This window comes from Solanum stenotomum, chromosome 12 (genome assembly GCF_019186545.1).
Source record: "Solanum stenotomum isolate F172 chromosome 12, ASM1918654v1, whole genome shotgun sequence".
NCBI lineage: Eukaryota > Viridiplantae > Streptophyta > Magnoliopsida > Solanales > Solanaceae > Solanum > Solanum stenotomum.
This window is the reverse complement of record NC_064293.1, coordinates 35,233,870-35,295,214: the sequence shown is the minus strand read 5'-3', so window position 1 is coordinate 35,295,214 and position 61,345 is coordinate 35,233,870. Positions and strand designations below refer to the sequence as shown.

The 61,345-nt window shown below is 32.6% G+C and overlaps 7 protein-coding genes and 1 non-coding gene across 8 annotated transcripts; 6 read left to right on the top strand and 2 right to left on the bottom strand.

Moving 5' to 3' along the window:
* Positions 1–2,714: 2,714 nt before the first annotated feature.
* On the top strand, positions 2,715–9,904 carry LOC125848592 (GTPase ERA-like, chloroplastic). The gene is made up of 9 exons (XM_049528476.1): positions 2,715–3,159; positions 3,814–3,959; positions 5,715–5,855; positions 5,932–6,045; positions 6,499–6,624; positions 7,900–7,998; positions 8,118–8,219; positions 8,866–8,946; positions 9,176–9,904. Exons 1-9 carry the CDS (start codon positions 2,745–2,747, stop codon positions 9,260–9,262), a joined length of 1,311 nt encoding a protein of 436 aa, XP_049384433.1. The 5' UTR covers positions 2,715–2,744; the 3' UTR covers positions 9,263–9,904.
* A 3,087-nt stretch (positions 9,905–12,991) lies between these two features.
* Positions 12,992–17,317, top strand: LOC125848964 (sodium/calcium exchanger NCL1-like). Its single transcript, XM_049528932.1, has 9 exons — positions 12,992–13,473; positions 14,259–14,456; positions 14,563–14,744; positions 14,957–15,102; positions 15,176–15,437; positions 15,523–15,674; positions 15,805–16,066; positions 16,163–16,468; positions 16,872–17,317. Exons 1-9 carry the CDS (start codon positions 13,086–13,088, stop codon positions 17,118–17,120), a joined length of 2,145 nt encoding a protein of 714 aa, XP_049384889.1. The 5' UTR covers positions 12,992–13,085; the 3' UTR covers positions 17,121–17,317.
* Positions 17,318–17,668: 351 nt separating this feature from the next.
* TRNAI-UAU (transfer RNA isoleucine (anticodon UAU)) lies at positions 17,669–17,742 on the top strand. The gene has a single exon. It is a non-coding gene; the product is annotated as a tRNA-Ile (tRNA).
* Positions 17,743–19,756: 2,014 nt separating this feature from the next.
* Positions 19,757–24,628, top strand: LOC125848030 (protein IQ-DOMAIN 9-like). The gene is made up of 6 exons (XM_049527809.1): positions 19,757–19,926; positions 21,841–21,942; positions 22,066–22,233; positions 22,928–23,155; positions 23,872–23,985; positions 24,067–24,628. Exons 2-6 carry the CDS (start codon positions 21,868–21,870, stop codon positions 24,406–24,408), a joined length of 927 nt encoding a protein of 308 aa, XP_049383766.1. The 5' UTR covers positions 19,757–19,926; positions 21,841–21,867; the 3' UTR covers positions 24,409–24,628.
* Positions 24,629–30,268: 5,640 nt separating this feature from the next.
* Positions 30,269–31,542, top strand: LOC125847977 (transcription factor TCP4-like). Its single transcript, XM_049527748.1, has one exon. The coding sequence runs from the start codon at positions 30,339–30,341 to the stop codon at positions 31,344–31,346; it is 1,008 nt and encodes a 335-aa protein (XP_049383705.1). The 5' UTR covers positions 30,269–30,338; the 3' UTR covers positions 31,347–31,542.
* Positions 31,543–32,909: 1,367 nt separating this feature from the next.
* LOC125848903 (pyruvate decarboxylase 1) lies at positions 32,910–35,970 on the bottom strand. Its single transcript, XM_049528867.1, has 7 exons — positions 35,315–35,970; positions 34,922–35,085; positions 34,220–34,781; positions 33,989–34,077; positions 33,709–33,826; positions 33,368–33,556; positions 32,910–33,262 (listed from the first exon to the last, which is right to left on the bottom strand). The coding sequence occupies exons 1-7, from the start codon at positions 35,783–35,785 to the stop codon at positions 33,092–33,094; spliced, it is 1,764 nt and encodes a 587-aa protein (XP_049384824.1). The 5' UTR covers positions 35,786–35,970; the 3' UTR covers positions 32,910–33,091.
* An 8,600-nt stretch (positions 35,971–44,570) lies between these two features.
* Positions 44,571–46,697, bottom strand: LOC125848806 (uncharacterized). The gene is made up of 2 exons (XM_049528746.1): positions 46,200–46,697; positions 44,571–44,932 (listed from the first exon to the last, which is right to left on the bottom strand). Exons 1-2 carry the CDS (start codon positions 46,661–46,663, stop codon positions 44,809–44,811), a joined length of 588 nt encoding a protein of 195 aa, XP_049384703.1. The 5' UTR covers positions 46,664–46,697; the 3' UTR covers positions 44,571–44,808.
* A 4,068-nt stretch (positions 46,698–50,765) lies between these two features.
* Positions 50,766–56,491, top strand: LOC125847975 (GDSL esterase/lipase At5g45920). Its single transcript, XM_049527746.1, has 5 exons — positions 50,766–51,008; positions 51,094–51,321; positions 55,256–55,323; positions 55,437–55,601; positions 56,177–56,491. The coding sequence occupies exons 1-5, from the start codon at positions 50,910–50,912 to the stop codon at positions 56,337–56,339; spliced, it is 723 nt and encodes a 240-aa protein (XP_049383703.1). The 5' UTR covers positions 50,766–50,909; the 3' UTR covers positions 56,340–56,491.
* Positions 56,492–61,345: the final 4,854 nt, after the last annotated feature.

Genomic DNA, 61,345 nt, shown 5'->3' with positions numbered 1-61,345 from the left:
TAAAGATAACTTAGCTTATCATACAACTTTATCCAGTTCTACCCTTCTCTCTATCTGGTTTGAGACTCTAGAAACTCATGTTAGTCCCCTTTTCCAACTGCATCAGCCCTTCTTTGGTTGGTACCTTAGATTCAGTAAAAGGTTTTGATTATCATGTGATGCACAGACACATGGTTGAGACGGACAACTGGTACAAACGATGATGGTTGAAGGTGCAAATCAAGTGTTGATAAGTGCTCAACACACAGGAACACGCTCAACATTTAGATATCTAAATATTTTTCACCTTTTTTCAAGAAGTGGAAGTGCTTCTCGTATAGTAATATCAACTTGTTTTGGGAGTCGTGGCACGCACCAAAATGATGTAGGTTACTCTAGGCAACAACTGTTGGTTTTTTAAGAAGGCTATGTTTCGCAGAATCTTATTTTTTCATAGGGATAATGGTCTGGAATTACCCCAACTTTGGTCGGATTTGCTGTTGAGATACTAAACTTTCATAAGGACCTATAACCTCCCTAGACTATTTAATACCGCATTTTTTACCCTCTGAACTATTTAATAGTGTATTTTAAAGGTATATATGTGCCCACGTGGACACATCATTATTTATAATTTTGTATTATTTTTTATGTCCACGTGGGCAAATATATATGTTTAAAATACGGTATTAAATAGTCTAGAGAGGTAATAGGTCCTTATGAAAGTTTAGTATCGCAACATCAAATCCGACCAAAGTTATGGTATTTTTCAGACCCTTATCCCTTTTTCATACGTAGTGCTAGTAACAACTCTTCTCTTCTATCAGAAGATATTTGGCTATACGTATCACAAAGTTTAAGTTTCTCCGCAACGTTCATTTTTTCTGCCTATAAATACCTGTTTGGTTCTTTCGAATTCTTCAGCTATGCTGGTTGAAGTAGGCTTTTTTTAACTTGTAGATATTTACAAACCAAGTTATGCACCACTAATTTTCAAGCCGAAAAGATAGAGTGCTCGCTTGAGCAGAGCTAAATCAACATTATTGTGACAATAATAATAATAATCGCGAAAAGATTGAACATACTTTCCAATTTGAATAGCTCACATAGACGTTTTTTTTAAATTTCCAATATTTGCTAATCAAGCAATATCACGTATGATATGTAGAAGAGTAAAAAGACATTGTCATTAAGTAAAGAATTGGGAAATGAAGCATCCAACGTGACAACAACTATTTTTAGTCATGCAGTGGAAAAAGGGTACATACATCATGAATACTCTGTTTTTCCTCTTAATAAATGGCCTCAAATCGAAGATACTAGAAAGTTATTGCTGCAAACCCAAGCATACATATTTCCAGAGACCCAACAAAAGTTCAACTTTGCTTTATTGTTTGAGGTCGTTGAAATATGCTTTCTACCAAAGTTGAAAATGAAATACTAATAAATATACAAAACTTACTCAAAATTACATTGTTGATCAAAACAAAACAAAAAGAATATCAATAAGAAAATAATTGATGATAATACCTTGTGTGTTTAGTGGCCCAAGTCTTAAACAATAGTGCCAAAATTACTAAAATAAAATAAATTGACTTTCTTCTCAAATTGACTTCACTCAGTTTGCTGAAAAGATAATCCCGCTATAACCTGAAAAGGAAAATGACAACATGAAACTTCAAATAAGTTAAGCAAGGCATATTATCAAACAACTTGGATGCATAATGAACTTTAAATTTATGTCATCTTTGATAGCTTAGATTTTTGTCAAGACATCTAACATTACACTAATTAATTAGTTACAAAAGACAACATTCATCAAAGATTATACATGTGCAAATCGGACAACAAACATGCATGAGAAATATTAGCTAGAAACTATATAAACAACTAAAATACCCATATCAAATTGTGATTAATTCTTCATAATAAAGCAAGACCAAGAAAAACCCAATCTATATTCCTCAAAGTAAGGTTGAATATGAAATAATTGAAGTGAGCAATATGATAGAATCTCGGAAGAACAAAAGCAAGGCAAACATAATAGTAAAAGAATTCATCCTAATTCTCTTAAAATCGTCGGTGAGTGAGAGATTCAGAGAGTATAGAGTTCAATACTTTCTTTGCCAGGGAAGAACAAATGCAGAAGAGATCAGAGGATAATGATGACGAAGAACGAAGAATACTGTCTATGAGGAGAATGGAGATAACATTGGAGAAATCGTAGATGAAAGAAGGAAGAGAAATAAATTTATCTGACGAAGAGAAAATCACCCGTACACGTGGAAAAGAAATACTAATACACATGTTCATTCAATGATTACAAAGAGCAAGTTGATAGTACAATTTACAATACTCTTTGTACAATACTCTTGTTGCAGTGTTCGTACATACAAAGTGCCATTTCTAAATATTAGTAATATTAAGAAAAAAGACATTTATATATAAGAAGAATAAAAGAAAAGTATTAAAGGATCATCTTCCTATATAACAAGGATCATAACCTAAGTCAGCTTGCAATAGACTCAAACATTTCATTGAATATTTATTGTTTCTTATCGAAATGCATATTTTAGACGTATCAAATATTGTGTATAGTTGGGGTACTAATTTCATGCAACAAGAGCAAATGTACAAACATTACAGAATACAGTACAACATAATAATGCACATATTTCCATAAAAAAATGAAAATAGAAGAAAAGGTTGAGAAATACAAGGCCGGTTAAATTAGTACTAGGAGTAGAGCAGTCCACTATCCAAAGATGAGAGCGCTATGTCTCAACGTTTCTCTATTCACAGCGACTCTTGCCAAAAATTACACTCCTCTTATCCACTCCTACTGTAACTGCTCTTCCCCTTCCTTTCCCGGCGATAATGGCCGTTTCCGGTTACGCGTCACCACTACTCGCCGGAGAAACAGCAAGTCGGAGATTTTTCTCGGCGACGAAGAGGAAGTTGAAGCAGGAGAAAACGATAAATTTTCCAGCATAGCTGAAGAAACTTCTAGGGCTATGAGAATGAGGAGGTCTAAAGGCGTTGTAGACACAGAGGAAGAAGAAGACGATTCGTCGATGTTGCTATCTCTGAGTGTGAAACCAGACCGAAACATGGCTTTACTTGATGATTATGAAATGGAGGAGCTCGATTTTGTTCCTGAAAATCCTAATCATCGCAGTGGTTTGTTTTTCTCCTTTTCTCATTACTCTCTCGGTTTTAAAATAGTTGTCAGGTTTGCTTGTCTACAGTCAATTTGATTAGTTTTCAAGTCTAAATTAGACTAATTTGATATTTTAGAATTAAAATTTAGATATTAAAAAACTATACTAGAAGTACTATGAATAAATCCTAATCTTTCTCGTAACAATATGATGAATAAAATACTATCTTAAAATATTGGTCAAAATTCATATGTTTGACTCTCAAAAAGGATTTGTGACAAGTATTTTGGAATGGATGGAGTATTGGATTATGCTATTGTTAGTACAAAGAATATTTGGCACTTTTTGCTTCCGGATACTAAATCTATGTGAATTTGAAAAATATTTTAGATTAGTCTTTTTTTATTGTTGCTACTCACTGTTCAGGGATGGTCCTCACTATTCGCTTCCCCGGATTCAAAATAATTGTATTTTGAGCAATATTTTAAAATATATATACTTTTTATCATCTTCGTGATTAGGACAATTGCAATTTGAAGTATTTTTTCATGTAGTACCATTTTAATAGGAAAAGTGTATGTGTAGGTAAATGTATGTGAAAGTTTTATAAAAAAAAAAGGGTTAATGTATGTGAAAGAAATTGAAATTAAGCAGAAAGTGTGTGTAAATGTAGGATATGTGGCTGTGCTTGGGAAGCCGAATGTTGGGAAAAGTACACTTTCCAATCAAATGGTTGGGCAGAAACTGTCGATTGTTACTGATAAACCTCAAACTACTCGTCATCGAGTTCTTGGAATATGTTCTGGTCCAGATCATCAGGTTTGGAATGTTCTTCTATCACTATGTTTCTGCTGAGCTGCAACATGTCTCAGTTTATTTTATGTCCGCATACTTCTTGGCTGACTCATGATGTGAAAATGTGGCTTACACATTGCTTAGTAGCTGCAGAGCTTCTTTTCTGATTGAACTTCTATTCTGATGCTGCAATTATCTTAACTTTGTTTTAGTACTGCTAGAGTCAAATAATGATTGCAACATAAGTTTCTTTTTTTGTCATTGCAATGGAAATTGTTTTTTTTGGTAGTTGTGCCTAGTTTTCTAAAAAAGAAAAAAAGATTTAGGAGTGATGGCGTCACGCCCTGAGCCTACTCCCTGGACGTGGCCAGCACTCGAGAACCTTTGCTGGCCCCAAGCGAACCCTTGGCCTTGCTCAACTCTCAACGAAAAACTTACTCAACATTAGATGAACTCAAAAGTAATGCCTCAACGTTAGATGAACTCAAAAGTAAAGCTTTTACTCAAAATAATAAACTCAGAAATGTATAAGAACACTCAACTGGCCAAAAGAAGGCACCTCGAGTCTCAAACATTAACAATGGAAATGAAAAAGACTCATGAACTACTATTGTCTATCTATGAAGCCTCTAAATGACAAAGATGGAAGTCAGGACAAGACCTTATACAAAATAAACTGGGATATTCACCTTATCTATCAACACAGCAGCAGCAAGAAGGCGTCATCACCCTATACAAAATAAACCTGGGCTGGCTCCTTTTACGTCTAGAAGGAGTCAAGCAAATCTAGAGTATCATCTAGGCAGGATTCATCCTACACTAAAAAGAATTTTTTTGATGATATGTGATCCTATTTGCCTTTATCCACAATGTCCAAAGTGTACAGAGGGAAGTTCTCCAAACTAGTCTGTGTTTTCTCTATCATTTCTGCCTGCCGCCTATGTAGTGCTTCTTTTAAGCTTCCAGGCATAATCCACCCTCCGTATATGTTCAAGAACATACTCCATAGTTTTCAGAGCTGGTTGCAGTGTAGGAAAAGGTGATTTACAGTCATTCTCAGGGGTGGAGCCAGGTAGGGCTAAGGGGGTTCATGAACCCCCTTCAGCGGAAAAATACATTGTTTATACATGGTTAAAATCATTTTTTATGTACATATAATAGATGTTGACCCCCTTTGAATTCTGGGTGTGTTTGCTTTTCATATTTGGAACCTCTTAGTGAAAATCCTGCTCTGCCGGACTGCCACTGGTCACTCTTCATAAAAAACAATACTTTTGCTTAGGCCATTGGTGCTTGAATATTGATAAGTTTTTATGCAGAATGTATTGTCTAGTTAACCCATTTTTCAGTGCCTAACACTTAACAGTATCTGTTTATCAAAGTTATTGATTACTCAATCTTCCAGCTCAGTTATGTTACTTTTGCTTGTACCTGTGAGAAGGGTGGCAAGCAGGCTGTTCTTTTTGGTAGAAATTTTTGTTTCTTTGAATTTTTACTATTGCCAGAAATAGGAAGAGTTCTTATTTTTGACCTTCTGGTTTTCCTCACCTTGCCTGTGCAGCTGTTGTCTGTTATTGTGTTAATTGGTTAATCCTTGTTACTTAAGCATGTTTTACTCTTTCACACAATCTGCAGTTTATCATATGTTATTAATATGCAATCCTTTTCTAGTTATTGCAATTTGCAATCCCATATCTGTTCCCTAGACTTCAATTTTTTTTGCACATATGTTATCACCTGTCTCAGACTCATGAGCCATGCCTGGATGTTCCCATGCAGATGATACTTTATGACACTCCCGGTGTCATAGAGAAGAAAATGCATAAGCTAGATACAATGATGATGAAGAATGTCCGAAGTGCAGCTGTTAATGCAGACTGTGTGCTTGTTGTTGTGGACGCATGTAAGGTTCCTGCAAAGGTATGATTCTTTATTGTAAAGAGCCATCGAGGAAATGTGTTTATCCTTTTTAACTTTTTCTAATTGCTTCTTTCAGATAGATGAAGTGTTGGAAGAGGGTGTTGGAGACCTAAAGTATAAAGTACCAACATTGTTAGTCTTGAATAAGAAGGACCTAATCAAACCTGGTGAAATTGCAAAGAGACTTGAGGTAAGGTATCTGTTGATTGTGAGATCATTTATTGTGCAAGTCCTACAAAGAGCCTCCACTTATTCTAGTCAGACAAAGTATAAGCGATTTGAGTCAAGTCAGTCAACTAATTTAATTTCTCTGTTGAATCTATCAACTTCTTGGCAATGGCTATTATCATTGGAATTGAAATAATTTTGCTGATTGATTACCTTGTCCAAAAGAAAAGAAACAAAATTTTGCGTTTTGGAGTACCCATTTTTACAGTAGTAATATATTGGTGTTGAAGGGATAGAGGTTGATCTACTCTTGTAGCCTATATGGTCACATAAAACATGGAATTAGCCTGGTGACAAAATTATGAATTTGAGACATGAGAAAAGTTGTTGAACTTATTTAGATTGGATATTTTATTGATGAACTTAATTAGTCAAGTAGTTTAGATGTTCTGATGCTAAGTTTTCTTCCTTTCAGTGGTATGAGAAATTTACGGACGTTGATGAGGTGATACCCGTAAGTGCGAAGTATGGTCATGGAGTAGAAGATGTCAAAGACTGGATATTATCTAAACTTCCTCTTGGGCCTGCTTATTATCCCAAGGTGTACATATACTATGTCTCAATATTTATTCCATTACCTCTTTTCATTGACTTCTTTCTTGAAAATGAGGAAAAATTCATTGGAGTCACTGCAACTTTGATCTGTATGATTTTGGTGGCATTTAACCTTGTCGAAATCTGTTGGTGTCAACCACTCAATTCGGGCATTAGACAAATGACATCTATGTTGCACTAGATAATTGCTTTTAAAAATGACAGTAGATTGCATCCCTCAGCTCTCCATGCAACTATGTTACCAATACTGCCAAAACTTCTATATGTAACTTTGATTCCATCTCGTGTTTTCTCTAGTTCTTTTGAACTCGCTTTTTAAATTGAAAACTATGATATGTATGTCATCTGGAAGTGACTGCCATTTTCTAAAATGGAGTGCGTCTTGGTTTTTTCCTCAATATTATACAACTGATACACTTCCAGCTTTTTTGTACTTTAACACTATAAAAAATCAAAGTCAGCATTGATGCACACTTAAATTACACCTTAAATTAATTTAATCGATGTGCATTTTCAAGTCTGTTGTCTATAACCACATCAAGGTGAATCATGTCTTTGAATAGGTAGAGGGTAGTATGGAAATCCACCAATCTGTATTGGGTGAAGGGGGTTGGAGTTGGGTAGCAGAGGGTGAAAGAATTACCTTATTCAATTTGTGCAACTATTATGATAATGCAACCTGCAGGAGTTGCAATAAAGTAGGAGAAGAGTTGATTGGTCTAAGGTCTAAAAAAAAAGAGGAGAAGAAAGAAATGATTGCTATATACTATATACCTTCTAGATGAGTCATCCCTTTGGTATCGGGGATGTTTGAATAGTGTAGCATGGACACTGAGAAAGTACAAGGATAAAAATATATTTTCAGTAGTTTACAGTCTATAACTGATATTGATCTTCACATGTATTAGTGGACATTGTCTTGGATTTGATTTTCCATAAAAGATTCTCTCTTTGCACCCCTCCTCTTTTTCTATGTTTTGCCTAGAGATATGGAAGATCTTTTTTTTATTCCCAGGGTGGGGTAGCTCAAGGTCTTTAACCTGGGGGTAATACTATCTTTTTTCCTCATATGCATGATATTGACAAGTAACTGCATAGATATCTTGCTGCCATTATCTTGCATGCACAACATTATTTCAAAATGAGATTGCTTAATGCATTAAAGTCTTGTAGCAATATTAATCTTTATCCTCCTATAAGCTATAATGATGTATAGTAATTGCCTAGGTCAATTAACATGCCCATCTCATCCTGCTTTCAGGACATTGCCAGTGAGCATCCAGAAAGATTTTTTGTGGCTGAAATTGTCAGAGAGAAGATATTTCTGCAATACCGAAATGAAGTTCCTTATGCATGCCAGGTAAAAATGTGTTTGAGAATTTCAAGTTGATTGGTGAATGTTATTTGCTTTTAGTTATCCTTTAGGGATTTACTTCATCATTTCCTAGTTTTCCACTAAATCTGCCATATACTCTGCAGGTTAATGTAGTTAGTTACAAGACTAGACCGAATGCGAAAGACTTCATTCAAGTCGAAGTTATAGTGGAGAGAAACACCCAAAAGATCATCCTTATTGGGAAGGTAATAATCATCAGTTAGTTTTTGTATGTCATCTGTGTTTGTTATTTGAGATATGCTTTATAACAGAGAAAGACCATCCTTTTTCTTTATGCTATATCAGATTCATCCTTCTTTTATAAGCACAGTAGACATTGCAACTCTGGAACTTATGTATACTGTAAATAAGCAGTGTCCCACCCTCACCCTCTCCTTGGACTTCCATCCGGCCTCTATCTATCAATCTAGACTTCAATTTAAACTAGAGTTTTCATTTGTATCCATTGTTGAGTCATATAATGTCCCACATTACATATAAAAGGTCGTCCAAAAGGTTTTTAAGGGTATTGTACTGCTTCACCCATTGCCTTAATGTTTTAGATTGGACGCCTAGGTGCTTTCACATATGTAATAGAGCTAATTAAGTTTTGGGAAAGCCCTTTCCCACACTTGTAAGTCCAGATTGAAGTCCAGGAATTAACTCCAAAAACAGGTTACACATGCAGGAGAGTGTTTAGATATAGAGTGTCCTATATCGGTAATTAAAGGGCATTTAAAGGGGCTCACACAAGTTTTGTCTACTCTTTCCGTTGTCTTATATGGAGGATTTGAAATTCCCTATGAAAACAATATGTATTCTTGTATTACATGTCTCTTGATTTGTTTTCAGGAAGGGAAGGCTTTAAAGCTTCTTGCCACAGCTGCAAGGCTTGACATAGAAGATTTCCTACAAAAGAAAGTTTTTCTGGAGGTAATTGTCATGATAATCTGTCTTTACAATGGATTCCAGAGGATATTTGGGTACTCTTACATCACAGTACTTCAAACTAACGTGCTGCACTCTTATATTGTAATACTTCAAACTAATGGGCTGCAGCTGCTTCTTCCTACTTTCTGCTGATACATTTTTTGCCTAGGTACAACTTTTGAGATGCTCAGCTGGAAAAGGTGATTCTCACGTTAATTTTTGGTTGAAACAGGTTGAGGTGAAGGTGAAAGAGAATTGGAGGCAAGATGAAGGTCTCCTGAAGGACTACGGCTACGGGGGCCATATTCAAGCTTTGTGATTTGGAAACTCTGTTTTGAACTCTTAATGGATGGAATGTGAATGATGATCAGTAGCTCTTGATACTCTCCATGATGAACTAGCTATAGTTTCTATAAATGTTTCCCAAAGTACAGCAGGCTAAGTAGGCAAACGGGATTTTGTGAAAGTTCTTGATGTCAGGATCAGGTATCACAATTATCCTTGCGGAGAGATCATGATGTAAATGCACCAGATCTCATCTCAGCGCTGCCAATCTCATTTCTGATTAATGTAGTTGTCCCTTGAGGGATGCCGTTGAAGGGAAGAAGAACTTGACAGAAGATGCAGGTGGCTGCCTGCTCAGCAAGTTAACCTTACGCGTTCGTTCTGTCTTTACTGCTCAACTGTTTAACGAATATCGCAATGTTAAGATGTACTAATTGCTGCTGTGAATTGGAAAAAGGTTGAGAGAGGTGTATTGCTTCATTTCTGGCGGGAACTGATTGACATGACTGCAAAACCTGTTTTTGTGCACAAATTATTTTGTAAATTTTTATTTGCAGTAGAGATTTTTGTAGGAAGTAGTCTTCAGCTGTCACAGGATTGGTACATTGTCTTTCACATTTCCAAAGTTTTATACAGGTGTGTATTTAATTATTGTATCTTTGACATTTTCAATCTTTTATGCTACTGTAATTGTTTATTCTAGGCTCGACTCTTGAGAGCCACTTCGAGTAGAGGCAGCGTTGCGCATGATGTAGGCCTCCATGGTAAAAAAAACACAATTCAAGAGGGGTTACAAGCTCATCTGCTGGTTCTGTTGGGGTATTCAAAAAAAAATTATTTATATTTTATTATTATAATTAAAAGTAACTTTGACCTAACTGATGTATGAAGGGATGTCAACGGAACTTGTGTAATACCACCAATCTTGATATGCAGAGGGAAAAGGTAATCGAACAAGTTCTTGGTGATAATGGTTCTTTTTGGAGTCAAAATTCGAGTCTCTTTATCATAACAAATAAGAAATCTTTAATCTTACATGCAAAATATTACTTATGTCCCTTCAACTTTATCCTATGCAAAGTGTTGAAAGGTTCCATAACCCTAAACCCACAACCGTTGTAAGTTAATGGTCATCTTATCACTTGTATGGCATCTCCAGCTAGATATCCCGAAGAAAATTATATAACTGGACTTCAACAGAGTAGTATTTGTTCCTAGATATTTTGAGTTATTATAGAACAGTAATACTGAATTACTGATGACGTAAATACTGATGATGCTACATCCTAAGGTCATTCTTGCATAACACACATACTTATTCTTTTTGGGGAATATTAGGAAGAATAGAAAACATTTAGCCTATATTAGGTACCATAACTACAATTTAATAATTCACGACTACACTTTCCTCAATTCTTGTTGTTCATCTGATTTGTATAATTCGCCTAATTTGTATAATTCATTTCCTGATTGTATAAATCCAGAATAATGTATATGTTTACCCTAGTTATTTGTATACGATTTATAAAAAATTCATAATAAATTAACTTGTTTGTATATTGGCAAACGAAATATACAAATGGAGGTCTGAAAAATTCTATGTATAAAGACAGAATTTGTATATACTTACCCTATTTGTATATTCACAAGTGAAATATATAAACGGGCAGAAATATACAGATCGCAACCTCCATAGCAAACGAAACTATAGTTATGGAGCGCAGTTACCAAAACTATAGCTATAGAGCCTTATTATGTCTATTATGTTTGTTATTTCTGAATTAAAAAATCTTTTTGTGTTTCTTACCCGGTGTCCGGAGCCCAACTAAATCCGGATTACGGCAGGGCCATTCAGGGGCGGCGCTCCCAACATTATTTTCTCCATAACACATACTTGTAATAGGCAGGACCGACTCAACAAGATTGGGGGCCTAAAGCCAAACCTTAAAGAGGGGCCCTGATATTTTTTTTTTAATTCTTTTTTTCAAAAAAATAATAATCATGTATATATTTATTTAAAATATATTTTTCTAGCCTTTTTAGATGTGAAGTCATTAATTACTGTTTTCTAATCGATTTGTTTTAGTATTTCCTTTTCAATTGATAATATAGCTAATGCATTCAATCTCACATTGTTGATCTTAGATAAGATTTTATCAATTTTAGTTTCGAAAAACTTCTTTCGGCCGAGGCAATAGTTACAGGAAGTGTTAACATTATTCTATAAGCAATATATGCATTAGGAAAAGAAACAAGTCTTTTTATTTGATTGAGTATTTCCATTAAATCATTATCTTCTACTTGTATTATTTCTCTTAATAATAACTAAAACGAGAATATATATACTTTCTAACTAAGAATATCAACAATAACAAAATTTCAAGAAAAATTATAAAATAAAGTTAGAATAATAAAACCTAGCTCACGAATTTGATAAGTTGATATAACAATATTGAAATAGTGTTGTGTTCCTTCAATATAATGATTGCTTGTTGCACTTCTTAAAATTTTGAAGAAGACACTCAAAAGCAAATTTTGTTCTTTTATAACTTTTAAGCAACAATAAATCATTTTTTAGGAGAGAGTTCAAAATTGAGAATAAAAATAAGAAAATAGAGAATAAAAAGATAAGTATAAGGTAAATAATTATATAAGGTCAAACTTTTAGGAGATAAATTAGGAAACACAATTTTCCACTTAAGAAAATTATTTTCAAAAAATGTTTCATTCCCTTAGAAAAGTGGTGAAAAAACTAATGGTTATTTTTTTTTTTTTTATACTTCTTACATGTTTTTTGTTAATTTGAAAATACATAAAATTTTAAGTAATATGTATAAGTATTTTTTTAAAAATTGGGGGCCCCAAAAAAGATGGAACCCCAAGCGATAACTTTAGTGGCCTAGTGATTAAGACGCCCTGGTAATAGGTGAGATAATAAGAAGGGTTATTTATTTCCATTAGTTTCTGTGGGCTCACCAATCTTGAAGCTTTGAGCTCTCCTAAAATTTACACCCCACAACAATTAAATGTAATTGAGTTGTGTAGATTAAACTTGCACAACTAGTGAAATTAGGATTCCTTGACATGCAGAAGAAAAGGTTAATTGAACAAATGTTGCATGTTCTTTTAAAAAGAGTTAAATTCTGTTTTCTAATAATCTTGAAAAATATATATTGAATATAATGGAAAATTATTTCAAGTCTTCAACCACATTTTATGGTGTTAAAATTCCAAGTGTTGAGGAATAGGATTCCATAAACCAATGTTATTGGATATTGCCACATGCTTTATCAAATATATTAGAATAAGATATTAAAGTATACAGATGCCAGTTTCAAAATGCCAATCTTGTTAAATAAGGATCAATTAAACAACTTATTCCATGATCAACAAAAAAACAAGAGAGATTTCTTTCTTTATCAATACTTACTCCTTTTTCTGCATGATAGATGACTGTTTAGCTTTCTGATGTGAGTACTAAAGAGTTTAAATAATATAAAGACAAACTTTATTACATTATCAGATCACCCTAAGATATATATTTTCTGATAAGTTTCCTCAACACATGGATTTGAAATCTTGAAAAATATAAAAGACAAATTACATGCTAAAAGAACTAAAAATGACCTGTTTTCATGCAAAACTTCCACTACTAAAAGTATCATTGTGGGAACAAGACTGTCAATATTAAAAAAATACCCTAATCTTTTGTGCAGAACTTTCACTATTATAAGTACCCTTTATCTTTTTTTTATTTGCAAAATTTCATCTATAAAAGTACCTTTGTCTAAATTTGGAATTCATTTTATTATATCCTAAACTCATAGAGTAGAGTTATAGCTTGTACTTTGGTAGTGATGCCAAGCCTTTCAGTATGCTTTATCACATTTATTCTTCTACTTGGAAAGGTCCAGTGCAGGGTTCTAAAGCTAAATTCTTTAGATAATAACCAATTATTGAATATCTCATATGGGATTGATCAAGTTAGTAACAATCAAGAACATGGACCACCTTTGGTTTCTTCTTCTGGCAAAACATGTGAGCAGGTTTACGGTGTTTTTCCGTGCGCAAACAACATTGCAGGCTACATTTTCTTGATAGTAGTGTGCCAGTACTTGTTGAATACAGGGGAAAGCCTAATATCAAGAGGAAGCAAGACTCTATTCAATATTCTTGGCACTGGCATTTTTGGGGCCACTGTTTTTCAAATCTTGATGACTTTGCCAAGGATTGTCATGGTGATTGGTAATCAGTTTATTGCCTAACTATGATTTTTTCTGTCTCACTTTAATTTAACTGCTTAAGATAGTAATAACCTGGAAGCTATAACTCGTTAAGATCAAGCACTTACTGTGATGCCAAAAGCTATAACTAATAACAAGAGTGCAACTTTATTTCTACCATGACTCTGACCCGAGCCATCCCCAACATTACTGTGGTCTATAGACAATAGTATCAAGCTTAGCACAAAGTTTAGTTTGTTTTCTCCATGAACTTTGTGCTTATTAGTTTCTTGTCTCCTATTTGCATGAAATTGCAGTAGATGAATAGTTATTCACTATACAAATAGTATTTATTTGAATATCTTATTTTATATCAGAATAAGCATAGTTCCAATCAGCTACTTAATTAAGACACATAGGTGTTCCATGTAGAGTTCGTTAGTTCCCTCTCCTTTGGAAAGTGGTTCAAGACATTTCAGTGAATCAACATAAACGAGTTGTTAGCAAGATAAAGAATATTTGACAATCAGGAGATCTTTTAGAGAACTCCTATAATGGAATTCCTCTTATGTGATATCCCAATTAGTACCGGTCTAGCTAAGACATGTTATTAGGCCAGCTTGATGTGTGTAAGCAACTGCTAAATAAGAGGGTTAAGAAAAAGCAAGCCTTCAATATGTTCTAAAATTGAAAAATCATCAATTGGAGAATCGCTTTTACATGGTATACACGGTGAAGGTAAAATGAAAATAGAAATTAAGCAACATGAACAAAATGGACTGATATTAATGTTACTTACTTTTGTAGCATCTGGAATTTCTGCTAGTAAAGAGAAAGCTCAGTTTCTAATCTCTTCTGGAATTAGCACTACTGTTGGAGCCACAGTATTCAATCTTACTTTAATGTGGGGAATATGTTTGATATGTGGCACCAAAAATATGACAGATAAACCAGATTTCCAACCTGAAGAATCTTCACCTTTCAAAAGATTGAAGGGCTTACGAGGTATTTCATTCTTTCGTTCACATTCTTGAATTTAAGTTGCTGATATGTTCTATTCATAGAGTACATTTTATTGAATTCTATGCTGAAATATATGTATACGTTACAGATACTGGCGTTACGATTGACAAGGAAACTAGTTACACTGCTGGAATTATGCTCCTTTCCTTGATCCCATTTGTACTAGTTCAGCCAGTCACTGCTTTCAACTCATTCCTTGGAAGGCGTATTCTTATTTTCATCACACTTGTAGTATCACTCATTCTTTTGGTGTCATACTTCCTTTACCAGGTAATCAAAATTTTGAATCTCTGTATGCTGAGATGGATACTGAATTTAGAGTCAGTAGGTTAATTTAGAAATGGATGTTAGTTTATTTCTTTTACCACATGCTGGATCCACCTCTGTTCATATGTTGTTAACAAATTTTGTACTAATGAATGTATCTTAGTTGAAGGCCTTGGATTCGTGTATCGTTCTTAATTTCTGAATTTATTCATCAGGTTTTGGATCCGTGGATGCAAGAAAGAAGTTTAGAGTACTCCAAATATGAGAATTTGCTAGCAGGATTTCTGCATCATGTACAAAGGCATGCAAGAGGGAAACTGATTAATGAAAAAGGGCAACCTGATATAGATGTGATTAAAAGGTAACGATTGATCTTAGTTAAAAGATAGTCTCTTATAAAAATGAAGCTAATTAGTAACCATTTTGGTTTTCAGATTATTCCATGAGACTGATAGAGATGCCGACAAATGCCTAACACTTGCTGAATTGGAGAATCTCATAGTTGAAATGCAATCAGGGAAGGTTGTCGACGTGGACAAGGATTATGCTATTTCTAAGATATTGAATTCTTTTGACAAAAACAACGACAAAATAATCCAGGAGGAAGAGTTTGTTGAAGGATGCAAAAAATGGATCGAAGAAGCAGCACAGTTAGCTCAGAGTGATGATTCAAGTTCTAAAAGGATTTTACGCAAGGCAAGTGAACTCTTACTTATAGTTAAGTTCAATTCATATTGAGGAAATGAAATACTTGTGGCTTCAAGCATAATTTCCTCAACAGGCTGTTGAGAAATATACTCAGAAGCAAAGGGATGAAATTGCTGAAATTGAGCATATAATGGCAAGACTTTTGAAGCATGTTCAAACTCAAGCATTAGAAGCTGAACACCTTGTCAAAGATGATGGAACCCCCAATATCGAACGTATTAGAGAGTAAGTTACTCTTGTAAATTTAACAGTACATACTGACAGTATAAGAATTCATTATACTATTTGTATTAAATCCAAAGAGCAAAAGTCTTAGACCTTTCTATTCCTACTCATTCTGTTTACATTGTGGCAGGATCTTCCATCAGTATGACTTTGATGGGAACAATGCCATAACAAAACCTGAATTAGAAGAACTAATAGGTTCAGTGAAATTTGGAGAAGTTGAAATCAATCGTGAAGACACTGTCAAGAAAGTGTTCAAGGATTTTGATAGAAATGGTAATGAAATGATCGACGAAGATGAATTTGTCCTTGGGATGACAAGATGGCTCAATGAGGCCATTAGTGTAACTAAATGTCCCGACAAGAAAAGGGCTATTGATGAATATGACAAGGTAAAGTAGCCAGCATTGCTCTCTATAAATATATCTAAACACAAATGCTTAACACAGTTGACAAATCTCAGCACTATATGTGGCTTTGTTTTGTAGATTAAGTGGAGTGAAGTTGACAAAATAGTGTATGAGGTGGAAAAGGATGGAGAAATCAACTATAAGTTGTTGACATGGACATTTAACAAATCTGTGCTTCAAGTTCTGTTGGGGATTGCAATAATGACATTGTGTGCAAAACCTCTAGTGATCAGTATAGAAGATTTATCAGATGCTATGGGGATTCCTTCTTTCCTTATCCCTTTTGTTATGGTACCTCTAGCTCTAAATGCAAGAATGGCAATAGCAGCAATATTTCCAGCAAGTCAAAAGAGTTCAATAACTGCATCTTTGACATTCTCAGAGGTTTAACTCTCTCTCTCTCTCTCTCACACACACACAATGATTTGTTCAAACATTTCATTATGATTGGAGTACCTTTGTATTGTTTATGTACTCCCTTCATTTTAATTTAAGTATCTTAGTTTAACTAGACACGAAGTTAGACTTTTGAATCTTATGGTGTTACTAAAAATAAGTCTAGTGTCCCAAAATGTTCTTTGAATCTTGTGATCTCAAACAAGTTACGTACAATGTAGGATTGACATAGTTATCAAATATAGAAAGAGGCATTCTTTATTTAGAAAAAAAAATTAAAATAGTAAAATGCAAAACAAGAGACTTAAATAGAAAGGAAGGGAGTATTTTTCAATTTTTAAAAAAAGATTTGAAGTTTGATTGTTCTGAAAGTGTGATTGTTAATTGACAGATATATGGAGGAGTGATCATGAACAATATCATGGGGATGGCAACACTTTTGGCAGTGGTGTGTATAAAGGACCTAAGATGGGATTATTCAGCTGAAGTGCTAATAATTTTGGTGGTTTGCTCTGTAATTGGCCTTCTTGCATTTTTCAGCACAACATATCCACTTTGGACTTGTCTCTTAGCATTTTCTCTATATCCTTTCTCTGTGGTGCTATTTTACCTTCTTGAATGTGTCTTTGGTTGGGCCTAATGATGATAATCATAATTATCACCCACCCCAAACACATTCTCTCAGCTAAAAAAGAAAAAGGAAAATGGATCTTTTGTTTCTTTTTTCATGAAGACTTGTAAAAGGTTTTGAATAAAAACCAGGAAATAATCATGTTATATCATTTTCATGAATTTTTCTCTCATTTGGTGTATTTGATTAGATGTTATGAATTGTCATATTTGAAGCTAGATAAGACCTGGGGCTAGAGAGTTAAAGAGAAAGAAGGGGTGTTTCACTAAAACAATCTAAAAATACTTTTAATATGGTGTGATATTATTTGTTCTGGGTCACTAAGAGTTTTTGTACGTCTTATATATTACTTTTTTTTTTCAAGTATCAGTGTAAAACTTTATTGGAGTTAAAGAGTAACTAGGCGAGAAGGTGAATAATGTATATTCAAATGAATAAAGCACGACAACTTTCTTACCAGACCTATTGCAAGTAAAAAAACCAACGCAAGTTCTACAAAATGCCTAGAGTTCAAACATAGAGGTTTTACTATTTATTAAAATAAAAAGTATCAACATGGTCCCGTAGCTCAGTTGGTTAGAGCGTTGGTCTTATGAGCCGAAGGTCGCGGGTTCGAGCCCCGCCGGGACCAACTTCATCATCCCCTTGGCTCTCTTCCCCAACCTTTTTTTCCATTGTTCCGTTAGCTCCGGAACATTAATCTAGAAGGACCTTTGATTCGAATCTCCACACTTATTTCCGGAACATTAATCTAGAAGGACCTTTGATTCGAATCTCCACACTTATTTCTTTTAGGGCCCAATGCACCTAACATCAATATCTATTATCATTTTCCTCTATAATTTTTTTTCCGTACCTCACAATTACATTATTAGACAACTCAACTATAATAAACAATGATCACCTTAATTATTCAACAACTAACCCATAATATCAACATAAATGAAGATTATGTAAAGATGATTATGTGCTTGGTTGATGATTCATTGATTCTTTTCACGCTTTGGGATTAGATTATAAACTTTAATGATAATTGGGACCACAATAATACATGCAAAAGACATAACGCATACCTACATTTTCTAAAAGTATTTGTCCTATGTATTTTCTTTTCTTAATAAAAAATTTCCATCTTGACCTTACTATATGCAGTAAAGGAAGGATAAAGAAAAGACTAGTCTATCACATTAGGCAAGATTCAAATTCAAAAGAGGATTCTTCATTCTTAAGTTGGCATAATTATTACCCCCTCCGTCCACAATTGTTTGTCAAGTATACTAAAAATAGTTCTCCAAACTTAATTGTCAATTTAAACAATCAAAAAACCATTAGTCACTTTTTTCCAATTTTGCCCTTAATAATTACATAACTACTAGTTTCAAAAAGTAGTCATTATAAAGTTACAAGACTACTTTAATGTGAAAAAAATTGTTTTTACAGTTTTCAAAAAGTATAAACCATTTTAATAATGATTGATAGTAGGGTTATATTAGTCAAATTGCATCTTATATTAAAATTTTTTTTAGGGTTGTGCATGATTTATCCTGATAAACAATAGTAGACGAGGGAGTAGTAATATTTTTTTACGGAAAAATCCTTTTGGCCAGAATGGACTTTTACCTATTATTTTACCTTTTAAAATATTTTTACCCTTTTAACTAAAAAATGAAAAACAGATCAGATTATTTTTAAATAAAAAATATATTATAATTTTTTTAAATTTCTAGTCAAATTCTGACCAAATTTTCTGATCATTTAGCATTACTCTTTTTTTACCATACCCTCAATCATTGTGCCATGAAAAAGAAGGAAGACAAACAAGTAAAACAACAACGTAAGCTTTTTTATTCTTTTTAAATTAAGGTGGCATTTGAATTGTTGGAGTTTGCACACTTAGTATTGAGTTTTTGAAAAATAAAATGTTTGTTTGAGCCAAAAAATAAATAATTAGAAGTGAATTATGTACTTTCATTGGCTCAAACAAACACTATTTGAAAAAAAAAACAAGTAATTTCCCTAATAAAAATAGTTTATAAGGTTATATATAATCACTAAAAGTTCTGGTTAAAATCGGATTCAAAATTAAAGTTTATGTGTTTCTACAATAATCTCAAGTTAACATCATAATGATTAATGTTACTAGATTATTTATATATATTTAGTAAACTTCTTAAATACATATATAGGTCTGAGTCTGGTTATGGTGTGGTAAGTAGCTCTTTTTCCTTAATTCAAAACTTCGAGTATTGTGAAATAAAGTCACCTTCTATGCCAGTTTGGAGTTTTTTTTTTAATCTTTAAAGAATGCCAAACAAACTATGCCATAAACGATTGCCTATATTTTAGTGCTAATAAGGATGAGGACTATGGTTGTTGTGCTGTCCCTACAGCAGCAGTTTATTGACTAAAGAACAAATAATCTTGATTGGGATTCCTTTGATTTAGAACAGACAGCTCCATTATTCTAATCCAATTTTAAACAGAGTATCATTTATTGCTCCTTTTTAATCCAACAAATGTACATCTGATTCAACTTCTTTTAGAAAATATACTCAACTACTTTGTGTTATGGGGCCATGCCAAAATATCAATATTACACACAAAAACAATCAAATTGTACCAACCTTTTGTTTTTTTATTTCTTTTGATGTCATCTTTCTCAAGTATTTCTTCTCTTCTACTCATCCTATTTTTTCCCCACTGCCATCACTACTCTGTCATCACTTGTTTTTCCTCTTTTTATTCTGTTTTTACTTTGCATTTTGGAAATACCCATTTGCTAGAAACAGCTTACAAGTGAAGGGTTTTTTCTCTGGTATGCTTTCTTGTAGCAACAATTTTTGCTTACTCTGTTCTGTGTTTCAAGTTTACATTTTTATTTGTTCTTCTTAGTCTATGGTGGAAATATGATTATGGGTGCTCTTTATTTTCTTGAAATTTCAGAAAGATATTAGATTCTGTCTGCTTATTGGGAAAAAGCAATCAAAAGATGTCATCTTGATTGATTTTTGGTTCATTCATATTGTTTCTGTGACTAAATGTGTTTAAAGATATTACAATTTGGTACTAGAAGTCAAATTAGGAGATGATATGGACTTGTAGATTGAGAGTCCAAATTGAAATTAAGATGATTTTTGTAAATTATTGAGCCAAGGGTTCTTTTGGAAACAACCTCTCTACCTCCACGAGGTAATAGTAAGGTCTGCGTACTCTCTGTCCTCCTCAGACCCCACTTGTAGGATTCCACTGGGTATGTTGTTGTTGGTAAATTATTGAGCTTTTCTCTTGTACACTACTATAGCATAAGTGGATGAATTATAGATCAGTTGTATCCATACCTAGATCATGAATAGGTAAAAAGCTATGTGTATTTGAATTGTTTCATTTTCTCTAGGTGACTTCCTGTTGCTCTTCATTCATAATTGGCTATATAGAATGACTAATTTAAAGTAAATGTCTTTGCAAGTTCATTCTTATTCTGACTACACTAAGCAGGTGTAGCCAGTATAGTGGATCTTTACAGTAATAGCAGTTTGACCGAAGCTCGTGCGCTTAGGGTGTTAACTGACGCGGCATTTTGTTCATTGAAAAAGTTGTGCATGGTCGGAAATTGTGATAAATTGTCAGGGTTAATCTTTTGGATCATGCAATTATGCTTCATAATAACTAGCATAAGCAGATCCAAACTAGTTGTTTACATAAGAGTTTTATTAAGCAGTGCCTAGTGTTTCAGCAGTAAATTATGTAAAATGTATAGATAATTTTCTGGTGGTGGCAGGAAGGTGTGAGGTTATTAATTGGTGGCTTGATCAATGATCTGTAAATGAAAATGTATATCAATTGGAAATTCTCGGAGAACTGTGTATTTCGTTTCTCAGATGAAGTTTTTTTTTGTAATAATAAGTAATTCTTGATGTAGTCAAGCGGCTAGGCTGTGTGAACTTCTTTTAACAAGTCGTTTGAATGCGTATGTGAGTATATGGGAATTGCTTTTTTGGCCCAGGGCACCATTATTTCATTCTCACTTTCTGACTATCTGTATTTCGTTATTCCACTTGCAGTTCAATAGTGCATTGAGTATTTGTAAGCACTTATATATATCTTGTTATGGTAACATCACCTAATCTTGGCAGAGTTTAATCCAGATACTTACCTTAGATAGTCGTAGTTCACCTAAAGATTTAAATGTAATGTATTCACAAATATAATGAACTGATTTCAGGAAGTAATGATCGCACATTGTCCTTCTAGAGTTGTAGTCAACCAAATTTCTCACCTCCGTGCAGACCACCAGTGAGAAAACGATTAAGAATTTGGTGCTGCCTGTAAAGTAACTCAGATACATTTAAAAGACTATCTTTAAAAGACTATCATCAAGTCTTTAAAGGAAACAGAAATCCAATATAAATTAATTTAATCATCTGTTAGACAGTGTGAAATTTCCGACAATTAAACTTGTAGGCCATTGTCTTTTGTGTGCTTCATTCTTTATCTGTTATGTAGTGTTACTTCTCTTATTCTTTTTTATGGGTAAACGGCTTCTTGCTGTCAATTTGATCAGTTGAAAGAACATTTTCATGGATAATGCAACCATTTGAAATACCCACTACACATTTCACCCAATGATGCAAATGAATAGAAGAGCCTGGCATATGTAAAATAATTAACATTCACTCTGGATATTTTCATAACTAATACCGTTCCATGTTCCATTTGTTGTGAGCTGCAGCTGAGTAATATATAACAAGCACCTGCAATGGGTTCTGCAGACTGGCTGAAGAATGTAATCGGTATGAGAAAAGCTAAGGATGGTAGATCGAAAAAAATAAAGGTAAGCTGTCATATTTGTCTCATTAGTCCATGACAACCCATTCCTTCCATATTTTTATTATGAATTTCGGAATCACCAGTACTTTATAAGATCAACTGGATTCATATTTTTAGTTTGAGACAGGGAACATCAGCAAACAAAAAGTCTAATGGATGCAAAGGGGATAATCCCCTGCAGAAAGAGCCTTCTAAAATAACAAATGGTGCCTTGATCAAGAATCAGAGGGAACTGGGAATGCCTATTGAGGACAGAGCAGCTATTAAGATTCAGACAGCAGTCCGCGCTTATGTGGTAAAAGCATATTACTCAACTATTATTTCTAATGATTTATTCTAAAATAGTTGTTTTTGTGATTTATTCTTGTCGCGACTAAATATTTCTTGAGTGACTTTTTCTTCTGATAACTTCTCTTGAAACTCAGATATTGCAGTGATATAAACCTTCTGTGTTGTCTACTGTCCTCATTGTCAGACATACACTCCCAAATTTAAGACACTAACCAATTAAAGAAGCACATAGCATTTTATCATTTTTTATCTATCTGAAACATCCTAATTGTTCAATGCTCACACGCAATTTATCTTTACTTTGGAAAATTCTGGTAAATTTACTGGTGTCTTATTTCATGGCATGGAAAAAGGCTATCTTTTGTTATAATTGTGACAGAAGATGATTAGTAAACATTTCCCATCAAATCATTTGTATAATGCTATGAAGCAGGATTGCAGTTACCCAGAAAAAGGAGAGGGATCGTATCCAGCATAATGGTTTCAGTATCTTTTCTGCAATGCCACTGCAATTGTTAGATCACTCCTTTAACTTGTGAAATCCTTTAATATTAATTGAACTGAAAATTCCTGTACCTTCCAGTGTGGCTTATTGATATATATTTAGTAAAAAGGGAACTGATGATGTCAGATGAGCGTTTCAAAGAAAGTGCTTCAACTCTTCTCTTTAGGTTGAATAGAGTTCTCTCTGTTTGCAGGCTAGGAAAACATTACGTCGATTGAAAGGAAATACAAGGTTACAGTCCCTGACACAACGTCCTTCAGTGAAAAAACAAGCTTCATCAGCTTTGAACTATATCGGTTCATGGAACACCATGCAAAATGAGATAAGAGCTCGTCGTGTCCACATGGTGATGGAAGGACATCTTAAGCGGAAGAAGCACGAGAATCAAGTGAAGCTAGAGACAAAGCTTCAAAATATAGAGGTTAGTTGGTGACATTCTTATGCCCACTAATTGTTATCCTACTAGCTTTTCTCCCCGGTCTTTGAAGCTTTCAAATCAGTATTTGCTTTCTCTTTCTGCTATCAAGAGATTTTCTTGCCTTGATCATTCAACTAAATTTTCATTTCTGTTAACCCTATGTAAATGATCCACTAGAGAAGATTCCTCTTTGGTGGCAAGATAGATAAAAATAAATTTCTACTATTAGAAGCAATGCGTGGAATTTCATTAGTAGAATTCAGATATCCAAACTCACTGTATCAAAATGAAAGCTCCAGTTTGCAGCATTTTCTTTCATATGAGTAGAATTCATGATACTAAACCCTCATAATCTTATGCCTTTGCTTTAACAGAAATCAAGCTATAAACTTCTCATGCTAGAACTTTCGACAAACTCCATGCTTAAACTGCATTCTGTTTATCTTTTTTGCATTCCAGTCATAGGAGCTCATGCCAGTTTCTGTCTTATGATGCCTTCTCACTTGACAAAGATTATGAATGATGCTCTATTTGGGACTAAGGTGTAGTAGTTGTTCTCTCGAGCAAAAAGTATAAAGTAGACGCCAAACTAAAAACTTCCACAAACCCATATTTATATTGCTTTCCTCTGGTTGTGTTTGCCTAATGTTGGCCATGGTGCAATTTAGTGTCCTACCTAGCTATATTATTTCTCTCTAACATGAGTGAACGGCTGACAGATAGAATGGAGTGGTGGCCCTGAAACAATGGAAGTTATTCTAACAAGGATTCACCAGAGAGAAGAAGCAGCTATTAAACGGGAACGAGCTATGGCCTATGCCTTTTCTCATCAGGTATTAAACTGAATGACAATGTTTAGCCTTTTTACAGAGCAATTTCAGAACAAGAGTTCCTACTGAAATATTATGTTACAGTGGAGGGCCAATTCCAACCCAGTTTTTGGATCTGGAAATAATGAAATGAGCAAAGCTAATTGGGGCTGGAGCTGGAAGGATCGCTGGGTTGCTGCTCGACCATGGGAAAGCCGAGTTCTTGTTCATGCAAGTCCAAAGAAAGTCAACGTTAAAGCAAGCAAGAACACTAAAAGTATTACAAGCCCGATAAAGAAAACACCAGTTTCTGTTATATTAACTTCTCTCAATGGGAAAGGCACTATGAAAGCTAAAAAGTCCAATGAAGTAGCAGCACAAAAGGTGAGCAGCAAAGTTAAGGAGGTCAGCACTGAAAAACAAGAGGTGGTAATCGAAGCTAACTGAAAATATAAGACGTTGAAGCCTAGACATTTCGGGTTATGCATATTGCTGATGATGAAGGTGAAAAAAAAACTTGTAAGTTATAATCACCGGACTGAGAGTTTGTCTATCATGTTCTTTATTTTTTCAAATTCTTCTCTTCATATGTTTATCTGAGATGATAAGTTATTCATAGGTTAACATGTGTATAGATATCACATCTCATTCAAGAGAATTTATATTATAGCTTGGCGTGCTCAGAACATTCTGTTCCTCTTATCTATTTATCGTTTAATTTAATGAGTACCATATAGCAATAAACTCTGCATACCCTGCCTGCTTTATTTGATGGTATTGTTATAACCTGAGAGACATAGGTTCAATGAGGAACGGAAACTCAAATGTACTCTTCTGCCATCAGTTCGGCATCAAAACGGACACTTTTTTGTACACAAAGTCCATTGTGTCTAGAAAGTATCCATTTTGAAATCGGACTCAACAGTTTCACTTTATGGACATTAAATACATGTAAAAGATGATGAAAAAGTAATGGGCCGGACCTTACAAATACTTGAAAATTCAAAAGAAAATGCATGCCTAAAAAGATAAAATGAAGCAACTGAAATACGGCGTGGGTTCTGAATTCTGTTTCTAATTCATCTAGTTAACCTTTATATGCATGCCTAAAAAGATATGAACCAACTTAAATATGAGAATTAATTATTTCCCTTGTTTCCTTTTATTTTCCGTCTTTTTTTCCCTAATAGCACAGGCACGGAGACACTTTTTATATGGCACTACTATAGTTTATATATGATAACTCATATACTTGGCTCTGTTTGTCACATGGATCTTTCTACTCACGATTTTGTCAATTGAATCCTTGAACTCACTGAAACTCAACATTTTAAACCCTTTTGGCTTCGCGTGCACTTCAAATACACAGTAAAAATAACATGTCATCATCCACATTTTTAATGACACATCATTTATTTTTACTTTATTTTAAAAAATTAATTTCTTCTTCTTTTTCATTATGTTTCTCCTTCACCGCCCCTATCTTTGACTACTCTCCTCCATTTTATACACCAGAAACATCATTGCAATCTTGCATCCTTACCTTAAACACTACCTTAAATAATTATAAACCACCGTTCTTCTCCAAATTTTCATCATTCATAATTTTGTCATAATTTTTTGACCAACGTCTCCGTCCCCCACTTGAAGCACCGTGAATCCGTTTCCTCCATTGTGGACGAACCACACTACTTTTCTATTACCAACGAACCACATTAAAATATCTTAATATGCTTTAACATCTTCGTATAATTTTACACAACACACTTCACCTAATTTCACAAAGACATCCAACAATCACTCTTTACTCTCCAAAATCACCGAATCTTTCACTTCACCACCTGAAAATTACCCCTCCCCGGCTCCCCCATTTCCCCAATAGCTTATCTCCGTATAATTTGATCTTACAAACATTGAAGCAATTACCTCTGAAAAGGATTTCTGAAAGTGAGAGAAATGGGAATTGGGTTGGGGAAGAACGGGTGGGGTGAAGAACAGGTGGGTAGACAGAGAAAAGAAATTGGGAGAAATAACAAAAAAATGACAAACTTTATATTTATTTATTTATTTTCTTTTTTTCTTTTTCTTATAATTGTTTTTAGTCTAAAATTTTATGTCTATGCTCCTTTAACGCGTGAAAGCACGTGTTTGTTCCGGTTCAACTATTAAGTTGTCACGTACACTTGATCAACGGTTAGATGGGTTTAAAATATTGTGTTTCAGTGGGTTCGAGGGTTCAGTTGACAAAGTCGTGAGTAGAAGGATCCATGTGACAAACGGAGCCAAGTATAGGAGCCTCCCAGGTCATTCCGCCTATGAATATATCCTATATAGTTTGGCTTAAAGTTAATGTAGAGAAAGTTATTAAATATATATTTTACAGATGATTATTTATGCACTAAATCAAACAATTTAATTTTAACAGTGAAAAATTATTCTTAACCGAAATTAAGTGGTAAGTGTGTGTATCAAAAACATTATCTTATACTCCCTCCGTCCCTTTTTAGTTGTCCACTTTAGAAATGGCACACAGATTAAGGCAACAATGATTAGCACAGTGAAATTATAATTTTACCCTTATGACAACTTTTCACTTCAAAATTAAAACCACTTATTTGAATTAAAGTGAAATAAATTGGAGGGAAATAACATACACTTTTACAATTTTCAAGAAGTGTAAATAAGGGTATAATAGGAAAAAATTTGTTGTCTTTTCTTGATTTGTCAAAATGGACAACTAAATAGGGACAACTAAAAAAGGAAATATGGACAAGTAAATAGGGACGGAGGGAGTATTTATTGATTTGACCATTTTGAGTCATAGATGTATATAGATCACGTGGTGGAGGGGAAAAAGTAGATAAAAATAACTAAATACTCCTTAATAAAAGGAATAGGGGCAGTATTAGACATAACAGCTACATAAAATATCTTAATGAATACTCAACTAATTGAAGTCAATTATGCAGCTTTTTGTTTTAGTTTTATTTAGACCCTTTTCAGCTTATAGGCTGACTAGAGTTATTTATTGGCCGTAACAAATGAATGATTTAGGAAATAGTGGATTAGATTAGAGAAAACTAAATCTATAAAAGCGTAATTTGTGACTAATTAAGCTAAGTAGCATTTTTATATGACGATTACAGATTAATTGTATGGCTACACTTTGTCTTCGTACAGACAATTTAGATAGTTTTTCTTCTTTAATTTCTTCTCATAGGGAAAATTCTTCTTATTTTCAAAGCTCCAAATTAGTACTTCTTTGTATTCTTATGAAACATGAAACGTGAGTAGCACCAGGGGGGGAGCCACCCTTGCTCAAGGAGCATCGAACCAATATACATTCGCCGAAAAATTACATAAAGGTTAAATTTTAATTTAATAAAAATATAAACAAGTATTGACACCTAGTAACACAAGTTAAAGGTTTAGTCTGATGATAAAGGGATTGCAAAAATTTCTTAAGGTCGCGTGGTTAGCCCTACTAGCCTTATAATTATTTTTTGGAAAAAAAGACATATATACTTCCGAACTATCATAAATAGTATGCATATACCCTCCATTATACTTTTGAGACATTGGTGCTCCTGCCGTCCAAAAGCTAGAGCATATATACCCTTCACTCTAAGGGCGGAAGACTAAATAGGGACACGTGGTGCAATCTTATCCGTCGAGTCGATGGATAAGATTATGACACGTGTATGTCCGTTAGTATAAAGAGTATATATGCTCTAGTTTTTAAACGACAGAGGCATCAATGTCCCAAAAGTATGATGGAGGGTATCTGCATACCATTTACAATAGTTCAGAGGTATATTTGTCCTTTTTCCCTTATTTTTTTAAGCTAGCTCAAAGAGAGAAGACTTGTCCAAGTTTTATAAAGAGTTCACTTATCTCATTAATCACCGATGTAGTCTTTTTGTCCTTCTTCAATAGTTTGCATGTCATTATTACAAATATTTTTTTCCGGGAAGCCGGTGGCATTTAACCGTTTTTATTTTTTTTTATATCAGGTTTAATCAGCCAACGTAACAAGGGGTTAGTGGTACCCTATTCAGTTATTTCTTTTACAAAAAATACATTGGTTATCAATCATTATGCATACACGCTATATATAAGACTAGGCCTCAACTTAAAATACGTTTGAATTTTTGGTAATCACTCCATTAACAGTTATTCTATTATCCTATAAAAACACATATCTTCTTGATTCAATTATCTTCAATAAAAAAAATGACTTTTTAAAATAATAATTATTATTTGAGTGACAGTTTAAAAAATCAAACTCTTTAAAAAGAAAAAGAAGAAAAAGGTATTCATCACATGGTAGAGTAGTGAATGATAAAATTAGAGCATGAAAAGGGAGGATCTGAAGGGATTCACGTGATATAATATACAGTACTACAGTTGATAAGAAAAGACCATGCACATGCACGCATGCAATTTGTTCTTGTTCCTGGAGCCCAGGAGGGCCCTCAAACTAAACGGGTCGACCACCTACTTCCTTTGTTTTTTTAAAAAAAAATGATCTAGTTTGACTTGATATGAAATTTATAAAAAAAATAAAAGACTTTTCAATTTTGTGAATATTATGATCTTAAATTAAAGTTATATCATATGTACCAAAATGCTCTTTAATTTTGTGGTCTTGAGCACATGGAAATGATTGATGTCCTAAATTAAAATTATGAAGTGTAAGGATCATTCTTTTTTAAACAGACTAACTAAGAAAATATGTCATTCTTGCGGAGAAAGTACTATCTAATTAGGGATATAAAGTAAAGCCACAGATCAGAGCAGTACACCACAACCCTGAATAATAGACCAGAACCATTGTACAAATTGAATTGAAGCAATAGGCCCATAGTACTTGCGTATTTTTCTAACTACGATATTAGTACAAAGGAGGTTTAAAGTATACTGCACATATTATATAAATAAAAGAAAATTCATGCACAAGAAGAAACTTTATGTAAAGTGGTGAAGGGTACAAAAAATAACTTTATATTATAGGTTTAATTCCTAATTGTAATATTCTTCAACTATTTTTTTTTAAAAAAAATCTGACTCTGCCACAACATGCAAAACCTCAAGAAATAAAGCGGGGGTAGAGGGTCACATTCATTTTTCAGAATTTCAGTAACCTACTCTCATGGATTTACTACTGTAAACAACGGATGCTTTAATCTTGGTAATTAATTAATTTCAGTCCAGTATTTTCTGGCGATCAAGCAGGTTAATAAAGTAACTAAACAACAGTAGTAATAACTATTTGTACTGAGGGGATGTATGGATGTCATTAAAAAAGTGAGATCGATGTGAATTTCAAAGAGTAAATGAGTTGGCTTTTTACCTTGTTGGGACATTGGACAATCAATTATTTAGGGTGAGAGGTTAAGGTAGGCACAAGACAGGAAATTAAAGAATAGGTATAGTTGTAAACTTGTTAAGAAGGATTCCTTCAATCTTTTTTTTTTTAAATCCGAATTGGAGGATGGTATATTCATATTCAGATAACGCGATCTCTGAGTTGAGAGTGTGATTTTTGCAATATTTTTTACATACGTAAGTTCTAGACATAACATTGTGAATTCTATTAAACTGACACGTTAGAACAATAATCATATTGAAATCGACACATACTAATGTTATTTTACACGATAAAAATAGCCAAATAGGGGATGTTGTAAATGATGAAGGGTAAATAATAGTGAATGTTTTTACTAAAGGTGCAACCTTTATATACAAACAGATAAACATTACTTTAGTCTTTACCCAATTAATTTCAAACTCTTTTTAAGTTAAAGTCTCTTGTTTAATTATGAGTGAGGAATGTACCAAATGTACTAGTGTTATCTTTTTTTCCTCTAGGTACATGCATGAAGTAAAATGGTCTCTCTTCATTTTCACTTACTCAATATTTTTGTTGTTATGTATAATTTATCTGCATATATGATGGGGATATAAATTTAACCAAACTAGGGCACACACCTGAAAGTCCTATATGCTCTACTATACTTGTGTATTTGTACTTGCTTTTGCTCACACTCTTTACAATTGTTTTTGTTTCCTACCCGATTTCTGGTACCTATTTTGGACTCTACTAATTCTGATCTGCACCGAAAGCCTGTTAAATTTCCATGAAATTTTGCATGAATCCTTTTGGACTTAGTACTTACTGGTTACAACATACAACCTTACAATTATCTTATGTAAAGCTATTCTTTAAGGGCCCAAAGTCACAGTGACTTTATTATTAAAGCTGCCATTGCCATTTGCCATTTGCCATTTGCCAAGTGCCAACACTAAAAAGATAAAAGGTGGAAGAGATCGAGGAAGGTGGAGATAGATTACTTACTTCCAATCTGAATCCTTCAATGAATCATCAGTTTCAACTATCAGATGAACAAGATGGATCAGAGGAGGAGGAGGAGGAGGAAGAGGAAGTTTTTCAAGAAAATGGCATTAGAAACCTTCAAAATCACTACCAAAACCAGCAGATGCCACAGTCACTCTGCAAAAAGCCAGCAAAATGGGCTAATTTCACAGTATGTGAACAAGAATTGAACAAAGGGACAAGAAGAATGAGGCCAAAGAGAGCTAAAACAGATGTTATAGAAGGCCATGGAGGCCGAATTATTCGAGCCACAGGAAGGAAAGACAGGCACAGTAAGGTATCAACTGCAAAAGGTCCGAAGGATCGACGAGTTAGGCTTTCACCAAACACTGCAATTCAGTTCTATGATGTGCAAGATAGGCTTGGCTATGACCGTCCAAGTAAGGCTATTGATTGGCTGATTAAAGAAGCTAAAGCTGCAATTGATGCTCTTGGTGAGTTCCCTAATAATTTTCACTGTACTAAACTTAATCCCAAAAAAATGCAGTTTTCATTTGATCAAGAACAGAGTCCAAGATTTAGCCAAGAAAACAGAGGTGTTCCCAATTCTGAATATGGAGTTCAAGACAACCAGCAAGAGGTGAATTATGACAACCCAATTCAGAATTTTAACTTGTTTTCATCATCTGATGGTTTCAAGATTCCATTTTTAAGTGAGTTACAGAGCTACCCACATGGGCATTTTCTCAATTTCCAGTCTTTACAAGATGACACAATCCTATCATCTGGTAATCATCATCATCATCAAGGCAGCTTCTTAACCACCACTTCAGTTAATCATTTCCCATCAGTTTTAAGTCAAAATCAGGTGTTTTCTCACAGGGAACCCCTTCAGTCCAGTTTCTTCCCTCTAATGAGTGATCCATTAAGCACACAACTTGAGACCCTTTCATATGGATTTGCCAATGATGGTTTCTCAGGACTAACTTCTAGTGCTTCAAGAATTCAAGGGGAAGAGGAGCAGGCAACATTTTTTTCTGCTTCTTGACCCACTGCCTCTGCATTATCAAGATTCAAGACTAGCATTTCTTTTCAGAATCTTCTTCACTTTTCTCAGAAGCTGAAACCTTTGTTGAGTGGATGTAATGCAGAATTTCTTATGTTATTATTATTTTTAAGTTTCTGTAAAATTATTATTCTTGTAATTTTGCCTCCTTAATTGGATGATCAGCTCCTCATCAAAAGATTCATAATCTCAATTTGGAGGGGGTGACGAAAAAGAAACATAGCAAGGGTGTGTTTTGTTTGGAACCAGGATATCCCAAAATTATAATTGTGCGATTAAAACTAGGACGATAACTTATCTCATATTATACACTATATGAGATATAAGTATTCTAGACTATAGTCCTAATTCTAAGACCAATTTTGATTAATACTTCCAACCAAATTTTAAATTTCTAATTCTAAATTGGGATAACCCACCTAATCCCTCCAACCAAACGACTAGATGAATAGTTTAGAGAGAGCTAAGGGCAAGAGGAAGAAGATTCTTTGAATTAATGAAAGAAAGACCAAGATGCGAATTACGAAAATGGTGTCATGTATATTTGGTGTTGTAGCAATCAAAGAATCAAATTAAAGGGATAAAAGAAAGTTGGGTTTTTTCAAAAATTTGGCTATTTTCAGTTAGTACACAGGATCTAGAAGCAGTGATTGTAACTTAGGTACATCACAAGTGTCATATTCATAAAAGTCTAGATTGTTAATGCTACTCTACTGATACTTGTCAGTTCTATTGGCAGCAAAGGCATTCAATTAAAAGCAGCTCACAGTACTGCCCTCCTACTGATCTGTTTCAATCAAATTTGTGTTACCATTTGGATGCATTCAATTCCCAATTGTCAGTCTCATTTAGATGCCAATTCTTATATAAGTCCCTTTCATAAAACCTAATTAGTACATTCACTTGTTCCAATTTTAGGTTCGAGGGGTGGGTAAAAGGAACAAAAAGGTCGGAGCTCTGTGTTACCCATATGGCATTGGAAACATAATTAGGGAAATATAGCAACATAAAGTGAGGAAGTCATTCTAGATGGTCAAAGACTCATATGTCATCATTAATTATTATTCATAATATATAGTAACTAATAGATTTAAGTTATATGCATTAACAACTTAATTTTTTTTATGCAGTTAGCTAGTGTGATTAAGCTATTATAGCATGTCCATTATTACTATTCATATCGTTTTACCTATAATTATCTTTTCTTTACGAATAAAGTTATATATGCCATAAGCAATGCAACAGTGTCAGCAGGTTTTATCTATGTTCGATTAAACCTGTGACATATGTAGTGACCCCGTGGGGTTTCATGTGTGTCTTTCCGCTCAGCATTGATGGGTGATAGAAAAGCGGCTTATCATTCATGTGGCTACTTAATTTCTAAAGTTGAAAAAAAAAGGAGGTACTTTAATTTCAAGGGCCATTATAATAAAGTGGTTCCCAGCATATGTACCAAAATCATCAATGTAGCGTATGATTTTCTGGCAATTATTTTACAAGCTTGGTTGGGATATTTACCTAATTTGAACATAAAAAGGTTGCAGCCACGTGAGAAATGAAAAGTGATCAACAATATTATTATTGATAATAGAGACATTTGGTACATTTTATGGACGATGACACTTCTAAGTTATAGAATACAAAAGCAGGACATAACTATAACTAAGGGAAAACATTAAAATTCTCTAGCCTTTTCCTGGTCTCTTATTTTGGACAACGATAGATCGCTACTGAGGATTAGGAGGACGGCTATTAGCTGCAGAAACACGTGATCCCCATTCCAAAAGCTCTTTGCTAGTATCATCCTTGTGCACAAAGACTTCAATGAAACACAAGGAGTCCTTGTGTGTGCTTGTCGCTGTTGCTATTGCCTTGGTTAGGTCCTCCTCCGTCTTTACCTGCAATGAAATATCTCATCAATTTCTGTATAGGTGCATGTCACATTGACAATTTTCGAATCGCATAGTGGGAGAAAATGTTACAATGTGTTCATAAATACTGACCTTTGCAGTCCAACATTTGCCTTCACCATTATGGATAGCATTCACAAGACCAGTGTAGTCCCAGTTCTTAATCACATTATATGGGCCATCATGAATCTCTACTTCAATGGTATAACCTCCGTTGTTGATGAGAAATATAATGTTCTTTTGTGCACATCTTATCATGGTTGATATATCTTGAGCAGTAACCTATGTTGCCAAAAAGAGTTTTAGCTTTCTCAATTATGTTTCTCATAATTCACTTTAAGAAAAACTAAGTATGCTAATGAGTCTTGAGCAGCAAAAAATGAGAACAGTTGAGAGTATAATCATTAAGTTCACAACCAATATGAGCAACTGACCTGGAAGCTTCCATCACCAATGCAGGCAATGATACGTTTATCTTTAGCAGCCTGAGCATAACCGAGAGTGGCACCAACTGACCAGCCAATGGATCCATACTGCATCTGGAATTCAAACCTGCAAGTATTTGAATAGAACTTTATCTTAATATAGCTACAATCAGACTTCCTGAACTGTTATTGAGATTGATATGTTGTCAAGTTGTCTTGTTCTTCCATTAATACTTTCGATGCTACTCCTCATAAGCAGGGTTTAGAATAAAGTTAGAGTCAAGCATACCCGCAATTTTCAGGAAGATTTAGCTTCTGACAATTGAACCATGAGTCGCCGGTCTCTGCAATCACTGCAGTGTTACCGCTTAGCATTTCCTGTGAAGGATAAAGCAAAGTGAACAAATTAAAACCAGCAGGGACTGTAAGAATTCCTCTTTTTATTCTGTTGTATCAAGTGTCATGTAATTCTCAGTTCTTTTTTACAAAGTGTTCTGTGTTAATCACAATTCATATATACCTGAATGTGCTTGAAGAGTATATTGACTCGAAGAAGTTCATCCTTCTCGCGTTTCAAGGCAACACCCGGAGGGACATAAATACGATGGTGATTTTCCAAAGCAGTGGTATTCTTCTTCAGCTTTTTGGCCAATGCACTTAAGAAATCAGTCATGAAAACCCAACCAAAGGAGGGGCCATTTCCAATAGTCACACGATTAGGTTCAACAACAATCAACTTCTCTTTTTTAATCAGCAATGAGTATCCAACAGAGCTGTAGTCATTGAATATGGGGCCAACAAAGACATAAGCATCCGCAGATTCAACAATCTCCCCACAAAAACTAGAACTCACTGCTCCCCAGTATGTCCCAATGAAACTAGGGTGGTGCTCTGGTACCAGTCCCTTGCCAGATGGCATTACTGCCAACGGATAGCCACAGGCATCAGCAAGTTCCACAAAGGCCTTTTGTGCTTTTGCCACTCTTACTTTGGGACCTCCCACAATAACCGGTTTCACAGACTTGTTCAAGAACTCTGCTGCTGCTTCAACAGCTGCTTCTAATCCTAGTTGATTGCTGACCCTGCAATTTCCAAATGCATTTCCCTCTTAAGACAAAAGCCTAATGTGGCCATAGATCCTTCCACTAAAATGGTTAAAAGAATCATGGTGGATTCAGGAAATGGAAAATATACGTAAATAAAGGAACAGGGAAGAACATACTTTGGAGCAAGATAGAAAGGAACAGGTTCTCTAGCAAATGTTGGGTGAGAGATCCCAGGCAAATTACAACCTATGCTAATGTAAACTGGCTTGCTCTCCTTTAGAGCAGTTGAAATTGCAGTATCAATCAATTCATGTGCATCATCCAAGTTATTCACCACTGCCTGTTACATTATACCAACTTGATCACTTTCGTTGAACATACATAAACATAATGACACATACAATTTAGTCCAACGCAATTACCTAAATCAATGTGGAAGAACTAAACTAGTAGTTATTCTCTAATCAAGAATTACGCACATAATACATGTGATGAATGAAGTAAGAGCAATTGTCATAAATAAAGCGCACAATTGCAGCACAAGGTACAGGAGCAAATACAGGAAATACCTGAGAGCAAGTAACAGTTTGAAAGCATCTAAGTTCCTGGCTAAAATCTGGTAGGCCAATAGTATGATGCAAAATTCTGTTGGTACCATAGTCATTCGAATTCGGCCCTCCAACAATACAAATCACAGGCAAATTCTCACTGTATGCCCCAGCAATAGCATTAAGCACACTCAGCCCTCCTACAGTGAATGTCACTACACATGCTCCCACCCCTTTCGCACGTGCGTACCCGTCGGCGGCGTACCCAGCGTTTAGTTCGTTACAGCAGCCGATCAAATTCAGCTCCGGCTCGGCAATCAGATGATCCAGCAACGTCAAGTTGAAGTCGCCGGGAACCGAAAACACGTCCTTTACGCCGATTTGTACAAGCCGCCGAGCCAAGTGCCGTCCCAAAGTTCCACCTCCACACGGCGAACTCGCTGGAACTGAAGCTGACTGAGCCGTGGAACCGATTGCATTGTTACCCTCCATTTCTAAATTCTTAACAAAATTATGGTGATTTTTAGCAGAAAATTGATTTAAGCTTATGTATTTTGACGATGGTTGTTAATTGTGATTAAGGGTGTTTATATATAGTTGTCTATGATCATCAAGGTGATGGTTTTGAAGACAGTGGGCAAGAAAAAAACTGCTATTAGACAGTGTACACTTGCACTGAAAAAGTTGTATACCGAGGGCTCGTTTGGCCATGCGATATAGTATCATGATATGGAATCATGATATGGTATCATTAATATGAAATCATGAGATGAAATTAAAGTTTTGTTTGGACATACAATATAAAATTTTTGTGTTGTATATTTTCTCATAAACATAAAAATCTATTAAAATAGCCCCAATTGTTTATTCAATCTTATCAAATAAATAAAAATTTATAAATCGCATAATAAATTATTACAAAACTATTTGTTCTCCACTTAAGTAATTATTCCATCTAACTTTAATTTGATTTAAAAAAATTGAATATAAATTGTAGTGTACTAGTCTTTAATATAATCCTTCCACATAGTAGGACAATTTCCTCACGTTGAACTTGCATTTCTCAATCATGTGACCGAGAAAACGAACCAACATAGTTACTTTGAGTCATTTGTTGGTCAATATCATCCGCAACTATATTTTCACGCTCATAGACCATAAAATATTTCATCACTTTAACAATCGGTTGGTGTGAGTTAAAGTGAATATATGTTGGTGAGAATAATAAATTTTAAAAAGTGATGATGTGATTATAAATTTTATTCACATATGAAATAAATGGTTAGTAGATATAAATGTGGAATTGTTTTAACAAAATATAAACTCGTGGATCAATTTTTGTATTAAAATATCTCAAATTATGATATGAAATTACCATATAATTCCATATCATGGTTTTTGGAGAATATAGAATCACATCTCATGATATGAAATCATGAGATGAAATCAGCGTAAAATTGCATGTCCAAACACTGATTTTATCTCACGATACCATATCGTGATATGATATCGCATGACCGAACGCCTACTAAGGTTTTTAGAAAGAAAAAAAAGGATGGATTATTCAAATGATTCTTTTTTGGGGGGAAAAGAATTGGTAATATGCGTTTTTTTTAATTGAATTGAATAATATATTTGTGTACCTCTGGATTTGATAATGGAGAATAGAGCAACACCGCTTTAGGTAAAAACAGAGGCGGTCTTGGTTTTATATAAAACAAGTAGTACTATTTAATTTTTTTCAACTTGGGCGACTTGTTGAATGTTTGGTACTGGGTTTTGACCCATGTCTCAATTACTAACAGGTGATTAGTTTTATACATCGTCAAAACAACACATGCGTTACATACAAAATGTTATTACTAATAATTAAACATTTTTTGTACTTAATTAATTATAAGCATAAGAAAAATTACAAGAATAGTTTGTTTATTGAATCGGATCAAGATTTTTTTTTTTTTTCTGTTGTCATGCAATGCGTGAAGCTCCGTTTGCTTCAGCCTATGTCATGTGCCCCCGCCCAGCTTCGCAGTGACACAACTCCATCCGTTTCATCAGTAATTTTTACACCTTCTCTTTTTAATTTTGGAATTTGGTTAATTGACTTGAAACAAAGAGCCTATTTGAATTGACTTTTTGGCTTATAATTTATATTTAACTTATGATTTTTGGCTTATTTTTATCAAAACATAAAATTAAGTGTTTATAAGCATTTTCTAAATTTACCCAAACACTTTAAAAGTGTTTAAAAGTTATTTTAGCTTTAAAACACTTAAAATAAATCGATCCAAACCTGAAGGGAGAAAGCCATTTTGAAACTCTTGAGTTTTGACAGACCTTTGTGTATATATTTTACATGTACTAATTTTTAGTATTTGAATACTCAATCAAAAAAAGTTTATGAACGGAAACCTCGACAAACCCTGCTTGTAGACATTCCTTCGTTTGATTAGTCTTACTAAATTAATGCATGTCTTATAAGAGTTAATTGATGTAGTAGCATCAAATTCAATTCAATTAGGGAAAAATAAAATTCAAGAGACCTTATGTAATGAAACAAAGAACTAAGTTAAATTATATTCCAGCATATTTCAAAATCTAGAAATAAGACGAATATTATTCTTCATTTCACTTTTTTCTCTATTAAAACATTTCTCCTAAATTAGGAAACACTAAAAATCATAAAGAACTCGCATGAATAGCGTGATTCAACATATGTGTATCCGTAGCTCCATAAATATGTACGCAAGTTAATAAATTGATTTATTTGTGCTTTAACGACAATACTTCGTTAATAATAAAAAGAAGAAAAATATTAAGGTAACAAGCTAACTAGGCTGGGCTCAAAGCAGGTCCCAATCCTTTGCTTCTTCTTACTAATATTGAGAAAGCTAATTTCTTACTTTTGTTAAGAAGTTGTTGAAGTTGGGCAATATCTTCTGGACCTCCAAACATGTATGGCTTATAAAGTGAAAAATCTGAACAACTTTTGATCTCATATAAGGCATCATCAATCTGATTAATAACTTGTTTAATTTGACCTTCATGATATTTTTTAATTGCCAATTTAATATCTGCGGAAACTTGAGATAATAAGGCAATGGCACACTCTACGTAATCTTCTGGGAATACAGGCTTATGAGCTACTTCATCTGCCAATAGAAGAGTTTTTTCAAGATTATCATCACCCAAACATATTTCAGGAATAAATACTACTATTAGCAAAATGCATATTAGGGAATTTGTGGTACGTGCCATTATTTTTGTTAGATTTGATTTGATATATCAAGAGTTTAATTTCTATTAGTACTTTCTTTTATAGTAAGTATGTAGTCATAATTAATTGCATGCATTCATTAGAATATTGCATTTACTTCTTGTCTATATTTATTGATAAGAGCTTGAATAAATGCGACATTTAATAATACGTATTCATCTAACCTTAGCTTATAGATATGTTAATAGCTTTTTACGTTATAAAATGTGTCTCCTAATTGAATGGGGGAAATAATTTTGGTTACAACTGATATAATTAAATGCAACATTATTTTTGGCCAGTATTGAATTAATTAGATTGCATGTGGCCAATATTTTGGTGTCGTAAGCCCATACCGACGTTGCTATTTTTGATATGTTAGCATGTGACCTATATTTAATTGTTGTAATAGGATTTTGCTATTTTCATATGTTGATTATGTATTTTAAATCGTTCAGTATGTCAAAATTACCTTAATATAAATAAATTAGCTATGGTGATTAAACATTTCTAACATCAATTGATCAGATTAAAGATTCAAATAATATTGAAAAAGTAAGTGAAAGTACTAATTTTCTTGACAAGTAAGGTGGGGTAAACCAACAAAAATGTAAAATGAGATCGGATCACAAAAAAAAGGAGTAAAAACAACATACAAAGTCAAAGAAATAATTAGAACATTATGAAGAGAATAACATAGAGCCAACAAAGAGCAAAACTTTTTGTTTTCATACTTTCTCCGTTTTCTATTCCCTGCAATTTAAAAATTATAAAAATTTCTTCTCGGATACATCTTTATCCCCTTTCAGATACATTCTTATCCCCTCTCGTATACATCCCCGGTATCGAGACCCTCGGTAATCTCTTGCAGGGCGCAAATGGCAAGGCCCATTTAGTAACATATCATTTGCAATGTATCAAACAACCAAGAAATGTATCCGACAACAATAAAAAATTCAATTTTTTTGTAGTTGATGAAACTTGCGGAATAAGATGTAATTAACCCTCAAATATATGATATTTTTGTACTTTATACAAAATAGGAAAAATTACTGAAATACATGTTTTATGTTTCCCTTATTTCTAATGTTCCTTTCTATTTCTAAAAACCTCTAAAATCTCTTATTTCTCTCCTAATTCTAAATTATTTTATAATGTATCCGACCTAGTTTTTAATGTATCTGAGCTACATATTATGTATCCGGCCAGTTTATTTTATAATGTATCCGAGCTACATATTATGTATCTTGTTTGTTTTACTTTTTCAGAAATTAATGTAATTACAAACTAAATAGGAATAGATTGTAATATCATATTAAAACTATGTGATTCTTAAAATTTATACAAAATAATAACCACCGGAATGAAATGGGGTTCACACTGTTTCTCGGTGGGTCAGTCCGTACAAGGCCCAAACACAAGTTCCAATATCTTGCTAATTGGACTCAAACCATTGGAGCAAACAATCTCAGCCTATAGCATGCAATTATTAGGAAGATAATGGAAATCTTACCTAAACGAATTTTTTCAGATTAATTATTAATCTTTTTTTTATACTTTTTGTTTACTACCGTCTATAACTTATATTTACCTTTAAGATATGATTTTTTTTAAAAAGTAAATAATTAGTCAAATTATCCTTGCTTGGTAATTAGGGCTCAAAGTACTACTATTTCTAAATTTTCCGCATTTAATCAAAACTTTTATAAATCTTATTAAATGTCTAAAGTTCAATCATATGATACTTTAGTCATTATCTCAAAAATTAGACTTATTGTCACAATCAAAGTTTTAATTAGTTTCAAAACTCTTAATTAATATTTTGAAAATTAAAAATGACAATTATGTCCCTCTGTTTTTAAAAGGTCAAAATTGATCAACATTTGAGTAGAATCTTTGATCTTTTATGATTATATAAATTAATTAGAATGATCCTTTACAAAGTATATGCTATTAATCATAAATCTTAAAAGTTTCATGCATAAAATATATCCGCATATAAAATTTATCCATCTTATTTGGTACAAGCATTTCCAAATTCCAATACGTATATAGTGAATCTCAATGATATATTTGTGGGCTCAAAGCTGATCCCAATACTTGTTTCTTAATTTTGTTGATAAGTAATACAACATTATCCATATCTTGTGCTACACTTCTGGCAATATAAGACTGTGCATCAGATGTATCTTGACAACTTTTGATACTTTTTAGGGCTTCATCAATTTGTTTGATAACATCTTTGAATTGACCATTTTGGTAATTCGTAATTGCCAGTTTAAGATTAATTTCGGCATCGCCAAATCTAAATTCACAATACATGACCTCCTCAATTGCTAAATATTGTTTTATACCTTCGATACTACCTATCGCCGATTGAAGAGAGGATACGATATCATCGTTAGCCAAGGGTAATTTAGGAATGATTGAGAAAATTAATAGTGAAATGAATGTCACCATGGAAGTTGTACCAAATAGAGATACTGCCATTATTTTGTGATTCTCTTTTTCTTTCTTTTTTCTGATTTTTTTTTCTCTTTGTTAGATATAGATTGTAAGAAAGTTTATGTTTATATATATGATTTTTTTTAGTGGTTAGTTGAATTTGAGATGTTATATGTATCTATATTAAATTGGGTTGTTTCAATAAGTGCGGTATTTAATGATAAAACTATATCTAATCCGAGCTTATAAATCACTTTTTTTCTGTTACAAATTATAATGCTGAATGTATTGGTTGCATACAATATAAGTGCAATGTATTTTGTCATTGAACAGTTCATTTATGACGATCTTTTTGTTGCTGCAATACTCCCTACGGTTAATATGAGATGATGTTTTTAGTTTAAGGCATATTTTTTTAAAAAATTATTTCACACATGGAAAGTAAAAAATATTTCACTAAATTATCTTTAATAAAAATTTTGGAATACTATCATTAATAGTTTTTTTTTTTATTCATATATATATATATTATTATTATTATTATTATTATTACTTTTTCTTAATTAACTCAAACCCACGACCTTATAAGATTAGATCTAGAGGGTGTTAATTACCACGTGAGCAAATTCCTCTTCTCATTTGATATATTATATATATATTCATAATTAAAAAATATTGTTTGGTATATAAAATTATAAAAATAGATAAAGAAGTTAAAACTTAATACGAGTTACAACCCATTTGTTGGGGTTGATTTATACAAATCACCTCACACATCTATTTAAGGATTAATATTATTGCTTTTAAATTTTTTTTTTTTAATTACTACTAGTAAAGTTATAATTATATATATTAATAGATTAGTATTAATCTATAAATTAAGTAATTATAATAATATTATAATTAATAGGTGAGAGAAACAATTGTTGATGATTTTGGTAGGAATTTGGTATACTTATGTATTGACACTGTTTTTGTGTTGACATGAAAATGGTATAATTTTGGTATACTATTTTTATTGTTAATGTAAACTATCTTTTGTGTAAATATGACATATTGATGTAATTTGTGTTTAAATATGACCTTAAATTTGTATGAGATTAATATGATACATTTTTATGTATAAGCTGTACAAATATACATTCGACATACCATACCTCTTTTTCAAATTGTATCACACTAACAATCCACAATATTTAATATAAAACATCAATCAGAACAATTTCATTTACCACCGTGTTTTATCAATATCGATAAGAAACTTTCACCTTTCATGAGCATACAAAAGGCTACGAACCAAAAAAATGTTTGATAGAAACGATTGAGAAAAAAAAAACGAAATCTATTTTGAGAGAAGAAAAAAATATGTTTTGAGAGACAATTAACGAGGTGAGAGAAAATGCTAGTAACTGTTTTGAGTTAATTAAGGAAGAGAAATATACTTTCAATTATATTTTATGTCAATTCTTTATTATTATTACTATATTTAATATGATTGTTACTCTATTTTCTGTTTTTATTTTTATTTTTTTTATATTTAACAAATGTTATATTCGGTAAGTATTTTACTGTTAAAACTTGAAATATATATAAAAAATAATGTCATAACAAGCTAGTAATAATAAATAGTCTTATATGTTAATTATAAAATTTTCTCAAGTATACCATATGTATAAGCACTGATGCGAAAAATAATAAAGATTATGTGGGTTTAATATAAAAGTACGGAAAAGGGTCAAAATTGTCCCTGAACTATGTGAAATAGACCACTTATACCCTTCATTACATTTTGGGATCAAAAATACCCCCGCAGTTATCCCAGGAGACCACAAATACCCTCTAGAGTTAACACCCCAATTTTTTAGTGATGTGGCAAGCCACATGAGACTAATCCCTCCACCTAAGCATTGTCAACTAAGATTCACTACAAAAGAACTTGACTTTTAGTACAAAATCCCAAAATATTGCCACTAAAGGTTATGAGTGATTTTTAGTGGCAACTAAGGCACCAACAACCATTCGCTAGTAAAACTTATTTTTTCAACAAAAAAATATGATAATTAATTTTCGATTGCGACCTAATTTTCTAAAATAAATAACTTGCAATATCCATATTAAAAACATCCAATATTATTACAAAAAATAATCAAAATTACTTCTCGATTCAAATCTTCTACTATATATATATAATGCATCACTGTACATTTTATACATTTACATATGACATAAAAATAAAACATATAGTGTCTTCAAACTCCTACTTAATCGATATCATATTTGATTTTTTAAAAACAATGAAGAAAAAAACACAAAATTAGAATTTAATGTTAAAAACTTTTAGTGACGATTTTCTGGGCTTTTGTGGCGACTGTTGTTGCCGCTAAAGGTCTAGTTCTTTTGTAGTGAATCCTAGTTGGCAACGCTTAGGTGGAAGGATTAGTCCCACGTGGCTTGTCACGTCAACAAAAATTTGGGGTGTTAACTCTTGAGGGTATTTGTGGTCTCTTAGGATAACAGCAGGGGCATTTTTTATCCTAAAATGTAACGAAGGGTATAAATGGTCTATTTCATATAGTTCAGGGGCAATTTTGACCCTTTTCCGATAAAAGTATAACTACAACGTGGATGTAATATTTTATATTTGAATGTATAGATTTTTGTTGGGGTGAAAGTTGGTCCCAATTATATATAGATACCTCACTTGTTCCTTAATTTTGTTGACAAATAATTGAAGATCAACAAGTTCTTGAGTGAGCATAATCTTTGCTTCAGGTGATTCTTGACAAGCTTTGATATAGTGTAGGGCATCTTTAATTTGTTCGATTATAATATCTTTGGACTGACCATCATTGTATTTCTCAAGTGCCGATGCAAGATATCTTGCAGCATATATAATCTCCCAAAAATATGCTAGCTACAATCCGTCATGTCATTACCAGAAAATTCATTTGATAAGCCCTCCGCATTATTTGACGCTGTTCGAAGGGAGGATTCAATATCATCATCAGCCAAAGGTAAATGAGGAATCAATGTGAAAGTTAATACTGAAATGCATGCCAAATTGAGATACTGCCATTTTTATTTTGATCACGAGTTTATGTTTATAATTTTTTATTTTATTTTCACAGATATTTGTGGCTTATCTTTATCAGTTAAATAATACATCTAATCTAAGCTTAGAAACATTTTTTTCTGTTACAAACTATAATTAAATGTTGAGTATTTTGGTTGCGTGCAATGTTATTGGTCATAGATTACATGCATTTATGACCTATGATGTTTGTTGCAATAACCGTACGTCTTTAATCGCTTCTTAGTCTAATGTGTTCTATTATTGGTAATACTCCTATCGTCTATATTAAGTGAATTGCATGAATTTTTTTTTATAGTTGAAAATATGGAAATTTATCAAAGTTCAAGAGATAAAAGTTACAAATTGGTTGAATTAGAAAGACTTTACGTTAGATAAGAAGTTTTTTAAGAATGGATTAATTTCATTCTTATAAATTCTCAAATACTACATAATTTTTATAAGAAGATCACACTTACGTTGAATATTTATGAGCACAATATAAATATATATGAAATTTACATTAATAATCTAAAGTTGTATAAAAATCAAGAACAAAACAAACCAACCAAGCAAGCAAATTATTGCATGTAGTACACTTGAAGAGACCAAAGAAAAGCATCAAAAGAAAAAAAAAATTGAAGACACGACAAATATATAAAACACACATTTTTTCTTCTTATGTACAAAATTGAGTAATCTTCAACTTAATTAATCCCATATGGAAGGGTCTTAATTAATTGATCAGAAAGGTATTTTATCAGTGATATAGTGGAAGAAGTGAAAAGGAGCATTCACTAGACCAAGTGCCATTTCTACCAACACAGTCACACAAAAGCAACAGGGGCATATGCAAGTCAAAATCAACCTGCACCATCACCAAAATTCTTATTAACTTTTACATTTAATTAACATCATGTGTATATATATATATATATATATTATATATATATAGCTTTTGTTGACTCCTATATTCAGATTAACAATCCAGAAAAAATAAAAGATGAAAAGAAAAACAAAGAAATATCCGAGTTCACAGAACCCGTCCTTAAGAAATTTAATCCCCTCAAGTACCCGAGGTTGCAAATTAATTCCTCTCAAGATAAAATAGATTAATCATTAAAGAAGTAGCGGTGCCTCAAACTTCAATAATTTCAACGAACTCAAAAAGACAACAACGAATCAACACACAAACACGATCGATCGATTTTATTTTAAAGAAGGGAAGAATTCGATGCATAAAAATGAGAGAAAGCCTCTCTATTTATAGTCAACAAAGGGTAAGGTCACAACTCTTTGGAAAAAAGACAACCTTTCAGAAATGTCACAACCCTTTGGAAAAGGTACAACCTTTCAAACGGTCACAACCCTTTAGAAAAGATACAACCTTTCATAGAGGTCACAACCCTTCGAAAAAGTCACAACCCTTCAGGAGAGTCACAATCTTCATTTCATGTTTACACCTTTAAAACCCAACAACTTTCTCTAACAATAAATTAAATTTAAGCTACTCGGAATTAAGTCAGACTAATAAACACTCTTAAATTGATTAGCAGTTCACAACTTTTTGTGCAAAAATACAAACCTTTACTTGGATGGCCACGATAGAAATTTTCCCACAAATTAATCTTACACTAATTAATAGTCGTGACTTCTGTCCATTTGTTTAATAAGAAAAACAAAAGTAAATACATAAAATCACTCTATGATTTTTCCATTAAGTTGAGGCGAATTCAAAATTTGAAGTTTATGAATTCTCAATAAACTCAAATTACAAAAAGAAAACTTCTTTATATGTGCCCAAGCGGAATCAAACCATCATATAGAAGGCCAACTAAGCTTAAGTGGGTTCCTTCACCAACGTTGGACCAAGTGACTGCTTTGTTATTAGATTCCCAATAGATATTTATTATATATTTAATAAATTTCTCAATATAAATGTAGAATTTTGTACGAAGTTATTGGATTCTCGAAAACTCGTGTACTTTAGATCCGCCTCGGCCGGTAGTTTGACACTTCTAGGAGCTAGGAGTTTTGACCGATCTTTTTCAATGATGAGTTTAACTATTAAGTCGCCAAAATTCAAAAGATAAAACAAGTGGCAAAATAAAAATATAGATTATAGAAAGACAAACCCGATAATCCAGATAATTCCTGCAATAAAAGCGATGACCAGAGAGATTAAGGCAAATGGAAGTCCCAAAAGAAATGCTATTGGCCGGCATTTCGTCTCTTTTTCAATTTGATTTATCTTTACTAATTCTGAACTTTCCATTCTATCTTTTTCAACTTGTTCATTCTTGTTTCCCTCAGCTGGATTACTATTATTTTCTTCTTCGTCTTTAACTTGCTCTGCATCTATATTCGCCTCACTTTCAATCGTTGGTGGATCAATAATTACTTGATTATTATTATTATTTTCTTCTTCGTCTTTAACTTGCTCTGCATTTGTATTTGCATCACTTTCGATTGTTACAATCTTTGGTAGATCAACAATCACTTGATCATTATCAATTTCTTCCGACTTTGTTGCTTTATGTTCATCAACTTCTTCGATGGATGATCGCGAAATTTCTGATTTGTCTTCTTTGTTATCCATATTGTTAATTATTCTCAGTTGAGCTTATAGTAAAGTGGGGAAAAAAAGCTTAGACTTTGTGATACGTAAAAAAGAAATTAAAGCACATTTTTATATAGCAGAGATTTCTTGACATTTTTAGGTCAGGACAAAATGTGATTGGTAATAGCCAACCAAATGTATGATTTCTTCCTCTTGTTTAAGAGAGTAAATTATTGGACTTTGTGTATCCCCACTTGCATGCACAAAACAATCCAAAGTCAAAGTCAATACACTTAGTTTATATTGATTAAAATTAAGAATCTATTTGGTGTGTCTCAACAACTTCAGAAATGAACAGCTTGTAATGGATAACTGCTGACATGAGCAATGCTATATATATATATATATATATATATATATATATATATATATATATATATNAAAAAAAATAACGAAAGAATTAAAAGAGTAGCTCATTATGATTATATTTTTTATAAAAAAATAATATTGTATGTTGTTCAATTATGGTACGTCTTGTTAGGTAGTAATACACTTGTCATCATAATTGCTTGTATAACAATTTCCGAAGGATTTTATGATAGTCTGGGTCACTTCACCTTTTAAGCCGTTTCAAAAAGAATGCCTTCCTTTTTTTTTTAATCTGTTTTAAAAAAGAATAAATTTTTTTTTGTAACATTTTAATTTTAATTTTTCATGTGGCATGTTTAAGACCACAAGATTAAAGGGCAATTTTGTACATTTACCATAACTTTAATTTAGGACCACAAAATTCAAAAATCTTCTTTAATTTTTTAAACTCCGTGCCAAGTTAAACTAGACCATTCTTTGTGAAACGGATGGAGTATTTATTTAGTTTTAAGATTTCAAGTTGAATGTTCAAGTTTTTCTAATTAAAAAAAAGAACTTTAATATAAAACTATCATGGCCCACGGGATAGGATTTGATGTCTTGTAGAATTTTTTATACTATATGTCTGTTCACTAAAATAATAGCAGAAATACCCCTTTTAATATTTTTCAAGTGAATTTAATTCTGTGTATTTAAATTTCCTGCCAAGTTAAAGGATATTTAAACGTTCATATAGTTTAAATATTAAAGTAAATTGTTCTGTTAAATTTGAATATTTTTATTAACGTCAAATATGTAACTTCCTCATTATTCTATCCAATCGAGTGAGATAATATCCTCTTTAAGGTTTTCTTCAATAACCAAAGGTAGAATGTGCAAAAGCTCAAGTGGTCAGATTCAATAATAATTACCATATGATCGGGTTGAAATCTTTTTATTGTTTTAATGTTTTCTTTTTCTTTTTGAAATTTCCAGTAAAATCTGTAGTTGCTAATCTTTTGATTGATACACTTACTTTTATGGAATAGCTTGCAAATCACATAAAAATGTAAACCATAAAAGATAAATTTGACACGATAAGTTATGTCTAAGAAAGTTATTGATGAGGAAAATGAATTCCAGATCTCATTAGAGAAATCACTCACACAATCAACTGAATCCACTCTTGCGGGTATCATCTTAGTATTAATATTAAATCCCCAACTATATTTGGTATGACCTCACAGCTAACAAATGCATAATTGTCTACTTCCTTGTGTTTTGAAACAATAATTAAAGGAATTATATTTATTAAAGAAACTCTTCTCTCCAATTCACATGTGATTGTTTAGAGCTGCCTAGCAACAACCAAAATATCCACCAAATACCTTTGCTAAGTCATATCGCCAACTCAAGTTCTTAGTTATAAATTTTAGGGGGATAATTATGCATGTTATAGTATGTGGGCATAAAGAATTATCGCTCCATCAAAATGATTTTTAGCGGCGATAATTAATAATAATAGCTTAATTATCGTTAAATATGTATTTTTAGCGATAATTATTACTTTTTGCAAATATTCTTAAAGCCTATAGCGATATTAAATCCAACAATAATTAACTAATACGAATAAATATTTTAACACTCTTTATTAATGTATATTATAGTTGATAAAAATTATTTTTATAGTAGTATACTCTGACAGATTTTCTAATGATTGGTTAGGGAAGGAGAGAAAATCAGAAAGTAGAAAGGTAAAAAGGGGAAGAATAACTAGAAGACTGTAAAATGGGTGCTAATAAGGCTACTTATGGAATTTTCGCCCCAAGAAAAGCTAGGAAAAAAATAAGTTATTACATGATTTAAGATAACATAATTTCAAAAAATATTTATCATTTGAATTAATTATCAAAATCCCTTTTTTCTTCTCTCTTTTAACAGCTGGATACAGCACTCTACCTGTATCAGATACATTACAATTTTATTTGTATATAATGTATCTGGTACAAATGTTATTGTTGATACATAACTCCAATCATTTCATAAATCAGTGTGAATCTGATTTATAGTTATGTATTTGATACTAGGGGTGGACATTCAATATTCGGTTCAGGATTATCAAATTTCGAATTCGGTAATTTGATAATCGGTAATTAAAGTAAATACCAAATATCAAAATTTTAAATTTTGATTTGGTAATTCGATAATTGGTAAATTAAATTGCGGTATTTCATTTGTTTCGAATACCATACCAAATACTCAATTACCAAATAACAAAAAAATGTTTGTTTCGATTCGGTATTTAATGCACAACCCTATCTGATACATAACTTATATTTCTGATATATAACTTATGTATCATTTACTAAATATCGGGCGAAAGAGCAATATATTCATGAATTCTAAAAATATTGAAATTATTGTAATTTACAAGAAATTTAGGGTAGAATATAATATAATTAAGGGAAAATTACGCATATAAGCAAACATTTAAATTATAATAGTTAATTACTTAACATAGCTATAGTTGCCTTACTTACAGTTCGCGGCCTACTTTTAGCTATAATTACACAACTCAGCTTTTTAGTTTTGTATAATTCACACGTTTGTATAATTCAGATTTTGTATAATATAATTTGTGTAACTTTTATATAATTCGTAATTTGTATAACTGTTTGCACTTCTGATGTTTATAATTGTATAAATTCGCTATTTCGAGTTTATACAAAAATAATTGAATTATACAAATGTACCCGCGAATTATATAAACCTGCAAATTTATACAAATCCGCAAATTATACAAACGAGATAACTTAAATTGTAGTTACAACCCATAAATATGCAAACTAAAGTTATGGAGCATAATTAAATTTATTATAGTGGCTATTTGCGAAAGTTCCTCTATAATTAATGCCCAAATTATTGGGCTTTCTATACTTAAAACTAGCCACCATGTAGCAGCAGAAAATGGGCTTGTATGGACAATGCCCTTGCTACTTGCTGGCTACATTGGGCCTAATTCGATGAGAAGAGTTCAAATCCGATGTTCACTACAGTACTACACAGGAAATCTACACTAAAATAAGGGAGTTGCTTCTGTGGTAAATATTATTCGAATCACCAATGAAGTAAAGGTGGGAGTTCCTGGGGATGGGTAAATTTTTTTCAAAAAAAAAAATGCACCGGTAGCCAGTTTTTACTTTACTACTCAAATCATATTCACTTTTTAAAGTTATTTAATTTGTAGCCAATTTGGCAAAGCTTCAAACAAAAGTATTTTTGCTACCAGATACACTAAGCAAGATGTGAAGGGAGGTAAGCGATATAGGCATGTATCTCATATACATGCAAATTACGATACACACTAAATATATATATCTGTATGTATATGGTGTATTTCACATGTATATGAGATATCAGATACAAAAGAGAGTGGTTATCGAGATGGGAGGGAGGCGATCGAGATTTGTTATGTATCCAAGATACACGCGAATCCACTTAGATATAATGTAACTAGAATAGATTATACCTAATTTTAACTTCATGTATCTCGAGATACATGTATCTTGATACCAAAATCTGATAAGATTTATGTATATTTAAGTTCTAATCTAGTGTGAATGCGGTAAGTTTCCCTTCCATTTTTCTTTAAACTTCATACTGTATTAAATGCATTTCTGACCTTGACCTTTAAAAAAGAAATAAAAATTAAATGCATTTCATAAATAATAGATTGAGATAAAAGAGCATTTATAAAAGAAAACATTAGAAGTCTTTTTTTCTTTTATGTAAAAAGGGAAAAGAGCTTTTAAAGTACCAGCAACTACTGCATCTTTCTCCTTCTATCTACAATCATCACTCTTCCATATAGCCCTAAAAGCTAAAATCTTCCTTCTGTTTCTCCTCTCCTTTTCACTTCATTCTCATATCAGAAAAAATGAGACCAAAGATTTATCTGTTTGGAGATTCCATCACTGAAATGTCATTTGATGAAGGTGGATGGGGTGCTACTCTTGTCAAACACTTCAATCGCACCGTATATATATATTCAACACCTCTTCTGTTTAATTTAATATTCTTTTTTTTCTTCTTCTTTTTCTCTGATGATTAATTTTGTTTAGGCGGATGTGGTGTTAAGAGGGTATAGTGGGTATAACACAAGATGGGCATTGAAGGTGTTGAAGAAAGTTTTTCCGGCGGCTGAGAAATCCGAATCGGAATCGCCATTGGCGGTGACCGTTTTCTTTGGAGCGAACGATGCGTCTCTTGCTGATAGATACTCTGCTTTTCAACACGTTCCTCTTGAGGAGTTCAAGCACAATCTTCACTCCATTCTCGCCTTCCTTAAGGTAGGTACCTTTCCTTTTTTTTTTTTATTAGGCATTTTATTCATGCGGAAAAATAAAGTAACAAAATAATTTATAAAAAAATTATTTTAAACACGTTTCCCAAGTAACACCAAAAAGTGAAAAAATTTCATAGTCAAATGTCCTTTAGTAGTATTTCACTTGATTGACTCTATGAGCTTCTAATGTAAGAATTTGATTTTCGATTTTATACCTTGTCTGTCCAACAATACTTGTTCATTATTAATTTTGTATATGTTTTAAGAAATCATACTTTGAATATTATAAATACATTGTTAACTATAATTAATAATAAAAATAAATTAGAAATTAAGTGTAAAATTAGCCATTAGTTTTATAAATTGAACAAGTATTGTTGCGTACACGTGCAAATCTCATAAATCCATCAAATGAGTATTATACGTTGGGATTTGCAGTTTTTGAAATTTGATGAGTTTGTTGACGATTTTCACTATTTTTCTGGTAAATACGCAGCTGTAATTGTGCTGGATCACATGCGTGGATTGTTTTTTTAATTTTGTTTGGTAGCCCAATCAAATGCTTCTATTGTTAAAATAATATATGATACTTATATTTTTTTTTCTTTTTAAAATATTGTCTTCTTGATTTTGTGTGTAGTATGATTGCCTTCGTGTACCATCGCTTACGAAATTTTCATTAGAAAAACAAATGAAATATAGAATAATTATAGTAATAGAATATTTATTAGAAACAAATGAAGAAAATACATTTTCCTTTTTGACCATGAATTCAACAGCTAATTTAAATTTAGATCTATTTACTTATTGTTATTTGAGTTTCTTTTTTTTTCCTTTTGTCCATTAATTTAAAAATATGAGAAATAAAAAGAAAAAATTGTGAAGAAATAAAGAGAATAAAGTAAGAACAAAATTTAAAACTTATTTTTTGCAACTGTATTATAATTTATTTTTCATATCGATCAAAAAATAATAATTTGGACATATAGTGACATTATCGACCGTATATATAATGGTCAATCTTAGGGTATTTGCATTTGACATTGTTATCCTCACATACCCTAACATTCAATCTGTCAAATATTTATATTACCTTCTTTCATTTCAATCTATATGATACTTTTTGCTTTTTGAAATTCAAATCATGAAAAATTTAATCAACATTTTAAAAATATTTCTTTTACAAAATTGACATGAAAAGAATTGGGACATATAATTGTTTTATATATATTTTAATATTAAAATTTTATAATTTAATATTGAGTTGATATAATTCCAGTTTAGTTTTGAAAATTAGTAAAATTGAATCTAGATAAGGAAAAATTCTCATATAGATTTTAAAAAGGGAATATTAATCGTAGTAAAAAATTTCAAAATTATCGACAGTTTCTCATTATTTATGCTTCTTTCTTACATTATGTGATTGTAGTGTTGTTTCTTAAGCTTAGTTAATTGTTCATCACTTTAAGATCTCTAGAAATTCTAGATTTCTTATGTCATGAAGACTATGGGATAGATGATATAAAATGTCAAAAGTTACCCTTCCGTCCTGGAAGGAACGAATTACTCATACATGTGGTCGACTGTGTAGTAAGCTGACCCTTCAGCATTTTTAAAAGGTACATGAAATAAAAGTATATTCCATACAGTCAAGTCCAAACAACATGTTATATCAGAGTCAGAGCCACAGTACTATCTATGGATTCTAGCTTTCCTCAAACTCAGTATTTGTATTAAAAAATTTATTTCTATACAAAATGTTTGGCCTAGTCGTCAATAAAGTAGGTTGAGAATCGTGAGGTCTCGTGTTTGAATTCTAGCAAGGAAAAAAACCATTAGATGCTTTCTTCCCACCTGTCCACACTTTAGTGGATAGACTTATCTGACATTTGTACTGATGGAAAGTATATAGTAGGTATCTCAGGAAATTAATTGAGTTGTGTTCAAGCTGTGGCCTAGACACCACCATAATGTGGTGGGGTTTAAATGTGTTATATCAAACTCTATAGTATTATTTTGCACGAATATGTAGGGATTAATTATGCCAAATGATGCCTACAAGACTTGAAAAAGAAAGGAAGGAAATTTTTTTTAAGTGGGGCTTGATGGATCCTTAGTGTATGTAGTTCTCAATGTAAATGCACGAGCCTCTCTTTTGCTTATATATTGATCAGTATAATAAGCATGAAGCAGTTCCAACTAAAATTGTTCAAATAGAAGGCCCAGTAGTTGCTTTTGTTGCTCCCCACTTGTCTAATAATTTTAAGTAAATTTGCTGCTTCTTTATGCTATGCATGGAGTGCCCGGTCATTTTCATGCAATTTTTGGTTTAAATAAATATATAAGCTGATTTGCTTTTTGCCTAGACGTCATAACGCAATTCTGAGCTGTGCTTTTCTTCTTTTTCATCGATCCAAGAAAGATTTTGCTCACAAATAATTCCAATTCATGGACCAGTCAACTAAGGAACACGTATGATCTATTTGTTCCTTAATTGTTTCGCAGTTCGATGTTGATATAAAAACTCTCTCAGCCTGATCGTGTTTTCTTCTTTCTCTCTTTGTAAGTGCGCGACTTTCTTTGAGTGAGCCCTTCTCCTTTTATAGACAAAAAAAAGTTTTTCCTTCGTTGACTCCAACATGATAAACTTTTAGTGATTTTTTCTCATTGTATGACTAGGACAACCCTTTCCTTATGCGACTTGAATTCCTAGCAGTTTATTTTTATTCACATCCTCAACTTTATTTGTTTCCTAGTTCCAGTTGGATTTGGTCTACTGAGATCATGTTTGTGGAACTTGTTCTTTGCAACTGTCATTCTTCAAAATATGTATTCTCATTCAACAAATTCCCCTTTTTTGATGATGACAAATCCGTGTGTGCATTCTATCATGCTAAGTGATTCTTTACACAAACATAGAACTCGAAAATGTTATATGAGAGAGACTAGGAAATGATTATGCACAAAGCAACAATATTCCCCCTTTTGGCATCACAAAAACAAATTTATAAGCACAAAACCAATTATAATACCCAAGGCCAATGGCAAACATGCATCAGACTTTACACAGAATTACTGGAACAACTATAACAACATAAAAATCACGGAAATGAAATAATAACAGAAATCAAATGCCTACACAAGAGTTCACAGTCAACTTGATGAATCATTATTCACTATATGTCCGCCTTACTAGCATGACAATATAATATTGAAGATGACACTTCATACCTTTGATCTTGTTTGTATACTGCATACTTGTTGATCAACTCTATAAGGATTTGAACCCAGGTACCATGTAAGTTTTGAGCATACCATGCTACAACTCTCCATTAGTTCTATGGGTGTTTAAAATACAATATAAAGTAAGATTTGATTTTGACCTATATATGTATATAGTGTAATTTTCCGACAAGCTGGACACCCTGACTCCACAGTAGCTCCGCCCCTGTGTAAACCTAGTAACATGTAGTCAGTAGCCCAGACCTTTAATTTATGAAAGCTACTATAGTGAACTGCATGCTTAATATTTGAGTCTGGGTTTTGGACCGGAGCAGACCTATAATTCTGAATATGGAATTCAATTGATGAACGTCGCATATTTGGCCTATACTGTATGATAGATATGTGTGTATATATATATATATGTAACATTCTGAATTTTTATAAATATCTAACTTTGCATCCATCAAGTTCAAAGGAAATCTACCTGTACTTTTGATGAACTTTTTTGATTGAGGGAAGTAGTTTGTCATTATATAAGTAGTCAATGACTATAACCCCGTGGTAGAAATCAAAATATAAACATACAATTATCTGTGTTTGCTATCACCCATATAACGCTTAAATTTTATCTTGTAATTTAATAGCCATCCATGTGTGTATATTCTGGAGTTAGTACTCATGTTGATGATTCACTTTGCTATGCCTATTTGTAGGGGAGATGGCCAACAACTGAAGTTATCCTCATTTCACCTCCTCCAATTGATGAACCTTCGCGACTCCTGTAATCTTTCCATATATACGTTTCATGATTCTTTGACTAGAACAACATGACGACAATATTATTATTTTTACTCTTCTTGAAACAGTACTGATTTTTAATTCAAACATATGTAGATATCCTTTTGCAGAGAACAAACTGGGACTGCCAGAGAGGACGAATGAAGCTGCTGGAAACTACGCCAAGGCATGTCTAGCTGTTGCTGCTGAATGTGGGGTCTCCGCTATCGATCTCTGGACCAGAATGCAACAAATCCCTGGCTGGCAAACAGCTTGTTTAAGGTATCTGATCCCCTCCTCTCTACAAGAAAAGATATCTTTTATGATTTTATTTCGTCGTGTGATTCATTTAGTTGGCTGCCCTCTGCATGCCCAGAAATGTTGCATATTATTCTGATCATCTAAATTCGAAGTTGTTTCCCTATCGTAAAACTTCAATTCTTGTAATGTTGTATTTCAATTCTACATATCGGCAAGCATTGTTTACACATATTTAGATTCGTATTACAATCATATATAATTGCTGGGGCAAATGTAGTACATAGTTGCTACTTGATCACAATTATATTCTTGTAGGTTTTCATAATTTAAAAATTCAGTTTATAAAGGTTAAGTGTGATCGATTCCAAATGACATGTTTAGAATATACTGTAAACTCTGTTTAATCCTAGGATTCTGTTTTGCTCCATCTCTTTTTGCATACTGGTTTTAAATGATTTTAGTTAAATACACTGACAATACATTGTAGAGAATATTTACATGCTGCAGCTTCTAACTTGCTTTATTTCCAGGTTTACAAATTTCATTAATCATGATCTGTCAGCGTATATAAGTTAAATCCATTTTTGATGTTACAGCGACGGTTTGCACCTGAGTCGAACTGGCAACAAAATTGTGTTTGAGGAGGTGATCGAGGCTCTTAAAAAGAAAGGACTGAGTTTGGAAACTCTTCCTGTTGATCTCCCACAAATTAATGAAGTGGATCCAAATGATCCCCTCAAGTCTTTTGAAGGAATATAGTATTGACTTAAAATCTAAAAACCCCTCTTCCCTTTCCTTTTTCTTAGCCAATAATATAAATTGTGGAATAGATTTTATCCTATTTTGAGAACAAAAAGACCGTGTATTGTTTATTGACTTCAAGATATCAATGTTCAAGTAATTTCTCGTGGTAAATCCTAGCTCAAATGAATGTGTTTTAACATATATAGTTGGAAGTTTAGGTTGTTTGACCCTCATTTATTAGGTTAGAAAATTTTAGAAATAGCAAATATAATAGACATAATAAGGCTTTATAACTATAGTTTTGATAATTGCGCTTCATAGCTATAGTTTCGTTTGCTTTGGAGATTGTGCTTCATATATTTCTGCCCGTTTGTATATTTTGCTTGTGAATATACAAATAGAGTAAGTATATGCAAATTCTGTATTTATACATTTAGAAATTTTCCAGAACTCTATTTGTATTTTGCTTGCCACAATATATAAACAAAGTAATTTATTATGATTTTTCATAAATTGTATACAAATAGTTAAGATAAGCATATACAAAACTCTGGATTTATATAATCAGGAATCGAATTATAGGATTAATACAAAACGGGCGAATATCAAGAATTGAGGAAATTGTAGTCGCGAACTACAATTTTCTTAAACTGTAGCTATAGTATATAGGCTAAATGTTTGCTATTCTGCATATTTTCCCAAATGTTTAGTCCATTTCCAGTCTATTTCAGCCCATCAAAAATAAGTTAATATGTAGCTCAAATTGATATATGAGAAATCTTATTAAAATATTTTTTAATTGGATATGTTATATATAGTCATAATAAAAGGGATGTTATAAAATATTATAGTGTGGATGTCCACTATACCAAGAAGCAGGGGCGGACCCACGTGTTGTCCAGGGGGTTCACTCGAACCCCCTCGATAAAAAATTACACTGTATATATAAGGTGAATTTTCTGGATTTATGTGGATATATATATTTTGAACCCCCTCAATGACAAGGTGAAGGAGATAGCCCAGCGGCAGCTGCCTTCAATATTAAGCCTGACGTCCAGGGATCGAATCCCTGGGTTGGCGTTTTTTTTTTAGGTTTTTACTTTCAGTTTTTTTTTTTAGTTCCAGTTCCCATTTTCATGTTTTTTTTAAAGTTTTTTTTTTTTTTTAATAAAAAGTGCTAAAATGTGATGTTAAACCCAAAAAATTCAAGGTTCCCATACTCCCATTCCTAAAAGCTAATAACTTTTTCACTTTCCAAATCCCTAAATCACTTTCTTGTTCTTCCCCAACACTCAAAACTCAAATATTAAAATCATCTCCCATAATATTCTATTGTTGATTCGACATATTTTAAAGGGCTAACTTTTTGCTTCACTGTAATCACTTATGTTAGTTTCGGATTTCTTGTAACGAAACTAACTTTTTGTACCTATAAACTATATACTACTATTTCCTTGAAAAAAAAATTCGTTGGCTTATTTACACGTTTATATTTTTATTTTTCGAACCCCCTGAATGAAAATTCTAGGTCCGCCACTGCCAAGAAGTTACTCTCACCCATTATCTCCATTACTTTCCTCCATTATGAAGATAACCATAACCTCCAACTTTATAACCATTATTCTTGTAACCTTCACTTCCATAACCTCCTCCATTATATTCATGTTAATGCCATGTTTATGACTAACCTTTTGTATGCCTCTATGTTACACTATAAATAGAGGCATAAGGGTTCATATTGTATACACTTGAAGATTTGGGGAACACTTGAAAGAAAGAAAGTTATCTTATATTGTTCCTCTTGTCTTCATCTTTATATTATTCTTTTGTTCTTAAGTTTTACAACACGTTATCAGCACGAGTTGCTCATTCTCCGTCAAGAATCAATGGTAGGTATTTCTTGATTTTTATGAATTATCCTAGTAACTTTTCGGTTGCACGGTATACTTCATATCCTATATATTATTTGTACTAACAAAACTTGTTTTGTGGTTATTTTAAAATGGTTAGTAAATTATGATAATCTTCATAACAATGTTGAGAGAGACTATTAAAATGTTTTAATTTATTTTAACTTGGGATTTTATATGGTTCCAACATGTTGTTCTAATTAATTAGTTTTGTTCATTTTTACTCAATTTTAAGTCAAATCAGATTATATTTACGGTATTCAATATTTATTTTTTGGTAATGCATTTGGTTTATTAAGACATTGATTGAGGGTAAGACGGTGAATTCAAGTTTCACCGCACCAAGGGGGTAAGACATCGAGTAAAGTCTCGGTGCACCATGATAATAAGAAGTTGGGTTCAAGTCCCATTGATTTATGACCAAAGGCGTCTTTATATGGGTAAGACATTGGGTTTAAGTCCTAATGCACTATAGTGATGACATGATGATGACTAACATAAAGTTATATACTTTTGATTGAAAGTCATGAAATTTGCCCAATTAATTTGCTCTATTCTCTTATGTGAATGTGGTAGCAGTGCATAATATGTCTGAAAAATGACAAGTGGCTGAATGTATGAATATGAGTGTGGTAAAATGTTAATGGTCATCATTGTGGTAATTAAAAGGAAGAACATTATGGGTTCTTAGATGGTCCTTCAAATGTAAAGGTAATTTTGTTCATCAAAGTGGTATGAAAGGTTATTGGGCACATTATCTCTTAATGTGGTCCTTCAAATGTGAATGTAATTTTTATCCATCAAAGTGGTATGAAAAGATATTGGGCACATTGTTGTTGATGCAAAGCCAATTTGAAAAGTTTTGTAAATCCTCCATCAAAATAAAGGAATACAAAGTGGTGGTACATTTGGTACATTTGACCTCTTAAAGTGATGTTGAGGTGAGTCACATAAATTTGATAATGCCAAAGCATGACAATGAGTTTCTAATAAAAACTTATGAAGTATGCACAAATGGTTATGATTCATTTCTTGAAGAAAATGTGACTTGTGTTCGTATGGATAAGGAAATGTTCATGTATGATTGGATAAATGTCACATCTCACCTCTACGGGAGGTTTGAGATATTGAAAAAAAATATATTTTGACATAAATGATCATTTTGGTCATATACTTTTAGTACTACACAAATATTGTGGTATGTTTTATTATGAACTATTAGCGGACAAAAGAAAGAAATAATTATTTTCTATAAAGGTTGTGGTCATGACCAAAATAAATGTTGTTGTGTGGCAACACAAATTTGTCGTTGGTTGTCAAGAAATAAGTCTTGCATGTAATAATTTTAACCATGACAATAATTATAATTTTCTCCTTGAAGGAGATGGTCACCATAAGAATGGTGTTGTGAAATTTGTGGCAGTACACAAACTTAATTAAAAGTTTCGGAAGAACTAATTTGTTACTATCCAGAAATGAAAATAGTTCATAATATTGAGGTTGTAGTAAGTCTCAAAAGAAACTTTTTAAGTTTCGGAGGAATTGAAAAAAAATATTATATTAAGACTGTAAATTATTGAAAGATTAAATATCTTTAGATTACTACAATCAAAGAGGGTTATGAATATTTACATAAAAGGTTACCCGCCTTTCGCTTGTTTGTTATATACAATTATAAGCATGATGATGGAATTGCATGCAAAAGTAAACTAGAAGTTTACTAGAATAAATATCAGTTGACATAACCGGTTGACCATTTCGATTCAAATGTGATGCAAAAGAATTGAGAATTCATGGGGTTATATGTTGAAGAAATAAAAGATTCTTCAAGAATTCTCATGTGTTGCTTGTTCTCATTATAAAATGATCATTGTACCAGCAAAGGTTGGGATTGAATCCCCTGAAATTTGGAACATATAAAAAGGTGAATATAGGCCCGTTCACCTGCCATGTGGACCAGGGGCGGACCCACGTGTTGTCCAGGGGGTTCACTCGAACCCCCTCGATAAAAAATTACACTGTATATATAAGGTGAATTTTCTGGATTTATGTGGATATATATATTTTGAACCCCCTCAATGACAAGGTGAAGGAGATAGCCCAGCGGCAGCTGCCTTCAATATTAAGCCTGACGTCCAGGGATCGAATCCCTGGGTTGGCGTTTTTTTTTTAGGTTTTTACTTTCAGTTTTTTTTTTTAGTTCCAGTTCCCATTTTCATGTTTTTTTTAAAGTTTTTTTTTTTTTTAATAAAAAGTGCTAAAATGTGATGTTAAACCCAAAAAATTCAAGGTTCCCATACTCCCATTCCTAAAAGCTAATAACTTTTTCACTTTCCAAATCCCTAAATCACTTTCTTGTTCTTCCCCAACACTCAAAACTCAAATATTAAAATCATCTCCCATAATATTCTATTGTTGATTCGACATATTTTAAAGGGCTAACTTTTTGCTTCACTGTAATCACTTATGTTAGTTTCGGATTTCTTGTAACGAAACTAACTTTTTGTACCTATAAACTATATACTACTATTTCCTTGAAAAAAAAATTCGTTGGCTTATTTACACGTTTATATTTTTATTTTTCGAACCCCCTGAATGAAAATTCTAGGTCCGCCACTGATGTGGACCGCTTACTTTATGATTTAATAGATGCATCTATGGTATGGTCACACGTGCATTTGTATCAACTTACAAATTAGTTTTTGTAAGGTTGTTTGCTCGAATTGTTAAATTAAGAGCACAGTTTCAAACTATAAAATTATGTTGATAATGTTGGTTGGTTTAGTAGAAATTGTATGCCTCCAATTATAGCTAGACCAATGATTATGAGAACAAATCTCTCAAATAAAATTTGTTATGAAATGAGTTTATTTAACGTGTATGCATCAAACCAACAAGGTTCTCTCATCACAATTGGTTCAGGGTCAGGAACCAAATAATTTCCATCTAAAAATTTGATGTGTGCACATATGATTTTATTGCTCCACCACGCACAAAAATGGATTCCCAAATGAGGTTGGGGTGAATGTTAGATTTCCTAACATTAGGGAGAGATATGTTAGCAGCTGAAATTATGTGTGGGGTGAATTATCTAGATCCTCGTTAAAAAAA

Bases quoted from the DNA above. Each gene is read 5' to 3' on its own strand.
- LOC125848030 (XM_049527809.1), top strand. From the start codon at position 21,868: ATGGGTTCTGCAGACTGGCTGAAGAATGTAATCGGTATGAGAAAAGCT. The intron at 21,943-22,065 runs GTAAGCTGTCAT...AGTTTGAGACAG, and splicing joins GTAGATCGAAAAAAATAAAG to GGAACATCAGCAAACAAAAA. The intron at 23,156-23,871 runs GTTAGTTGGTGA...AACGGCTGACAG, and splicing joins CAAAGCTTCAAAATATAGAG to ATAGAATGGAGTGGTGGCCC.
- LOC125848806 (XM_049528746.1), bottom strand. From the start codon at position 46,663: ATGGATAACAAAGAAGACAAATCAGAAATTTCGCGATCATCCATCGAA. The intron at 44,933-46,199 runs GTTTGTCTTTCT...GTGATGGTGCAG, and splicing joins GGAATTATCTGGATTATCGG to GTTGATTTTGACTTGCATAT.
- LOC125848964 (XM_049528932.1), top strand. From the start codon at position 13,086: ATGCCAAGCCTTTCAGTATGCTTTATCACATTTATTCTTCTACTTGGA. The intron at 15,438-15,522 runs GCAAGTGAACTC...TTTCCTCAACAG, and splicing joins CTAAAAGGATTTTACGCAAG to GCTGTTGAGAAATATACTCA. The intron at 15,675-15,804 runs GTAAGTTACTCT...ACATTGTGGCAG, and splicing joins AATATCGAACGTATTAGAGA to GATCTTCCATCAGTATGACT.
- LOC125847977 (XM_049527748.1), top strand. From the start codon at position 30,339: ATGAATCATCAGTTTCAACTATCAGATGAACAAGATGGATCAGAGGAG.
- LOC125848592 (XM_049528476.1), top strand. From the start codon at position 2,745: ATGAGAGCGCTATGTCTCAACGTTTCTCTATTCACAGCGACTCTTGCC. The intron at 6,046-6,498 runs GTAAGGTATCTG...TCTTCCTTTCAG, and splicing joins AAATTGCAAAGAGACTTGAG to TGGTATGAGAAATTTACGGA. The intron at 8,220-8,865 runs GTAATAATCATC...ATTTGTTTTCAG, and splicing joins AGATCATCCTTATTGGGAAG to GAAGGGAAGGCTTTAAAGCT.
- LOC125847975 (XM_049527746.1), top strand. From the start codon at position 50,910: ATGAGACCAAAGATTTATCTGTTTGGAGATTCCATCACTGAAATGTCA. The intron at 55,324-55,436 runs GTAATCTTTCCA...AAACATATGTAG, and splicing joins GATGAACCTTCGCGACTCCT to ATATCCTTTTGCAGAGAACA. The intron at 55,602-56,176 runs GTATCTGATCCC...TTGATGTTACAG, and splicing joins TGGCAAACAGCTTGTTTAAG to CGACGGTTTGCACCTGAGTC.
- LOC125848903 (XM_049528867.1), bottom strand. From the start codon at position 35,785: ATGGAGGGTAACAATGCAATCGGTTCCACGGCTCAGTCAGCTTCAGTT. The intron at 33,557-33,708 runs GTCAGTTGCTCA...TTGGCAACATAG, and splicing joins TTGGTGATGGAAGCTTCCAG to GTTACTGCTCAAGATATATC. The intron at 33,263-33,367 runs GTCAGTATTTAT...ATTTCATTGCAG, and splicing joins GCAAATGTTGGACTGCAAAG to GTAAAGACGGAGGAGGACCT.